This window comes from Peromyscus leucopus, chromosome X (assembly GCF_004664715.2).
Source record: "Peromyscus leucopus breed LL Stock chromosome X, UCI_PerLeu_2.1, whole genome shotgun sequence".
Taxonomy (NCBI): Eukaryota; Metazoa; Chordata; class Mammalia; order Rodentia; family Cricetidae; genus Peromyscus; species Peromyscus leucopus.
The window spans coordinates 3,953,657-4,025,745 of NC_051083.1; the positions used below are offsets into that span (position 1 = coordinate 3,953,657).

Sequence of the window (72,089 nt, forward strand, 5' to 3'; positions counted from 1 at the left end):
ACCCTTTTATTACCTAAGACACTTTTGGTTGGAAAATTTAATCACAGCAAGAAACAAGCAAGTTAGGACAAAACATGGGACATCAAAAGTGATTTTGTTGCAGTATAGGTCCTAGGATTGATGACTTTTGGAGAAAGGTTGAAGATATTAGGAGTTTAGATGGCAAAAGCCATAGATAGCTTTACACAGAGCTTAAGTGGCTAATCTTGTAGGACTGCTAAGAAGGGAGAATGAGAGTAATGCAGTGGAGGTCAAAGTCATAGCATTTCAGTGTGAAATGGACTCAGTGGAGGTCAAAGTCATAGCATTTCAGTGGGAAATGGACTCCATGAAAAATATACCGAGAGGTCATTTCTATATTATTTTGGCTTCAAATCTTTCTTTCTCCATTCCCTGATAAACTGAGTAAGAATAATTAAAAGCAATGGGCTGATTTCTTAGACAAAATATTGATTTTGTTGCATGTTTGCTACTGATGACTCATGCATGTCTCCAGTGAAAAAGAAACAAAGAAGTGAAAAGTCTGTGTTTTGCAGAGAAAATCACCAGGTAGTTTCAGATGGCATTCCAGTGGTGAAACAGACATCATAGATTATAATAGAATACAATTAGGACCTATTTGATTGACATTTTTTTTTCCATCATCGGTATTTGGTCCTAAATTAATTCTGTGAGTCATTCAACTTCCAGTTCTTGTACATCCAGGCAGTGTTGGGAATGGGCTCCCTCTTGTGGCCTGTTCCTCAAGTTACACCAGTCATTGGTTGGTCATTATACAAGCTTTGAGCTGCTGTTGCCCCAGTGTATCATGCAGACAGGACAAGTGTGGTTCAAATATTTTTTGACTTGATTGTTATCAGTCCCACCACTGGGATTCTTCTGTGGTTACAGAAGCTGATCAGTTCAGATTCTCTACTCTCAATTACTTGGAGTCCTCAGTTGAGTCACACTTTTGGCTTCCTTGAAATTTCCACTGCACTAAGTTTTCACATTGCCCCCTAATATCTCCCCTATTCCAATCACCTCTCCATGTATTCTCTCCCTCTGTCCTTTCCTTCCTCTTCTGATCATTCCTATTCCTGCTGCCCATCCATCCCCAAAATCTATTTTATTTTCTCTTTCTAGGAAGATCTGTTCATCCCTCCCTAGAGCTGTTTTGTTACTTATCTTCTCTGGATTTCTGGATTGTACTGTGATTATTCTTTACTTATCAGCTAATGCCCACTCATAAATGAGTACACATCATGTTTGTCTATTTGGTTCTCAGTTGCCTCAACTAGGATAATAAAGAACTCAGGAAACTAGACATGAACACACCAAATAATCCAATAAAATAAAGTACAGATCTAAACACATAATTTTCAACAGAGGAATCTAAAATGGTGAGAAACACTTAAAGAAATGTTCCACACATAGCCATCAAGGATGTGCTAATAAAATATACTTTGAGGTTTATTTTACACCTGTCACAATGGCTAAGATCAATAACACAATAAACATCACATGCTGGGATGGATGTAGAGGAAAAGGAACATTCCTCTTTTGCTGTGGGGAGTGGAAACTTGTCCAGCTTTAAATCAATATGGTGGTTCCTTTGAAAATTAGGAATTGACCTATCTAGAGACCCAGTTTTACCTCTCTTGGTCATACATTCAAAAGATGTTCCTTTATCCTTCCACAAGATCACTTTCTCAACTCTGTTAAAAGCAGCTTTATTCATAATAGCCACAAACTGCTGTGTCTTTGAGAGTTTGCCCCTGGATTTGGTTTTCATGATTTCACAGATTCCCTTAAGCTATTTGTTATTCAGCCTGGTTGGGATATCCATAATTAGTCAGAAATACAGTTGAACCCATGACCCTTATGTCAGCCTCCTCAGTACAAGTGCAAGGGCAGATAATGTACTCCAATGAGTGCTGTTTTGTCAACATATTTCAACCATGTTAATGTTAAAATGCTTAATAAAAAAGCATAAGACACACTAAATACACTGTGTGTTTCCAAATCACCATTTTTGTCTGTCTTCATGAGATGTAATAATGTAGGATAACAAGCAATCAATTGAATATTTTCTGGGAGACCTGCTTGGGGAGGGGCTTCAGGTCCCTAAAATGTATGGAATTTGCAGTGGTTAGAAAGGAGGAGATGGACATGATCTGAAGGTGAATCGAGATGGCTGCCAGCAGTATTTAACTGAAAAAGATACCATTGATACTCTATAATTGCATGTAGGATTAAACAGGAGAAAAGAAGGCTTAAGAGCTGGTATGTGACTTGAAATCATGGGTTGAGGAAGCTACCCTTGACCATGACAATAGACACCAGCCATATGTTAATGAAAGAACCACAAGTTCCTCCTGCCACAGATAAGGAGAATGAATGCTTAAGTTTCATGAAGCTTCTGAATCAATAGAGACCCTTATCCAAATGCCTGAAAATGGGATAAAATACTTCTTCTGGGGAACAGACACTATACTACAATTTCTTAATCTTACTATATAGGCCTTGTCCCCTCATAACACTCCTAAAACTGAAGGTCCTGAGGTCTTACTCTTTTCCATTATACAATACCATTCTAATTTCTCTATATTTATTAACTGAACTCTTACCTTTAATTACCTTTGACTCTGGACATGAAAAGTATACATCTCATCCTTGCAATCAAGATTATCTAGGAAATCTCTAACTTTCCTCTTCTTGGTGCAAATAAGAGGACACAATGGAATTCCTGGTTCAGCAGTGCCAGAGATTTTTTTATTTCAATAAATTATTTTGTTTTGACAGTCCACCATTGTACACATTTTTTATCATTTACCAAAGCCTGCACAAATTTCCCAAAAGGGAAAAGCATTAATAGTGAGAATCATTAACAATAAAAGAAAAAGGGTACTGGAGAAATGTGGTCCATCAGCAGTGGTAAAATGCTGGAACTTTGTCAAGCAGCAATGGTCCATACCAGTATTCTCAACATACCTTGACATGTGATGGATATGTATATGAAGTTCCATGCTTCTTCATATCCCTATTAATTTTATAATTGCCACTTCATCTTGAAGTACTGCCTCCCATGGGATTATCCAGAGATGCCAGATAATGTAACACCAGTGAAATTTATTTAAAAAAATATTTTTTGCTATGTGTGTATTACTGTAATAATGGGGCTTTTGTCATGTCAGATATGTAGGGACAGGAAGAAAACTTTGTGGGGTCTACTTTTGGCCCTTCTAATATGGTGATCAAGGTCAAGACCCAGCCTTTCACAAATATTTCTTACTTAGCTATCTCACTGCTCCTCAAATAAATTTAGTTGAGATACTTCATGAGTCAAATGTTGCCTTCATTTTACATTGTAAACATTGTCATCTAATAATAGAGGAAAATAGGACAATTTGATTAATAGATCCTATTTGCAAATGGAAGTGATATACTCCTATCTTATTTTTTCTTTCTCCTTATCTTTGGAATGCATTAGTTTATTCTGAGGATTAAACTCTTGTTCATAACACTTTCTCAGAACCACAAATAAATGCCATAGAATTGGCTCAGTGGTAAATCATTGGTGTTTTTGATCGTAGCCATTCTAACAGGTGTAAGGTGGTATCTCAGAGTCATTTTGATTTGCATTTCTCTGATGATTAAGGATGTTGAGCATTTCTTTAAATGTCTTTCAGCCGTTTGTAGTTCTTGTTTTGTGAATTCTCTGTTTAGCTCTTTAGCCCATTATTTTTATGTGTGTTTAGAGCAGTTTCTCCTGTAGCTCAGGTTTGCCTCACACTTTGTAATTGGACATTTTTTTGATCATTTAATCCTTCCTCTGCTTCCCAGGGCTGCAAAGACAGTCCTGCCATTCCTTTTCATTTGGGCCTTGACTGGGCTGTTAGAACAAAAAATATATAAGTAAATGAGAGTCATCCAAATTCTCTGGCTTTTACTGGGAATGTGTAATTTAAGAGGGACCTGTGCCAAAATTATATTCACTGTCCAACTTTAAAGCAGGTGTAATCACAGCACAGAAAGGAATGGGAAAGAAAGAGAGTGAAAGCTTTCCTGCTGTGACAGTAGTTGATATAAGCAATGAGTAGTAAATTAATCAATCTTATATGATCAATAAGTGTCCTGACTGGCCACAGAGCAAGCAATCAAGAATCTGGATAAGGAACTGAACGTTCATGAAACCAAATTACTGTATGATAAGATAAAAAGGGAGATTATGGAATCTACTTTTAAAAAGGAACTACTTGTTTTAAATAAGATAAGTAATGAAAATTTTTTGGTCTGAGTTTATCAGATGTTACTGGACTGGACATTGTTAATATATATAATGGAGTTTTCATATGAATCTGTCATGTTAATGGACTAGACATCATTAATGTAAGTTTTGGCTGTATATATTGTATATACTTATTGGATAGTTTTTTCTTGTATTAGTTATAAGCTTTTTTTAATTTTAGACAAAAAGAGAGGAGATGTGGTGGTATTGTGTTCACCAAAATATTGTGTACTCTAATAAAAATATCTGGGGTCATAGAACAGACAGCCACTAGATACAAAGGCTAGAAAATGGTGGCACTCACACCTTTAATCCTAGCATCCCAGAGATAGAAATCCCTCTGGATCTCTGTGAGTTCAAGGCCACATTGGAAATAGCCAAGCATGGTGACACGCCTTTAATCCCAGAAAGCCAGCCTTTAATCCCAGGGAGTGGTGGTAGAAAGCAGGAAGATATATAAGGCGTGAGGGTGAGAAACTAGAAGCATTTTGGCTGGTTAAGCATTTGGCTGGTTAAGCATTCAGGCTTTTGAGCAGTAATTCAGCTGAGACCCATTCCGGATGAGAACTCAGAGGCCTCCAGTCTGAGGAAACAAGACCAGCTGAGGATCCGGCGAGGTGAGATAGCTGTGGCTTGCTCTGTCTCTCTGATCTACCAGCATGGACCCCTGATAACTGGCCTCGGGTTTGATTTTATTAATAAGAACCTTTAAGATTCCTGCTACAACTGTAGTTACTTTAGTTTAACCAAAATAGAAGATCTGGATACATTGTGTGGCCCTGCATAACAAGACTGCTATTTCCTGGTTTAAGATGTGTACAGCCTGAATAAATGGTGTGAGTATTCTTTGGTGTACTGTAATACAAATAGCTAGTTTCTTGAGTACATGGTCATAAAGCCTATTTCAAATTTTAACATATTTTTGGAATTAAAATTGCATCATTTCCACCTTCTCTTTTCTGCCTTCAAGTCAAGTGTATCAGTCATTCCAGGCTGGACTTTGATTGGTCACTGAGAAAGTAAATGAAACAGGGGAATGAATGCTCTAATGCAGCCCAGGCTTTTATTGGCAGTGGCTATGCAGACACTCCATTGTAGGAATGTGAATTCATTGTGCAGATCTTACAAGCTCGTCATAGTACAAACAATGAGGGGTGGGAAAGAGCCTTAAAATTTACCAGTTTTGTTTACATTTGGGATTACAAATATGCAATCAGTTAACCACTTATAGGTGAGCTATAAATATCCCAAGTGGCCATTTACAGGGCTCCAGAGATCAGGTTCCTTGGCCAGGAGATTGTCATGCCTCCATTGAAATGTTAGGTCTGTGCCAAGACAGAGATTCTATTCTTGAGACCAAGGGCCTTTTTCTCTTAACAAGTCTTTACTTCATTTAACTTTCCTCCTTCTTAGCCCCTAGGACCACTTAGCATCAGAGATCAAACTCCTAAACACTTGAAACTGCAAAGAGTCCTAGTGACACATCTGGCTTTTAGTCAAGAAACAACTTGTTATATTGCTTTGGTATCTTTTCAACCTAAATTCCCTCGCTGAATTCTTCCTCCCATTCTTATTCCACATCCCTCTGCAGAGGTAACACTAACTGACATTATGGGATTGAAACAATGACTGATGTGGCTTCTTCCAGCTGAATTTTGGTTACCAGGTAGCAGTATTGGGATACCCTTCCATTGGTCCTCTTGTAAAGTTTTAACTTATGGATATAGACAGGAATAGAATTCCTTTGGTGATGTCTGAAAAAAGTTAAGCTGTCTAAAGTCCATAAGACATTCTTGATGAGCTACAATAGCACCCTTCTATTGCTTCTGTATTTTGAAAGAAAAGGTATTTAGTGTCGTTTGAATGCCCAGACAAGGTGGGACAGTCCTTAAATTTTTTTCCTGATTCACATGAAAGTCTATCAGATATGCTAGACTTGTAGGTCAAAATTGGATACCCCAATATTACAGAGGAAACTTGGGTGACTGTCCAGGCAGCCAGCTCTTTCTGTCATTTCTTACATTTTTTGGAAGTCACTTGCTATTAATTCCTGCTTGTGCAGGTATTATTATTTACTTCTCTGGTCTTTGATACAATTTAAGACTAGACAGCTATAAATTACTTTATTATGATAAAGAATAAGTTAGAAATAAAACTTTAGACTCACCAAGATAAGATAGATAATGCAATGTTTTCTCTGTTTTTGTCAAATACAAAGACTAGATATTGTAACTGTAATTCTAGCTTGATAACTATTTTGTTATTTGTAACTTTCTTATGTTAAAGTTAAAGCCTTCCCTTTTGATTAGACAGAGTGGGAAATGCTGTAGGAGGAACCTTTTGTATGCTGTAAATGTGTGTTGCTCTCATTGATTGATAATAAAAGTTTTTTGACCTCTAGCCAGGCAAACTAAAGCCAGGTAGCAAAGTCAAACAGAGAGACAGGGAGAAGGCAGGGCAGAGTCTGGAGATACTGGCCAGCTGTCCATGACATAAGATGCCAAAGAACCAGTAAGCCACATGTCATGTGGTGATAGATACATGGATCAGTAGGAATGGGTTAACTAAAACATAAGAACTCATTAGTTGTAAGCCTGAGCCATTAATTAAAGATTTGTAAGTAATATAAGCCTCTATGTCACAATTTAGGAAGCAACTGCCTGGTATAATTGGGTGAACAGGACAATAAGTTCTGCCTCCTTTTACAATCTATTGAATACCTGAAATTGGAATCCCCAGTCTGTGTACCTCCAGATTGTTGCAATCTCCAGATTATTAAGGGTCATTCCAGAAACCCAGCTTTCCACTGTGCCCTGTCTCAGGGTCAACACACCTGATGTAGCAGGATCATATCTAAGTTATCTATGATAATTTGAAAACAAGAGACTGAATTTATGGGTATCTGTGTAACTGTGGCATAATAAAACAAATAGGGTAATGTTCCTTCTGTTTTATTTCATGGAATAATTAATATGGGTTATAGATCTATTTAAATTGTTTATGTGATGTTGATTGAACTTTGGTAAGTAGTACTTAACAAGGAAATCATCTATTTATTTTAGAATTTCCAATTTGATGGAGTAAATATTTTAAAAGTATTTCCTTATGGTTATTTGGCTTTCCTTGTTGTCTATTGTCATGCCCACCATTTCATTTTTGATTTTACTAATTAGAATATTCTCTCTGTCTCTTAGTTAGTTTGGATGAGGGTTTGTCTGTCTTGTTGATTTTCTCAAAGAACTAGGTATGTTTCATTGATAACATTTTTCCTTGTTTCTATTTTGTTAAAGTTGACCCTCAATTTGATGCTTTCTTCCTGTCCTTTCTTTCTATTCCTCTTTGGTATGCTTAATGATTTTTGTTCTAGTGCCATCATGTGTTCTGTTTAGTTGCTACTATGAGATCTCTTCATTTTTCCCCCTTTTATGTAGGCACTCAGTGCTATGAAGTTTCCTCACATCATATTCATTTTACTCTCTAAGTTTTGGTTTGTTGTGTGTTCATTTCCCCTGACATCTAGAAAGTCTTTAATTTCATTTTTATCTCTTTCTTGTCCCATTTTCTTCAGTAGAGTTTTGTTCAGGTTCTATGAGTTTTTAAGATTTCTTTTTTATATCCAGTTCTAATCCATGGTGGCCTGATAGGATACAAGGAGTCCTTTCAATTTTCTTATATCTGTTGAGATTTGAATTCTGCCCAAGTTTGTCATCAGCTTTGGAGAAAATTTCATGTGGTGCTGAAAAGAAGGTATATATTTTTTTCTTTGAGTGGAATGTTCTGTGGTATCTATTTGGTTAATATGGCTTATAAAATCAATTAGCTACAATATTTCTCTGTTTGGTTTTTGTCTGTATGATATATCCATTGGTGCAAATGGGTTATTGAAGTCTACCACTATCAAGCCCTGTGTGAGAGTCAATGTCATTTAATCTGTGGAAGTGTTTTTTTTTTTTTACAAAAGTGGATGACCTTGTGTTTGGGGCATAGATATTAATAATTGAAATGTCATTTTGGTGCTTTTTCTTTGGTAAATAAAAAGGCTTCTTCCCTATCACTTTTGATTAATTTTTGTTTGTAGTTTATTTTGGTAGATAATAAAATGGCTATACAAGCCTGCTTCTTACTTCCAATTGCTTTAAATATGTTTTCCCCAGCCTTTCCCTTTTCGTAATCTCCGTCCTTGATGTTGAAGTATGTTTCTTTCTTTCCTTTTTTTTTTTTTTTTGGTTTTTTGAGACAGGGTTTCTCTGTGTAGCTTTGTGCCTTTCCTGGAGCTCACTTGGTAGCCCAGGCTGGCCTTGAACTCACAGAGATCTGCCTGGCTCTGCCTTCCGAGTGCTGGGATTAAAGGCATGTGCCACCACTGCCCAGCTGAAGTATGTTTCTTATATGTGGTGGAAGTTTGGATATTGTTTTTGAATCCATATTCTTTATATGTGTCTTCAATGGGCAATGGAGGCCATTGATATTGAGATATCAGGAACAAAGATTATTAATTCCTGTTATTATGTTTTTTATTGGTGGTGGTATGTGTATGAGAATATGTTTGTTTGTGTTTCCTTTTGGTTTTGTTGATGTGAGATTATTTATTTACTGTTTTTTCATGTGTTTACTTAGCTTGCTTGGTTTGGATTTTTTTCTGTAAGGTTGAATTTGTACATAGATATTGTTTAAATTTCACTTTTTCATAGCATAACTCATTTTCTTCATTTATTGTAATACAAAATTTTCTGGATAAATGAATATGAGATGGCATCTGTGCTTACTTAGAGCCTGCATCACATGTGTCCAAGACCTTATAATTTTAGAATCTCCATTGAGAAGAGAGGTATAATTCTCAGAGGTCTGCCTTTATAGTTTATTTGGGCTTTTCCCTTTGCAGCTTTTAATATTTTTGTTGTTGTTGTTGTTTTGTATGTTTAGAGATTTGGTTAATATGTGACAGGGTGACTTTCTTTTCTCAATCAATTTATTTGCTGTTTTGCTTGCTTCTTTGTACCTTCATCAGCACCTATTTTAACTTTGGAAATTTTTATTATATGATTTTATTGAAAATATATTTTTGACATTTATCCTGGGTTTTTTCTCTTTTTTCTATTCTGTCATTTATAGGTTTGGTCTCTGCATAACGTCCTGGTTGTTTTGCATCAAGTAATTTTTATATTTGACTTTTTTTTTTTTTTTTTGGTTTTTCGAGACAGGGTTTCTCTGTGTAGCTTTGCGCCTTTCCTGGAGCTCACGTGGTAGCCCAGGCTGGCCTCGAACTCACAGAGATCCGCCTGGCTCTGCCTCCCGAGTGCTGGGATTAAAGGCGTGCGCCACCACCGCCCGGCTATTTGACATTTTTTGACTGATGTATCCATTTCTTCTATTGTATCCCCAGTTCCTGAGATTTTTCTCTTCCATCTCTTTATTCTATTGGTGAATCTTGGCATTGTACTTCCTGGCATTGCTTCAGTTTCTGTCTTCTTTGTTTTTTCTATTTCCATTTTTATGTCTTAAGCAATTTTATTTGTTTCCTTCAACTATTTGTTTGTTAAGTTGTTTATTGGTTTACTTCAATTGTTTGTTTTTTCCTAGTTTTCTTGGAAGAATATATTGATTTCCTCTAATTGTCTATGCCTTCATGAATTTATTTAAGGAATTTACCCATTTTCTTTTTAAGGATGTCTATCATCTCCGTATAGTTTGTTTTAAGGTCTTTTTCTTGTATTTCTGCTATATTAGAATATTCAGGGCCTATTGTGATAGTATTGCTGAGTTCTGTTGGTGCCATGTTGCTATGACTGTTATTATATTCCTATTCTTGGCATCTGTGTTTTGGGTGATTATAGGTCTAGGTGCTTGATTCTAACTTCATCTTGATTGGATTGGAGTTTTGTTTCTGGGTTTCTGTTTGTTCTCTGGAGTTTCAGACTATGTGTTGATTGAGTGTTGCTTTTTGTCCTGGCCTTTTTGGCTGTTGTTTTCAAGAAAGAAGGCTTGGTGTTGTTGTTAGAAGCTGGGGGAAAATAAATGTAGGAGAGCTGATATTAGAGATCCACATTAGACATGAGAAGGAAGAGGGGAAGATGCCTCTGGTGTTCTACTCCAGTGATAGGGGCAATTTTTAAAATACAATCTAGGGTAAGAGGCATTGTGTTAAATCTACAAGCATCTTAACTGGTCTTCTGGAAAGTGTAGTAAATAATTGAACAGGGGGTGTCTGCCCCAGTTCAGTGATTTGACTCAGATATGAAGTAAGTAGGGAAGAGTAGGTGGGGATGGATTTGGAATCCACAGGAGACATAGAAAGAGGAAAAGCTGCAGCTGGAATTCTATTTTAGCACTTGGGGCGACCCTGAGTATTAGGTCCTGGGTAACAGAGAGAGGGGAAAGCCTGTAGATAGGCTACCTGATTCCATACCCAGCATCTTAACACTGATTCATTAGGTTCCTAGAGAATTTATTTTTCATTTATTCATTTTATTATTTAAGTTTCTGTTGTGGTTAATCTGTGAAGCACTTTTAGTTTATTGGATAAAAAGTACTATGTGGGCTGTGCACGTCATTCAGCAATATTCTTCTTGGGGGACTTCAGATACCAGCACTCAATTTGGGAGGCTTATAACTATCTGATATCCCCAGATCCAGGGATCTGATATGTTCTTTGCTGTGTCACCTATACACAGGGAAAATATGCTTTTTCATGCATACAAATATACACATAAAATGTGGCTAGATTCATTTTCAAAAGCCCTTATGACTTATAAAACAATTACGGGAAATCAGGTTGCTTTAGGTATATAATAGAAGTCATACAATATTTATTTAAAAAACTATTATCTTTCATTTGTTTTGAAAATATTCTCTTTTCTCACTCTGATTCAGACTTACATTCAATCTTCAATCATAGGAAAGAAAATTATTCCTAAATGATCTAATAGATATCCTTTTCTTTAGCAAAAGAGAATGAGATAATTTTAGTAGCCAAAACTATTTTCAACAGTGTAGAAATATCAGGAAATTCAAGGAAATCTATCTAATTTTGTTGGAAGAGTCCTTCTAACCAATTTTCTATTATTGGGGAAAATAACTGGAGTGAACAGGATGAGTGGTGGTCAGTGTTTTCTTTCATTTTGGTTTTCATTAGAATGTAATATTTCTTGTTCAAGTGACAATATTATATTTGCATGTCTGCTTTCTGTCTCCTTTTATCAGTGGTACCATCTATGTTCTGTGATTATTTTTATTAGCTATAATCTAGTTACATTTTTTCTCTGGAAAATGATGAACCTTCACTTATTTTTATTTTCTGGAAAACTAATCCATTAAGTTAGGAGTTCCTTTAATTTATTGGTTTGGTGACTTTCTGTGGAGAAACAAATTTTAGTTTCCTTTTCTTGCTTTTAGAAACTAGTATTTCTCCATTTTTTAGCATGTCTGTTTCTATTTGCTATTATCATCAATATTTGCATTTTTGTTATCTAAGTTATTAATGTAGTTGACACATTGGTTTTTGTATGTCAAATCTTCTCTTATATTACAGTCTTTGTGTCCTAATTACTTCCAGATGTCAACAATTCAGATTCTACAGTCACATTTGTAAACATCAGTTGAGGATGTGCCCCATGGCTGGTTGCTAAGTCTTTGAGAGATTTTGTTGATTGATGATTGATGGGTGATAGCCCTTCCACTGAGTGTGCAATATTTGTTAGAAAGTTGGCCTGCACTGGATAAGACAGTAAACCAAGCATGAAACAATGACCATGTAAGAGAGAAAGCCAGGAAATTCCTCGTGACTTTTTCCTTCATTTGCTAGATAGAATTTCTATTCCAAGCTCCATCACAATGATGCATTGTGATCTGGCAGAATGAACCAAATAAGCACATTCTTTACCTGAGTTGCTTTTGTTTAGAGAATTAAATCAGAGCAAGAAAAAAGCAAGTTCCAACAGAATGTGCTAAACCAAAAGTGATTTTTGTCATTCAGTGGACTGGCAATGATGACTTTTGAAGGAATGTTGAAGATAACAAAATTTAGATGAGAGAAGCTGCACACAGAACTTAATTGGTTATTCTTGTAGTACTTGGAATAAAGTATTGTTGAAGGTACTGCAAACAGTGGAGGTAGAGGACAAAAGATTTCAGTGGGAATTAAGAAAGAGGTTATTTGTGTGATATTTTGGCAACTATCCTTTCTTATTATGCCATGTCCCCCAAAAATTGAGTAAGGCAGAATTAAAAAAATGGGGCTGATTTCTTAGGTGGAATATTTACTCCCTTTGATGCCTATTACTTATGATTCATTCAGGACTACAGTGGAAAAAAATCAAAAAGTATACCATAAATGTATGAAAAGTCTATGGGTTGTAGAGAAAAATAGGACTATTCATTTTCAGATGACAGTCAAATGCTGAACAGAGACAGGAATTTTCAGGAGGATTATCAACACTGAAAAAAAGGCCTTTACTCTGCATTGGAAGCCTTGCAAGTTGCCCTAAGGGTAAGAATCCATCCTTCTATGCTGTCAGTTAAGAGAGGGATTAGACAAAGCGATTCCCACTCCCAGTAAGGAACTTCATATGATTCAAGCATGGTAGGGGCCATCAGAACTTAGAAGCCAAATTGGGGGAATCATTGATGTTGAACTGGTTATGGAAACCAGAATGATGTAAAATTTAAGATCATACATTGTTAGTCTAGGTTTTCAGATCAGCAATGTTGTAGGCATCTGTGTTTGGTATGGTAAGAGCCCCAGTGAAAAGACTATGAGAGTTCATTGCAGGACACTATGAGGATAAAGCCTGGGTTGCATTTTGAGATCATAGATGTTCAGATAGTTATGCTATGAGACATCTTTCATGGACAGTTGCATATATGGAGTGGAAGTAACCAAAGAGAGATTTATATGGGAAGTTGTGGGATGAGAGCCCTCTAAGCCCTTTGAACATGGAGCCCCATGTGTCTGACTCAGTACTACTAGATTTGATGGTTGCCCTGCTCGGTTTCATTCTTCCATTTTTACAATTTTTCCTCACTGTGTCTCAGTTCCTCTCCTGTGGAATGGGAATGGGTTTTCTGTGCCATTTATATGTTGGAAAGATTTAAATTGTTTTCTGATTTGATAAGATGACACAGTCAAGAATTTTTCTTGAGTGTCAAAAGAGACTTTGGACATTTGAACAGTGTAGGGGCTGTTGCAGGCAATGAGTATCATTGAGGTGACTAAATGCATGTCCTTCATGGATAATCCTGAGCCTATAGTAACCTAGGTCAGAATCTAGTCAACTGAATGAAAAGCTCCCAGATAGTATGAGGTATTTCAACATGTGTCTCTCCTTGGCAGCTTTTTTTTTGGGGGGGGGGGGTGTTTGTGGAACCTTAAGTAGAAGGGACATCTCTAGATAAAATATCTGATTGGGGGGTATGATATGTGTCTTTATAGTCTCAATTCATTTCCTTTTCTATGTTTCTACTGTGTTGTGTATGAAATGAATCAGGAAACTTCCTTCTTGTGCTGTCATGGCTTCACCACCATTATTTATGGTATTACAAAATCACATCAGATACAATTGAACAAATGGTATTCAATGTAAGCCATTTTTACTATCCTGATTTTTTTTAATTTTGCTGTTGTTTGTTTGTTTATTTCTGGTGAAAAACTTTGTCTGGGTAGCCCTGACTGTCCTAAACATATTTTTGTTCACAAGGCTGGCCTAGAACTCAGAGATTCATCTGACTCTTTCTCCAACTTGCTGAGATTAAAGTTTGGCCATCATCATCATCTATATATATATTTGGTGATGGGTCTACTGTATACATTTTTGTATATGTCAAGCATATGCTGTTTTGCTGAGCTTTACTCCCAGCTTGAATTTTGAAATTTGACAGAGGATATCATTCTGTTTCCCAGAATGGCAATATTTGGAGATGTAATTCTAAACGGTCTTATTAAATAAGAAACAGAGAGCCAAATGCAGAGTTAAAAGTGCAGAGATCAGAGAGCAGTAGCCAAGAGTTAAGACCAGCTTCTCACCACTGCTGCTCCTGCCATCCTACACCAGAGAGAGAGAGAGAGAGAGAGAGAGAGAGAGAGAGAGAGAGAGACCTACTTGCTGTTTGTCTGTATTTTTATTGCGTTTCTCTTCTGCCTTCTCATTGGCTCTAGATCCAACCACATGACTTTCTTGTCACTGCCTGTCTATACAGACCTCCAGGTCTCTATGGTTGGTACTTAGTTTAAAGTTGTGTATGACCATGCTGACTATGTCCTTGAACACAGACTCTGCCTGCCATGTGACTGGATTAAGGGCATGTGCCACCACTGCCAGATTTCTGCTTAACGGCTATAACCTCTGATCCCCAGGCAATTTTATTTACTAATCTATAAATAAAATCACATTTCAGCACAAATAAATATCACCATAAGTATTCCTGACAGTAATAGTGCCTGGGACTTCTCAGTCATTAAATTACAGATGTGTGACATTCTTTCTGCTTGTTGTGTTTATTTTGATTTTTTAATAAATATGATTCTCTTTACTGTATACATTGATATGTACCACACATGTGTCTGACACTCACAGTAGTCAAAAGAAGGTCTTAGAATTCATGAGCTTGGAATAATGAACAGGTGTGTGATCCCCCATTTAAGTACTGACAATTGAACCCAACTATATGCAAGACCAGCAAGAGCTCTTAATTTCTGAGTCATTTGTCCTGACCTCTGTTGATTGTTTATAATCAATAGGGATATTGCGAAGGTTATCATCTGCATATTTGTAACTGTTTAAATAAACAGTTCATTTTAGTAAGATCTATTAAAGTACAGTTTAAATTGCAGCAATGCAGGTTTCTGGAAGATGAATACAGAACTGGAGTGAATGCCTAATTCTTTGAAGCAAGTTCAGAAAAAAAAGTCTCTGAGTGTATTCTATCTTTGTTGTACATTTCATTGATGTTTGCAGTGCAGACAGGTTCTTAATATTTACTTTTTGCTGTCCAGGAAATGATTGCATAGACTAGGCTAACTTTTAACCCAAAAGCATATATATCTGCCTCTGCTTTCTCAGTTCTGGGATTAAAGGCATGAGCCAATGTACCAAGCTTACTGATCATTTTTGTAGTTAGTAATTATTCATACAATTTCTCTGATAGGTACTCAGTACTGCTGATATGTTTGATTGTCTCTCTATGTCTGTTAATAGGCATTTCTCTTGCAAGCTAATACCCTATTCAAAGTATTCAGAAATAATATAGGTAAACCTCCTATTCTGTTTCATTCTAAAATAAGTTGATGGATAAATTGTAATGTCTGGGTTATAGAGTAAGTGCGGGAGGCACCAGAATTACATGACTACATTGTCAAAGAAGCATGCATTTACAATGTTGTCAGTATCATGCTTTTTGTTATATTCATATGTATAGCATGTTTATGTATGGCATATTTTAGGATGCCATGAAATATGATGTGCGTGTCAATTTCACTGAAGAGGAGTGGGCATTCCTGGATCCTTCACAGGAATATCTCATCGAAGATGATATGCTGGAGACATATTTGAACCTCACTGGTCTAGGTAAAATTTCCTTCACATTTTAAATTAAGGCAACAACTGTCCTCAGTTATTGATGTTCTTTGGTAATTCTGATTATAAATAAGGAAGAGTGAGGTGACTAAATCAGGCATGGTTTTAATGATCACTGAAGATAGAAACTCAAATTTTGCCCAATTTCCTGTAATATTTCACACATTTCCTCATCCTATATTTTAGGATACACTTGGGAAGATCTTGAATTTGAAGAAAATTGTCAAAGTTTTCAAAGTCATGAAAGGTAATTTTCATGTGCAAGCTGATACAAATGTGTCCCTGGATATATTTTAATGTATCTTGAGGTTTTAAAGAAATGCAGCATTGTAAGTAATCACAGCTCAAAATACATTCATAGCCATTAAATGTTCACAATCCATATACCTGAAAGGCCATTAAGTGAATTGTGTTAGTAGATCATTCTTTGTAGAAGGAAAAAAAATGAATCAATACCTTAACAGAAATCAGTAATTAAATAATAGATCTATCAGAACTATGCTGTGGAATTGCTGCTTCATTTAGTTTCATATCATTCATATTACCAAAGGTCTACACATTGAATTTGTTTTAAGTGTATTTTTAAAACCTTCTAATAAACAAGTAGTCCATAGTAAAGCCAGTGTTACTCTCTAGTTGTTCTGACTCTGCTAAGTTTAGTGAGTTGGGTAGTTAGAGTAAAGAGTTAAGGGGGGGGGGTTGTTGTGCAGAAGGCTTAAAGTATATACCACATGTCTGTGAGGAAAAAAATGTCAAGCTGTGTGGAGATATTATACATATGCTTTATTTGTTATTCTTCATTTACTAGGTATATCATGTCACTCTGTATACAAGACATAAGAACATAGGGATATGGAAAGAAACAATGTGTCCATTTCCATTTCAGAACAAATAAAATTTCTGTAGTAGTCCCATGCTGAGTAGCCAAACTTAATGTGATTCAAGATTACATGTAATTGGTTTTACAGCATAATTGGGAATACATCAGCAAACACTGAAGAAAAGACCTATGAGTCGTGAGAATGTGTAATCTTCTGTCTGTCCTGGTTCATTTTGCAAATATAGTAGGATTCCCAGTATAGGGCAATGACTTAGGAAATAAGTGTGATAATGGTCTGAATTCCTCCAATTCTTTTTATCTATGTGAAAAATCTCATTTAGAAAAAAGATTACATAAAAGTGAGTGATGTAATGAAGGCTCTTACCATCACAGGCATCTATTTGCAAAATATTCCTAAATTAAGGGGAACAGCAAAAGTGTAAGCAAAGAGACAAGGACTAAGATTTGATTCCTCTTTACATGTACACCAAATTCTAAAATTTATTCAAACAGAAATAATTATGTAACCACGTATTGACTGTGGTAAAGCTTTTACATTATCAAATTATCCTTGCAGGACTGAAATAGCACACACTGGAGAGAAACCCTATGATTGTAAGGAATATGGTAAAGTTGAAAACAGTGTTCTTCAAAGTGACAAAAGAACACATACTGGAGAGAAACCCTATGATTGTAAAGAATATGGTAAAGCTTTTGATCAAAACAGTGTCCTTCAAAGTCATGAAAGAACACATACTGGAGAGAAACTCTATGAAAGGAAAGAATATAGTGAAGCTTTTGATCAAAACAGTGTTCTTCAAAGTGATGAAAGAAGACATACTGGTGAGAAACCCTATGAATGGAAGGAATATGGTAATGCCTTTGATCAAAACAGTGTTCTTCAAAGTGATGAAAGAACACATAATGGAGAGAAACCCTATGAATGGAAGGAATATGGTGAAGCTTTTGATCAAAATAGTGTTCTTCAAAGTGATGAAATAACACATACTGGTGAGAAACCCTATGAATGGAAGAAATATGGTAATGCCTTTGATCAAAACAGTGTTCTTCAAAGTGATGAAAGAACACATAATGGAGAGAAACCCTATGAATGGAAGGAATATGGTGAAGCCTTTGACCAAAACAGTGTTCTTCAAAGTGATGAAAGAACACATACTGGAGAGAAATCCTATGAATATAAGGAATATGGTGAAGCTTTTTATCAAAACAATGTTCTACAAAGTGATGAAAGAACACATACTGGAGAGAAACCCTATGAATATACGGAATATGGTGAAGCTTTTGATCAAAATAGTGTTCTTCAAAGTCATGAAAGAACACATACTGGAGAGAAACCGTATGAATATAAAGAATATGGTGAAACTTTTTATCAAATCAGTGTTCTTCAAAGTGATGAAAGAACACACAGTGGAGAGAAACCCTATGAATGGAAGGAATATGGTGAAGCCTTTGATGAAAACAGTGTTCTTCAAAGTGATGAAAGAACATATACTGGAGAGAAACCCTATGACTGGACGGAATATGGTGAAGCCTTTGATCAAAACAGTGTTCTCCAAAGTGATGAAAGAACACATGCTGGAGAGAAACCCTATGAATATAAGGAATATGGTGAAGCCTTTGATCAAAACAGTGTTCTTCAAAGTGATGAAAGAACATATACTGGAGAGAAACCCTATGAATATAAGGAATATGGTGAAGCTTTTGATCAAAACAGTGTTCTTCAAAGTCATGAAAGAACACATACTGGAGAAAAACCCTATGATTGTAAGGAATATGGTGAAGCTTTTGATCAAATTATTGTTCTTCAAAGTGATGAAAGAACACATACTGGAGAGAAACCCTATGATTGTAAGGAATATGGTGAAGCTTTTTATCAAATCATTGTTCTTCAAAGTGATGAAAGAACACATACTGGAGAGAAACCCTATGAATGTAAGGAATATGGTGAAGCTTTTCATCAAATCAGTGTTCTTCAAAGTCATGAAAGAACACATACTGGAGATAAACCCTATGATTGTCAGGAATATGGTGAAGCTTTTGATCAAATCATTGTTCTTGAAAGTGATGAAAGAACACATACTGGAGAGAAACCCTATGAATGGAAGGAATATGGTGAAGCTTTTTATCAAAACAGTGTGCTTCAAAGTGACAAAAGAACACATACTGGAGAGAAACCCTATGATTGTAAGGAATATGGTAAAGCTTTTGAGCAAATTAGTGTTCTTCAAAGTGATGAAATAACACATACTGATGAGAAACCCTATGAATGTAAAGAATATGAAGCTTTTGATCAAAACAGTGTTCTTCAAAGTGATGAAAGAACATATACTGGAGAGAAACCCTATGAATGTAAGGAATATGGTGAAGCTTTTGACCAAAACAGTGTTCTTCAAAGTGATGAAAGAACACATACTGGAGAGAAACCCTATGAATATAAGGAATATGGTGAAGCCTTTGATCAAAACAGTGTTCTTCAAAGTGATGAAAGAACACATACTGGAGAGAAACCCTATGATTGTAAGGAATATGGTGAAGCTTTTGATCAAAACAGTGTTCTTCAAAGTCATGAAAGAACATATACTCGAGAGAAACCCTATGATTGTAAGGAATATGGTGAAACTTTTGATCAAATTATTGTTCTTCAAAGTGATGAAAGAACACATGCTGGAGAGAAACCCTGTGAATATAAGGAATATGGTGAAGCCTTTGATCAAAACAGTGTTCTTCAAAGTGATGAAAGAACACATACTGGAGAGAAACCCTATGAATATAAGGAATATGGTGAAGCTTTTGATCAAAACAGTGTTCTTCAAAGTCATGAAAGAACATATACTGGAGAGAAACCCTATGAATATAAGGAATATGGTGAAGCTTTTGATCAAAACAGTGTTCTTCAAAGTGATGAAAGAACACATACTGGAGAGAAACCCTATGAAAGGAAGGAATATGGTGAAGCTTTTTATCAAATCATTGTTCTTCAAAGTGACAAAAGAACACATACTGGAGAGAAACCCTATGATTGTAAGGAATATGGTAAAGCTTTTGAGCAAATTAGTGTTCTTCAAAGTGATGAAATAGGACATACTGATGAGAAACCCTATGAATGTAAAAAATATGGTGAAGCTTTTGATCAAAACAGTGTTCTACAAAGTGATGAAAGAACATATACTGGAGAGAAACCCTATGAATGTAAGGAATATGATGAAGCTTTTGACGAAAACAGTGTTCTTCAAAGTGATGAAAGAACACATACTGGAGAGAAACCCTATGAATGTAAGGAATATGGTGAAGCCTTTGATGAAAACAGTGTTCTTCAAAGTGATGAAAGAACACATACTGGAGAGAAACCCTATGAATGTAAGGAATATGGTGAAGCCTTTGATCAAAACAGTGTTCTTCAAAGTGATGAAAGAACACATACTGGAGAGAAACCCTATGAATATAAGGAATATGGTGAAGCTTTTTATCAAAACAGTGTTCTTCAAAGTGATGAAAGAACACATTCTGGAGAAAAACCCTATGAATGGAAGGAATATGATGAAGCCTTTGATCAAAATAGTGTTTTTCAAAGTCATGAAAGAACACATACTGGAGAGAAACCCTATGAATGGAAGGAATATGGTGAAGCTTTTGATCAAAATAGTGTGCTTCAAAGTAATGAAAGAACACATACTGGAGAGAAACCCTATGATTGTAAGGAATATGGTGAAGCTTTTGATCAAAACAGTGTTCTTCAAAGTCATGAAAGAACACATACTGGAGAGAAACCCTATGAAAGGAAAGAATATAGTGAAGCTTTTGATCAAAACAGTGTTCTTCAAAGTGATGAAAGAACACATACTGGAGAGAAACCCTATGAATGTAAGGAATATGGTGAAGCTTTTGGTCAAAACAGTGTTTTTCAGCATGATGAAAGAACACATACTGGAGAGAAACCATATGCATGTAACCAATGTAGTAAGGCCTTTGTACGTCGCAGTCATCTTCAAAGGCATAAAAGTACACATACTAGAGAGAAACCTTTTCAATGTAAGGAATGTGGTAAAACCTTTGCTCAAAACAGTGTTCTTCAAAGTCATGAAAGAACACATAGAGGAGAGAAACCCTATGAATGTAATCAATGTAGTAAAGCCTTTGTACGTCATAGTCATCTTCAAAGGCATAAAAGAACACATACTAGTGAGAAACCTTTTCAATGTAAGGATTGTGGTAAAACCTTTGCTCGCAACAGTGTTCTTCAAAGTCATGAAAGAACACATACTGGACAGAAACCATATGAATGTAATCAATGTAGTAAAGCCTTCATACGTCATAGTCATCTTCAAAGGCATAAAAGAACACATACTAAAGAGAAACCCTTTGAATGTAAGGAATGTGGTAAAGCCTTTGCTCAAAAGACTGTTCTTCAAAGTCATGAAAGAACACATACTGGAGAGAAACCCTATGAATGTAATCAATGTAATAAAGCCTTTGCACATCACAGTCATCTTCAAAGGCACAAAAGAACACATACTGGAGAGAAACCCTATGAATGTAGCCAATGTGGTAAAACGTTTTCTCAAAACAGTGTTCTTCAAAGTCATGAAAGAACACATACTGGAGAGAAATCATATGAATGTAACCTATGTAATAAAGCCTTTGTATGTCACAGTCATCTTCAAAGACATACAAAAACACATACTGGAGAGAAACCCTATGAATGTAGTCAGTGTGGCAAAGCCTTTGCTCAAAACAGTGTTCTTCAAAGCCATGAAAGAATACATACTGGAGAAAAATCATATGAATGCAATGTATGTAGTAAAACCTTTGTACGTCACAGTCATCTTCAAAGGCATAAAAGAATACATACTGGAGAAAAACCTTATGAATGTAATCAGTGTGGCAAAGCCTTTGCTGAAAACAGTATTCTTCAAAGTCATGAAAGAACACACACTGGAGAGAAACCATATGCATGTAACCAATGTAGTAAAACCTTTTTTCGTCTCAATCATCTTCGAAGGCATAAAAGGACACATACTGGAGAAAAACCGTATGAATGTAGCCAATGTGGTAAAGCCTTTGCTCGAAGCAGTATTCTTCAAAGTCATGAAAGAACACATACTGGAGAGAAACCCTATGAATGTAATCAATGTATTAAAGCCTTTACACATCATAGTCATCTTCAAAGGCATGAAAAAACACATACTGGAGATAAACCCTTTGAATGTTACCAATGTGGTAAAGCCTTTGCTCAAAACAGTGTTCTTCAAAGTCATGAAAGAACACATACTGGAGAGAAACCCTTTGAATGTAATCAATGTAGTAAAGCCTTTTTAAGTCATAGTCATCTTCAAAGGCATACAAGAACACATACTGGAGAGAAACCTTATGAATGTAACCAGTGTGGTAAAGCCTTTTCTCAAAACAGTGTTCTTCAAAGTCATGAAAGAACACATACTGGAGAGAAACCCTATGAATGTAATCAATGTAGTAAAGCCTTTGTACGTCATAGTCATCTTCAAAGGCATAAAAGAACACATACTAGAGAAACCCTATGAATGTAAAATCAATGTGGTAAAGCCTTTGCTCAAAACACTGTTCTTCAAAGTCATGAAAGAATACTTACTGGAGAGAAACCCTATGAATGTAACCAATGTAATAAAGCCTTTGTACATCACAGTCATCTTCAAAGGCCTAAAAGAACACATACCAGAGAGAAACCTTTGAATGTTAAGAATGTGGTAAAGCCTTTTCTCTTTTTTTAAAAAAATATTTATTTATTTATTATTTACACAGAAGAGGGTGCCAGATCTCATTACAGATGGTTGTGAGCCAACATGTGGGTGCTGGGAATTGAACTCAGGACCTCTGGAAGAACAGTCAGTGCTCTTAACCTCTGAGCCATCTCTCTAGCCCATTTTTTTAAACACCTTTTTTTTGAGGACTGGAGAGATGGCTCAGCGGTTAAGACCACTGGTTGTTCTTCCAGAGGTCCCAGGTTCAATTCCCAGCAACCACATGGTAGATCACAACCATCTATAATGAGATCTGGTACCCTCTTCTGGCCTGCAATTGTATATGCAGACAGAACACTGTATACATAATAAATAAATAAATCTTAAAAAAAAAAGCATGCATCACCATGCCTGGCAAATTCAAGAATTTTGAGCTGGGCGGCAGTGGCGCATGCCTTTAATCCCAGCACTCAGGAGGCAGAGCCAGGCGGATCTCTGTGAGTTCAAGGCCAGCCTAGACTACCAAGTGAGTTCCAGAAAAAGGCTCAAAGCTACACAGAGAAACCCTGTCTTGAAAAACCAAAAGAAAAAGGCCTTTTCTCAAAACAGCGTTCTTCAAAGTCACATACTGAAGAGAAATCCTATGAATGTAACTAATATAGTAAAGCCTTTATACATCACAGTCATCTTAAAAGACATGAAAGAACACATGCTGGAGAGAAACCGTTTGAATGTAACCAATGTGGCAAAGCCCTTTGCACATCACAATAATCTTAAAATACATTAAAGAAAACATACTGGAAAGTAATTCTACAAGAGTAATACTATTATTATTAAATTGGTATTTTAAAGCCTGTGAATATAACATTAGATTTTGAAGATCTAAAACAAACTCATACCAAAGGAAATGTGACGATAAAGGATTTTGTGAGATCTTCAGCCAACACACTTACATTCACTTACACAATTTTTCTTGAGAGAAAAATCTTACAAGTGTCAAAAATCTCTTCAAGCATTATGATGTCACTCTCTATTTGGTTTATACCTGCAAATTGACATGATCAAAAGGACTATGGATTTAAATGATATGGTAACTCTTTAGAATTTATACTTCTAATTTAGAATTAAAACTTAATGGATGTGTACTAATTCATTTCTCTTGCTGTGATATGACATCATGTCATTGTGAACATAAAAAAGTGTTTAATTTGCCCTTGGCTCCAGAGCATTACAGGATCAGCATGGAAGTGGCATGGAAACAAGTGTCAGACATGGCAGGTAAAGTGGGAAACTAAAAATTCACACCCTTAATCTGCCACATAAATCATAAAATGTAAATTGGAAATGGTACACACTCAGGCCATCCCCCAGTGATATATTTCCTCTAGCAGGGCAATATTTCCTAAATTTTCGCAAATAATACCATAGACTGAGAATGATTGATTTCTCTGATGTCAAGCCTACATGCTTGCTTTCTGTTACATGAACCAATACACGATGGAGAGAAACTCTGTAAGACTTCAGATGCCTCAAGACCTTTGTGACTAGAATTACAAAAGAAAAATATACATTAGTAAAAATTAGTTAAAGATTTGTTTTAATTTTAATTACATGTTGTCAGTCTATACTTGTACATGTGTATTCTGCTCCGAAAGAAGATTAGACCCTTGGAACTTCTTGTAGTGGGAATTACTGCAAGTTTTCAAAATTCTGATTTTGGTCCTGGGAATGAGTTTGTATTAAGATATTGGCCATGTCTCTAGCCTTGTAAATATTTTAGAGCTTTTTTAAAATGTCATATTGATACAAGAAAATAGGAAAGAACTAATACAAGAAAAAACCCTGTTCATGTAAACATTTGGTAAAACTTTAGACATCACAGTTGTCTTCAGTTTCAAGAAAAAGAAACTTGTAATATCCATTTTTCCTTGCAGTAAGTAAATTATTATACATGTTTACTAAAGCCTGATAAGATCATATTATGGCTTCTATTTTGCAACATTTGAAATATATGTTGAATTGGCTATATGTATGACAAATCCATTTAGTGAAGTTTATTTTGTGGTCCTTATATTCCTAGTGGGTTTTTTTCATGCTCTATTGTGCTTCACTTCATGGGAGATATTTTTCTGCTGCAATATATATAAGAATGGCCATCATCTAATTGGTGTATTTGTATTTAAATATCATGCAGCATATGACCATAATTTTCAAGTAAGGGTGTCTGTGCAAGGGTGGTTGATTTTTATTCCTGGTTTTATTTTTCATATTTTTAAATAAATTCCCTGGAAATGCTGTTTGTTATCCTGCCTAGCTTAGACATCAGTAATTAGTCTGGTTGATGATTCAACTCCTAATCCTCATGTATCGGTCTGCTAAGTACAATTCTAAGTGTACATAATGTACTCTCAAAATTTTTCTGTTTTGTAAAGACATTTTAACAATGTTAATGTTAAAATACTTAATAAACAATATAAAATGAAATTAAATACCTCATGTGTGTATGCAAAAAACATTTTATTATATGTATTTCCTCATCTTTAAGGTTTTCTTTTCATTTTTCTCAGGTATTGTTTTTTCTTTTTCTATTTAGAGCACTTTATTCTTTGTCTCAGGCTTTTCTCACACAATATAATTAAGAATTGCTTTGATCATTTAATTCTTTTTTTACCTTATTACCCAAACATTTATACATGATATATATGTATATATTTACGATTTTTTTTTCTCTTTTTTTATTTTATTTTACAATACCATTCAGTTCTACATATCATCCATGGGTTCCCCTATTCTCCCCCCTACACACCCTCCCCTTACCCCCAGTCTACCCCCCATTCCTACCTCCTCCAGGGCAAATCCTCCCCCGAGGACTGCAATCAACCTGGTAGACTCAGTCCAGGCAGGTCCAGTCCCTTCCTCCCAGACTGAGCCAAGTGTCCCTGCATAAACTCCAGGTTTCAAACAGCCAACTCATGCAATGAGCACAGGACTCGGTCCAACTGCCTAGTTGCCTCCCAAACTGATCAAGCCATTCAACTGTCTCACCTATTCAGAGGGCCTGATCCAGCTGGGGGCCCCTCAGCCTTTGGTTCATAGTTCATGTGTTTCCATTCATTTGGCTATTTTTTTCAATAATTGAGTAGAACCGAAATTTATTATAAGCCACAGTCGTCCTAGGGACCTCCATACTATATATATAGCCTCTGTGGTTCTATGGGCTGTGGTCTGAATGTTCTTTATTTTATATCTAGAATCCACTTATGAGTGAGTACATACCATGATTGTCTTTCTGGGTTTGGGTTACCTCACTCAGGATGATTTTTTTCTAGGTCCATCCATTTGCCTGCAAATTTCATGCTTTCATTGTTTTTCTCTGCTGAGTAGTACTCCATTGTGTATATGTACCACATTTTTTTCATCCATTCTTCTGTTGATGGGCATCTAGGTTGTTTCCAGGTTCTGGCTATTACAAATAGTGCTGCTATGAACATAGCTGAGCATGTATCTTTATGGTATGAATCAGTATATGCCCAAGAGTGGGATGGCTGGGTCTTGAGGTAGTAAGATTCCTAATTTTCTGAGAAACCGCCATACTGATTTCCACAGTGGTTGTACAAGTTTACATTCCCACCAACAGTGGAGGAGTGTTCCCTTTGCTCCACATCCTCTCCAACATTGGCTGTCATTGGTGTATTTGATCGTAGCCATTCTGACAGGTGTAAGGTGGTATCTCAGAGTCATTTTGATTTGCATTTCTCTGATGATTAAGGATGTTGAGCATTTCTTTAAATGTCTTTCAGCCATTTGTAGTTCTTGTTTTGTGAATTCTCTGTTTAGCTCTTTAGCCCATTTTTTAATTGGACTGTTCAGTGCTTTGATGTCTAGTTTCTTGAGTTCTTTATATACTGTGGAGATCAATCCTCTGTCAGATGTGGGGTTGGTAAAGATCTTTTCCCATTCTGTTGGCTGTCTTTTTGTCTTATTGACTGTGTCTTTTGCCCTGCAAAAGCTTCTCAGTTTCGAGAGTCCCATTTATTAATTGTTGTGCTCAGGGTCTGTGCTGTTGGTGTTTTATTTAGGAAAAGGTCTCCGGTGCCAATGCCTTCAAGAGTGCTTCCTACTTTCTTTTCTATTAAGTTTAGTGTAACTGCATTTATGTTCAGGTCTTTGATCCACTTGGACTTGAGTTTTGTGAATGGTGACAGATATGAATCTATTTGTAATCTTTTACATATTGACATCCAGTTATGCCAGCACCATTTGTTGAAGATACTTTCTTTTTTCCATTGTATAGTTTTGGCTCCTTTGTCAAAAACCAGGTATTCATATGTGCATGGATTAATGTCAGGGTCTTCAATTCGATTCCATTGGTCCGTATGTCGGTTTTTATACCAGTACCAAGTTGTTTTTATTACTATAGCTCTATAGTAGAGTTTGAGGTCAGGGATGGTGATTCCTCCAAAGGATGCTTTATCATATAGGATTCTTTTAGCTATCCTGGGTCTTTTGTTTTTCCATATGAAGTTGAGTATTTTTCTTTCCAAGTCTGTGAAGAATTTTGTTGGGATTTTGATGGGGATTGCATTGAATTTGTAGATTGCTTTTGGTAAGATTGCCATTTTTACTATGTTAATCCTACCTATCCATGAGCATGGGAGATCCTTCCATTTTCTGATATCTTCTTCAATTTCTTTCTTTAGAGATTTTAAAGTTCTTATCAAAAAGGTCCTTCACTTGTTTAGTTAGTGTTATCCCAAGGTATTTTATATTATTTGTGGCTATTGTAAAGGGTGGTGTTTCTCTGACTTCTTTCTCAGCCCTTTTATCATTTGTGTATAGGAGGGCTACTGATTTTTTTGAGTTGATCTTGTATCCTGCCACTTTACTGAAGGAGTTTATCAGCTGTAGGAGTTCCCTGGTAGAGTTTTTGGGGTCACTTATGTATACTATCATATCATCTGCAAATAGTGAAAGTTTGACTTCTTCCTTGCCAATTTGTATCCCTTTGATCTCCTTTTGTTGTCTTATTGCTCTAGCTAGAACTTCTAGTACTATATTGAATGAATATGGAGAGAGTGGACAGCCTTGTCTTGTTCCTGAATTTAGTGGTATTGCTTTGAGTTTCTCTCTGTTTAATTTGATGTTTGCTGTTGGCTTGCTATAAATTGTTTTTATTATGTTTAGAAATGTTCCTTGTATTCCTGATCTTTCTAAGACCTTTATCATGAAGGGGTGTTGGATTTTGTCAAAGGCTTTTTCAGCATCTAAGGAGATGATAATGTGGTTTTTTTCTTTCAGTTTGTTTATATGGTGTATTCCATTGACTGATTTTCGTATGTTGAACCATCCTTGCATCCCTGGGATGAATCCTACTTGATCGTGATGGATGATTGTTTTGATGTATTCTTGGATTCGGTTTGCCAATATTTTGTTGAGTATTTTTGCATCACTGTTCATGAGGGAGATTGGTCTGTAGTTCTCTTTCTTTGTTGTGTGTTTGTGTGGTTTGGGTATCAGGGTAATTGTAGCCTCATAAAAAGAGTTTAGTAGTGTTCCTTTTGTGTCTATTGTGTGGAACACTTTGAAGAGGATTGGTATTAGTTCTTCTTGAAAGTCTGGTAGAATTCTGCACTGAAACCATCTGGTCCTGGGCTTTTTTTGGTTGGGAGACTTTTGATGACTGCTTCTATTTCTTTAGGGGTTATTGGTCTATTTAAATGGTTTATCTGGTCTTGATTTAATTTTGGTATGTGGTATTTATCCAGAAAATTGTCCATTTCTTCCTGGTTTTCCATTTTTGTGGAGTACAGGTTTTTGAAGTATGATCTGATGATTCTCTGGATTTCCTCATTGTCTGTTGTTATGTCTCCCTTTTCATTTCTGATTTTGTTAATTTGGGTGCTCTCTCTTTGCCTTTTGGTTAATTTGCCTAGGGGTTTTTCTATCTTGTTGATTTTTTTCAAAGAACCAACTCTTTGTTTCATTGATTTTTTTGTATTGTTCTCTTGTTTTCTATTTCGTTGATTTCAGCCCTCAATTTGGTTATTTCCTGGTGTCTATTTCTCCTGGGTGAGTTTGTTTCTTTTTGTTCTAGAGCTTTCAGTTGTGCTGTTAATTCATTGGTATGGGATTGCTCCATCTTCTTTATGTGTGCATTTAGAGTTATGAATTTTCCTCTTAGCACTGCTTTCATAGTGTCCCATAAGTTTGGGTATGTTGTACTTTCATTTTCATTGAATTCTAGGAAATCTTTAATTTCTTTCTTTATTTCTTCCTTGACCCATTGATGTTTCAGGTGGGCATTATTCAGTTTCCATGAGTTTGTGGGTTTTCTATAATTTTTGTTGTTGTTGAGGCCTAACTTTAAGGCATGGTGGTCTGATAAGATACAGGAGGTTATTCCAATTTTTTTGTATCTGTTGAGATTTGTTTTGTGTCCAAGCAGGTGGTCAATTTTTGAGAAGGTTCCATGGGGTGCTGAGAAGAAGGTATATTCTTTTGTGTTAGGATGGAATGTTCTGTAGATATCTATTAGGTCCATTTGAGTCATAATATCTGTTAGGTCCTTTATTTCTTTGTTAAGTTTCAGTCTGGTAGATCTGTCTTTTGGTGACAGTGGTGTGTTAAAATCTCCCACTACTAATGTGTGGGGTTTGATGTGCATTTTAAACTTTAGTAGTGTTTCTTTTATGAATGTGGGTGCTTTTGTATTTGGAGCATAAATGTTTAAAATCGAGACTTCATCTTGGTGGATTTTTCCCATGATAAATATGTAATGTCCATCCTGATCTCTTTTGATTGATTTTAGTTTGAAGTCTATTTTATTAGATATTAGGATAGCTACACCAGCTTGTTTCTTAGGTCCATTTGCTTGGAAAGCCTTTTCCCAACCCTTTACTCGGAGGTACTGTCTGTCTTTGAAGTTAAGGTGTGTTTCTTGTATGCAGCAGATGGATGGGTTCTGTTTTCTTATCCATTCTGTTAGCCTGTGTCTTTTTATAGGTAAGTTGAGACCATTGTTATTGATGGATATTAATGAACAGTGATTGTTAATTCCTGTTATTTTTTTTTGTGGTTGTGTTGTGTTGTCCTTCTGTGGTGTATGTTGGTGTGGGATTATCTATTGCTTGATTTTTCATGGATGTGTTTAACTTCTTTGGGTTGGATTTTCCCTTCTAGTGCTTTCTGTAGGGCTGGGTTTGTGGACAGGTACTGATTAAATCTGGTTTTATCCTGGAGTATTTTGTTTACTCCACCTATAGTGATTGAGAGTTTTGCTGGGTATAATAGTCTGGGTTGGCATCCGTGGTCTCTTAGTGTCTGCATGAAATTTGTCCATGATCTTCTAGCTTTCATAGTCTCTATTGAGTAGTCTGGTGTTATTCTGATGGGTTTGCCTTTATATGTTACTTGGTCTTTTTCCTTTGGGGCTCTTAATATTTTTTCTTTGTTCTTTGTGTTTAGTGTTTTGATTATTATGTGGCGAGGGGACTTTTTTTTTTTTGATCCAGCCTATTCGGTGTTCTGTAAGCTTCTTGTATCTTCATAGGTATTTCTTTCTTTAGGTTAGGAAAGTTTTCTTCTATGATTTTGTTGAATATATTTTCGGTGCCTTTGAGTTGGTATTCTTCTCCTTCTTCTTTCCCTATTATTCTTAGGTTTGGTCTTTTCATGGAGTCCCAAATTTCCTGGACGTTTTGTGTTATGACTTTTTTGTCTTTAGTGTTTTCTTTGACTGACGAATCTATTTTCTTTATTGTGTCTTCAGTGTCAGAGATTCTCTGTTCCATCTCTTGCAATCGGTTGGTTATGCTTCCCTCAGCATGTTTTCTTTATTGTCTCAAATTCATTTTTCTGATCTTGGAATGTTTCTTCATCTATTTAATTGCTTTTTCTTGACTTGATTTGATTTCTTCCCATTTTTTGTTCGATTTTTCTTCCATTTCTTTAAGGGAGTTTTTTTATTTCCTCTTTAATGGAGTTTTTCATTTCCTCTTTAAGGAAAGTTTTTATTTACTCTTTGAGGGAATGTTTTATTTCTTCTTTAAGGGCCTCTATCATCTTCTTAAAGTCATTTTTAGGGTTGATTTCTTCTGTTTCTTCTGTCTTGGTATGTTCAGGTCTTGCAGGTGTAGAATCACTAAGTTCTGATGTTGCCATATAGGTCTTTATATTGTTGCCTGTATTTTTGCACTGGCGTCTACTCATCTCTTCCTCTGTGCGGTGCATGTGGTGTCTGTGTCTGAGAGTGCCTCTCTTGTTCTAATTTTTAGTCTTGGTTTAGTAGGAGTTCTTGGTTAAATTGGTGCTATTGGGCTATTTCTTCAGGGGCAGCTGATCTCAGTCGGTGAATTATATACTTATGATTCTGGTGATCTGGTTTGGTGGCTGGGTAGTGCCTTCTTCTGTGTTCCCAGGTCACGATTTGTTCCTTCGTCAACTCCTCAGCTGATCTTGTTTCTTCAGACTTCAAACTGTAGGCATCTGAATCCTCTCCCAGATGGGTTTCAGCTGAGCGGGGTAGTCTCACCAACACCTCCAATTAGTTGGGTTTTACAGGATCAGCAGCTGGGCCCTGGGTTGTCCTCAGAGGGAGTGTTCAGATTTGTTCTGGTTCCATCCCACGGAGATAGCTTCTTCCCCAGGTGTTGGGGTTAGGGGCGTCCCTGTTCCATGCTGCGTTTGCTTGTCTCCGTTGCTGGGCCTGTCTACCTCTGCGGTCCACCGCCGGGCCTGTATGTCCCTGTCAGCTGCCACTGGGTCTGTCTGCCTCTGCGGACTGCCGCCAGGCCTATATGTCTCTGCCAGCTGCTGCCGGGCCCATGTGTTTCTGCCGGCTGCCGCCGCGGGCCTACCTACCTCTGCTTGTCACTGCTGCTAGGCCTGTCTACCTCTGTGGGCCTCCACCAGGCCTGTATGTCCCTGTCAGCTGCTGTCGCTGGGCCTGTCTACCTCTGCAGGCCTCTGCCACGGACCTACCTGCATCTGCTTGTCTCCGCCGCCAGGCCTGTCTCACATTTATATTTTTAAGAATGTCAGAACCTTGCTGGATCCTCAGCTGGTCTTGTCTCTTCAGACTGGAGGCCTCTGAGTCCTCATCCAGAATGGGTCTCAGCTGAGTTGCTGCTCAAAAGCCTGAATGCTTAACCAGCCAAATGCTTAACCAGGCAAATGCTCGATCATTTAATTCTGACTGTGCTGTTGATGGCTATGAAGATAGTCCAGTCATTTCTTCTAGTCTGGGTTGTAACCAGTCAGTGAGAAAGAAAAATAGACCAATGAATATGTGTCCTCCAAACTCTGGCATTTTTGGAAACTTACAATTGAAGAGGGACTCCCAGATACAAGGGAATGGGTTGACTCCACTGCATAATGAGTATGTAATAGAATATGCACACACACACACACACACACACACACACACACACACACAAAACCATGTGCTTTGGATGAGGTAAAGGAAATGCTCTAGGAGAGGGAAAGAATGTCTACTAAAGTCCAATCTTTTTTTTTTAATTTAATTTTATTTTTTATTTTATAGCACCATTCAGTTCCACATAATAGCCACAGATTCCCCTGCTCTCCTCTCCGCCCCCTCCCCCTCCCCCCAGCCCACCCCCCTTTCCCACCTCCTCCAGATCAAGGTCTCCCCCGAGGACAGGATCGACCTGATAGACTCAGTCCAGGCAGGTCCAGTCCACCCCTCCCAGACCGAGCCAAGGGTCCCTGCATAAGTCCCAGGATTCAAACAGCCAACTCATGCAACGAGCCCAGGACCAGGCACCACCGCCCAGATGCCTCCCAAACAGATCAAGCCAATTGACTGTCTCACCCATTCAGAGGGCCTGATCCAGTTGGGGGCCCCTCAGCATGTGGTTCATAGTTCATGTGCTTCCATTCATTTGGTTATTTGTCCCTTTGCTTTATCCAACCTTGGCTTCAACAATTCTCGCTCATATAAACCCTCCTCTTTCTCACTAATTAGACTCCCAGCGCTCCACCAGGGGCCCAGCTGTGGATGTCTGCATCCAGATTCCTCAGTCCGTGGATGGGGTTTATGGCACAACTTTCAGGGTGTTTGGCCATCCCATCACCAGAGTAGGTCAGTCCTGGCCGTCTCTCAACCATTGCCAGCAGTCTTTTGCGGGGGTATCTTTGTGGATCTCCATGGGCCTCCCTAGCTCTCTGCTTCCTCCCCTTCTCATGTGGTCTTTATTCATTTAGGGTTTGTTGTTCTTCTTGTTAATCTGTGAAAAAACTTATGGTTTGTAGGATAAAAGGTCTTATGTGTCTTGTCAGGTAGCTCAGCACATATTCTTCTTGGTGATAACCTGAGTTCAGATACCTACACTCAAGATGGGAGGCTCACAATTCTATTATTCCAGATCCAGGGGATCTGATACCTCTTATTTTTTTATGTCACTTATATACATATAGAAGACATTATCTCTCATGCACCAATAGATACAAAAAATAGTGACAAACAACTTGTTTTCAAAAGTGCTTGTGACTTATAAAGCAAGTAGGGAAAGCACTGGGTATACACTGAATCTGTTGAAATTTGTTATCCTGCATTTGGTATGGAAAAGATTTCATTTCCTCACTCTGATGTAGGCTTACCACCAATCATCAGTCATAGGAAACAAAATGTTGTCCAAGTGATCCTAACAATTATCCTTTTATTTGTTATAAGAGAGTGGGATCCTCTTAATAATCAGAACTGTTTCCTACAAAGTTAAAACATCATAAAACTTTATGTAAATATCTCCAACTTTGGTGGAACAGCTCTTACAGCCCTATCCATTTTCTATTATTGGCAAAGGACAGGACTGGAATGCAGAGGGTTAGTGCTGGCTAGTGACTTTTTGTGATTTTGATTAGAATCTTGTCATTCTTGTTTAAGGGACTGTAATATATATTTGTAGGTCTGTCTTTCTGTCTTATTTTGTCAGTGGTGCCATCTATGTTAATTATTTTATTAATTATAATTATATTGTTCATTTTCTGGAAATTAATGGAGATTCACCAATTTTATATTTAGAACATTTGATATGTTATGAGTTCCTTGAGTTTTGTTGCTTTGGAAAGTTTCTGTGGAGACAATTCTAGTTTTTTCTTCTTGATCTGAGATGCTGGCCTCATCCCATTTCCAGGCATATCTCTGTTTTCCAGGTGCTGCTATTTTCATGTTTCTGTTTTTGCTGCTTAAGTGATTGATATGATTAATACATTGGCTTTGCATCTTTAAAACATTCTTGTATATTTTTGTCTCTTTTTCCTAATTAGCCTCAGCTATCAGCATGACATAGCTAGAGTCATCTGAGGTTACATCAATTGAGGGTGTGCCTAGATCAGATTATCTGATTGCTGTTTCTGAGATAGATTGAGGTGGTTATGATTGATGTTTGAAGTGTCTTCCACTGAGTTGTCAACATCTCTAAGCATGTGAGCCAGGTCCAGATAAGAGAGTGAACTGTGCAAGAGACAGTAACAAAGCAAGACAGAAAGCCAGGAAACAATCTTTCTCCGTGTTTTGCCTTTGGGTATTAGTTTGAGTTTTTATACTAAATTCTCACAAGGAGTGAATATGACCTATGGGTATCAACCTGATGCTCCTGTTCATTACCTGAGTTGTGTTTGGTTAGAGAATTTAATCACAGCAACAGAGAAGAAAGTGTGATGAAAAATTGATTCCTCAAATGTGATTTTCTTACTGCAAAGGACTTGAAATTCTTAGGCCTACCCTCAGCATCCTGAATTAAATTGTTTTCTTTTTTTAAAAAAATCTATCTCAAGGCAGCTTTACTCCATTTCCAAGTGCTGTGGTTATATGCCCTTCACTCTTACAAATCATAAAAAAGTTAGTGTTAGGTCAAAAAAGCTATACTTACTGCTTTTCTTAGAGTTAGAAATGAAAGTGATTCAGCCAATGTGAGCTATATAACAGAATCTGCAGAGAATGAGGGTGTTTGTTCATATCCTTTGTGCCATTCACAGAATTGAGATTAGATGATATGTGGGATTTCAATACTCAACAAGTGTGGAATAATGGTAATCAAGTTTGGCTGCTTGTCAGGATTGCAAGAAGAGCTTACTCCAGCTTTCTCAACACCATCTGAGTTACTCTGAATCATAGCAATTAGGAGATGAATCATAGAAAATGGAATTTTAAATAAAAATGAGGTAATGTAGTTATTTGTAATTTGCAGTTCTAGAGAGTTTCACAAAAGGAGGAACTCTCAATATGGGAACATGTGAAATCTCCACACTAGAATGATCATTTGCTAATACATTTTTCTGTGTATTTTAAAGTATGAGGATTTCCCTGTCCCCTGGATATACTAATGGATGGTATTATAATTTGTAGGCATCTTTAGTTGCCAAATTTGTCCTGTGGCAAATGCATCTAGCTAATGTTTAATACTAGATAAGTTTCAAACTGGTGTTAGCAACTGCATGGACCAGTGGATATAGGGAAATTGGGTAAATGTAGCCACTATTGCTTTAGACAAAATTATTTTAATCAATAAAATCTCCCCACTCATGAAGTTGACCTAAGATGGTTCAGTAGTAAACCTGAGTTAGTTCTTGTATGTTTAAAAAACAATCACACAATACAGTATATTTGCATTGACTTTAGGTGACAGCAATTATTTTGTTACTCTTGGTTTATATTGTTTTCTTTATTTAATATTTTTTATAAATTTTACATACCATCCTCAAATGCCACTCTCATCCCTCCTCCCACTACCCCCAGTGTTTTTCCCCAACTGACCCTTCATTCCCGCCTCCAAAAATGTAAGGCCTCCCATGAGGAGTAACTAAAGCTTGGTACAGTCAGGTGAGGCAGTTCCAAGCCTCTCCCCCATTTATCAAGGCTTTGCAAGGTGTACCTCCATAGATAATAAGCTCCAAAAACTCAGCTCATGCACCATGGATAGGCCCCGATCCCCCTGCCTATGGCCCCTTAAGCAGATAAAGCTGCACAACCCTGTCATTTATGCAGAGAGTCTAATCCAGAACCATGCAGGATCCACAGGTATTGGTCTAAAGGTAGTTGTTTCTTCCTCTGTATTCTTTATTACAAGGAGTCCTCATTGAGGCCACCCTTATATGTTCCATGATGTTTCCACAGCACTGTTTCCACATCCCTTTTTGAAAGCTCCCCTATTCTAGTCAGCTCTCCCTGTCTTTTCCACCATCCCTTCCTTATTCATCTGACCCCTCCTGCTCCCATCCCCACTTGCCTCCCATGCACCCACTAAATCTATTCTATTTCCTCTTCTCAGGAAGTTCCACGCATCTTTCCTAGAGCCATTCTTGTTACTTAGCCTCTCTGCATCTATGGATTCTACTGTAATTTACTGTGATTGTACTTTACTTAATTACTAATACCCACTTATAAGTGAGTATATACCATGTTTTATGTGCTTCTGGCTTTCCTTACTCAGAATAATAAAGAACTCAAAAAATTAGAGAATAACAAACTAAGTAATTCAATTATCATTGGGTTCACCTCTAAACAGAATTCTCAATAGAGGAATCTAAACTGGCTGAGAAACACTTGAAGAAATGTTCAGCATGCTTAGCCATCAAAGAAATACTTATCAAATCTACTTTGAGATTTCACCTTACACCTGTCACAGTGGTTAAGATCATTAACACAAGTGACAGATAATGATGGCAATCACCTGGTACAAGGGGATTCATTGCTGTTCCAAGTGCAAACCTATACAGCCACTGTGGAAATCAAAATGCAATCCTAAGAAAATTGGGAATCAGTCTACCTCAACACCCTGCTATAACACTCTTGGGCATATACTTAAAAGGCATTCCTTCCTTCTACCACAAAGACACTTGATCAACTATGTTTATAATGGTTTAATTTGTTATAGCCCCAAAATGTTATGAATGTGAGAGATTGTGTTGATTGATGACTGATATGGGAAGATTCCAACATGTAGGGTGATAATATCCCTAAGAAAAGTGTCCTGGGCTAGAAAAGGGAGCTATCTGAGCATGAGACAGTGACTAGGCAAGAGAGAAAGCCAGGAAACAATCTTTGCCCATGGGTTTTTTCTTCAATTATTAACTTGAGTTTTTATCCTAATCTCCCAAAATAATGGAGTGTGATCTGACACAATCAGATAAATAAAAGCTTTCATTGCCTGAGATGTTTTTGGTTAGAGGATTTAATCATACCAGGATAAAATATTGCCTTTTGAAAGAGTGTGGATGATATCAACCATAGAAAGTTGTACACAGTACTCAATTGGCTGTTCTTTTAGGACCAGGAAGATAGGAATGTTAAGATCAATGGCAGAAAGTGGAGATTGAAATACTATTACTTCAGTTGTAAGTAGATAGACTCCATAAAAAGTTAAGATAAAGTTCATTTATATGATATTTTGGCTCCAAAATATTTTTATTCTCCATATGTCCTGGGTATTTAGCAAAGAAGAATTTTAATAAATGGGGCAATTCCTTACATGGAATATTTAATCTGTTGGATGGTTATTACTGATGACTCATTCTGGTCCAGAGTGAAAAGAAAACAAGTGGGGCAGAAACAAATGAAAATGAAAAGGTAGTTTCAGATGGAAGTCATGTGCTGAAACAGGCAGGAAATTTTAGAGAGTTTATCATCATTATAGAGATGACTTTTGCTATAAAATGGAAGTCTAGCAAAGTGCCCTAAGGTTAAGACACCATCTTGTTAAATCTTCAATTTGTGGAAGAAGTAAGAAAAGTGATTCCTAGTCCCAGGAAGCATCTCCATATAAAACACAATGCACCTGTGGTCTGTGGGGCATTTACCCACCAACCCCACAGCTCCCCAGAGTTTTCTTGACTGCAAGCAGCAGGAATATTAAAAGGATTTCTATTGTGAAGATGAACAGATAGAAAATAAAGGATAGCCTTAAGATGGCATGGAATCTATTCCAATGAGCCCTGACTATCTCTGCCCCAGGGTATTTATAGAAATGCCAAGGGCTACAGCAAAAGACCTTCCCCCCAGCACAACCAAGTGCAGAGAATCTCAGACACCTGTCTGATGCCCATGGTCCTAATCATCTTCTCTATGAGAACCTGATGAGTAAAGCCACAAGGAACCTGAAAATGGGCTCCCACAGGTCCCCCTTTCTTAATATATAAAAATAACAGGCAGGGAAGATGGTGGATGGGAAGGTGGGAGAGGAGAAGCCAGAGAAGCCGCAGCGAGCTGGAGCCGCTGGAGTAATGGAGGGGAAAGTTCCAGTCACAGTGCTGAAAAGCGATCAGCTGATGAAGAAGCTGCAGACCTCCCAACAAAGCCTACAAAGATCTCCAAGTTTGGATTTGCCATAGGTAGTCAGACGACAAAGAAAGCATCAGCCATATCCATCAAACTTGGGTCAAATAAGCCTAAGGAAACAGTTCCAACTCTTGCTCCAAAAACCCTTTCAGTAGCAGCAGCTTTCAGTGAAGATGAAGATAGTGAACCAGAAGAAATGCCTCCAGAAGCAAAGATGAGGATGAAGAATATCGGAAGGGACACACCAACATCGGCTGGACCAAACTCCTTTAATAAAGGAAAGCACGGCTTTTCCAATAATCAGAAGCTGTGGGAGCGAAATATAAAATCTCATCTTGAAAATGTACATGACCAAGACAATTAAATGAAGTGTTTTGAGATTGGGGTGTGGGTGGGAGCAGTTAGAAGGAACAGTCTCCTTTTGTAAAGAATGGTGTAAGACTAGCTTTGGAGCCGGTTTTTCTTTTCTTTTTTTCTTTTTCTTTTTTTTTTTTTTAAGATTGAGTGGTACACTAATAAATGAGAGTTTGAAATTAGAGGTAATTTATGTTTTATATACAGATTTCAAGACATTTGCTAATTTTGTAGTTTCATGTGATTAGTTTCCAAAGGTTATAATAAAGAAATCAGAAGTGGTACCTTTCTAAGAATTGCATATTTTTTAGACACAACTATTAGCACATTAAGAGGGAAGCCAAAAGTTATTGTCTACTTAAACTGAGCAGTTCCTCTCCTGACTCCACTCCCTCATTACCTGGACTGGCTGGCTCCCAGGAGCAGCCTCGTAGATAGCATTGGATTGAGAAGACGATGTTTCTGGACTCCTGAAGTAAATTTAGATAAAATTAAAATAAACCATTTCCTATGGGCATTTCATTGTTCGGAGTTATCATATACTAGTATTGCATTGCTATCAGTGGGTACGGATGCTTTGCTCTTTAAAAAACTATTTTTTTTTTGTCAAAAATTCTTATGTTGCCGGGCAGTGGTGGCGCACGCCTTTAATCCCAGCACTTGGGAGGCAGAGCCAGGAGGATCTCTGTGAGTTCGAGGCCAGCCTGGGCTACCAAGTGAGTTCCAGGAAAGGCGCAAAGCTACACAGAGAAACCCTGTCTCGAAAAAAAAAAAAAAAAAAAGAAAAGAAAAAAAAAGAAAAAGAAAAGAAAAAAAATTCTTATGTGAAATATTAAAAATAGCCCACTTGACTTTAATGGAGGTTGTCTCCGTTCAGGAGTCTTCAAAGAACACTATTTGCTACCAAAGTAAATCAGTATTTTGAATGTGCTTCTCTTGGTTTTTATTCTAGTTCCTATATGCATTTCCACCAGAACTTGAGGCGAATCGTAAGGAAGCTGTTTCTTTTAAAATAAAAACCCCACCAAAAACATCAGTGTACATACTGCTTTAAGTATTTAAAAGGTTAAATACCAAAAAAGGAAAAAGAAAAAGTTATAACATTGTATGAAGACAGATAAGGCAATGCACTTTCTGTGACTTTTGAAGCATTTGAGTTACTAACTTATTAGATCCAATTTGAATTGAACTCAGAAGATTGATTTGTACAACTCCATGGCTTATTTTAAGTATACACTTGCTGACCAGTGATTTCAAAAGCACACTTTAATGACTGAAAGAGGACAGAAAATGCTTCTTCAGACACATTTTCATTAGGAAGTCTCTCACCACATCTACTCTTAGATTTGTGTATTGCAGGGTGTTTGTTTTGTATTTTTGTGTTGTATATGGACTTTTTAAATGTGACAGTTAATGCATCTTTAATAGTCACAGACAAAATAAATGGAAAGATTTCATTGAAAATTACAATGTTAAATTGGGAGGCAGCTTCAGTGAGTTTCATTGGTGGTAATTATTCACTAGGCATTTTTTAATGTAATAACTTCCAAGAAGCAGCCTGTGGATATTCCTAGCACTTTGTTCACTACATTTAAGTTTACTTAATAAGCCCCAAGGAAAACAATGGAAATGTACATAGCACTGTTAGTTCTTACATGATTTAAGTATATCAAGATACATAAATTTAACTTTTATGTAGGCAAACTGTTCATTTGTCCATTTTACTGTTTGTTGAAATAAAATCTCTCTGACATATTCTTTACTTGACTCAAATGACATATTAACCTGAGGTCAAGATGAGGAGAGAGAGACGACTGAGCTGAATGTCTTTGCTAAAATTATAATAAATTTTGTCAAACTTAGAAAAAATAAAATAAAAATAACTCATTTATAGCTCACAGAGCAATCTCCATAGCTGTTATACCTCCCTGTATGGGAGTAGTGGATGATAAAAATTGCATTTTCTTTTTTGGATTAGATCCAAGGTGACTACAGCAGTCTTAGCTGCAGCAAGCCCTTTCTAAACCAAAAACTCTTATTGTAATTGCAAACTTAAAGAATCCCCCTTAGTTTCATCATTACTGTTAACAGGTCAACAAATATTGCTATAAATAGTCACATTTCTCCCAATCTTACAACTCAAAGCAAACTCTTAACAGAATCATTTGAATCAATGTATATGGTGCTATATATAGTTCATAATTTTCTCAGTTTTACAACTTTAACTCTTAATAGAAACATTTGAATTTTCTTGCTAACAGAACATAGCAAAAACTTCTGATGTATTCACATCAAACTTAAATATTTCCTTAACTCCACAAATCCAGGGTGCATAAATATCAATAGGTTAAACATAATTTCTGCAAATATAATTCAACTTTAATTCACTTATAATTACTTTTCTTTATACTTTTTTAAACAACCTCAAACCTAGTTAGAAGAAAACCCAAACATTCACAATTCCACAAGCCCACATTTAAAAGCAATATTCTCAATCTAACCATTAACACTTCTTTGAAAACAGCAAAACATCCAAGAGCAGTTTCTTTATAAAACTCTTTACACTTTAAAAATAGTCTCTTAGTATACCCCATTTGCATTTCTAACAAAACATACCATTAATCCATTCAAACAATTTTTTAATTAAATAGACTAAGGAATATTAACTCTCCCTTTTCTTTATAATTTTTAAGCAAAATCTCAAGCCTAGTTATAAAAGCCAAACTTTTCCATTTAAACAGTACCCTTTGTAACACAAAACCAGTTCCATAAGTAATTCTATTTTTACATGAACTGTTCCATAAAACAATTCCATTTTTAACACAGGACAATTTATGAATCACCAGCATATGAGCATACTGCATCTTGAGTCTAGGTAGAAACAATAAATTTCTTCATTTAAACAGTTTCATTTTTAACACACCAAATTCCAGAAAACAGTTCCTATGTCATTACCATAAGTAAATTCAAAATTGTTCCATTGCAATGAAATCACTATTGTTCATTTCATCTCTTAAGTCCCAAAATTCAAATAACAAATTCTGGTACAAGCCTTCCAAATATGAAGAAATTCATAACAAAAATCTTTTTGCAGTTTTATCTCATTTTTTTAAGTTCAAAAATTTCAAAAAAGTAAATTCTGATATGAAACTTCAACTTCCAAATATGAAGTAACATTTTACAACCAAAACATTTTGCAGTTAACAATTTTAATTCAAACAAGCATCTCTACAACTTTCATTCTCAAGCCAGATACCTTCTAAGTTATAGTAATATTTTAAACTGCACTGTTTTTGCTGTTAGCTCAGGTTTTTCTGTGTTGTGTTGATTTTTCACAGATCTCAACTGCGGCTGCTTGTGCTGGTTCTGGCATCCACCATTCTTACCTTCTTGGCAGCTTCTGGAGCTTTTGAAACCATTCAGAGGGCCTACTTTGCAGTCTACTAGGACACTAACTTCTGTGTCTCAGGTTCAAGCATAGACTTACACTCAATATTTATACTTTTTACAAACTCACATAACATTAACATCTACTTATTTATACTTCTTAAGAAAACTATAGAACTACTTTAACAATTATATTTCTTATTTACTTCTTATATTCATTCTATCTTAAGACTACCTTAGATACTTCTTGCAAGCTTATATTCTTTACTGTATGTGTGTTGTTAGGTCCAAGGGCCTCTTCCATCCTTGTCAAGGGGAGTGCTAACCTTCTCTCCTTTCATACAACACACAAGCTGATATTCTTAAAGGAACTCTGGTGATCTACTTTACAAACTTATAGAGGGCTACCAATAGCATATATCAAACTTAGCAAACACCTAAAAATTTTTTAACACAAACAAATTTCTGTCTTAACAAGACAGAATGATTTCTACAAACTTACATATCTTATTTTCATCTTTTTCTACTTCTTACTCTTAACTATCACTATCTTTATTAGATTCTCTTAACTAGACAGCAAGTATGCAAATCATTTCTAAAGTTCATAGTTTATTCTAAAAGTTCTTGAGAAATAAGAGTTTAATGCTTTACTGGATCTCTTTACTCTGGGATTTAGTGACTTCTGTTACTATGTATTTGAGATATTTTATCACAACTCTATTAATAGCTATGTCAGTTTACAGAAAACCCCAAAAGGAAGAGAAAAGAAAAACCTTGTAAGGAATATTCTGTTTCTGAATTGCTTAGCTAATCATTCCATAACAGTCAATTTCCCAACAGGAGAAGATAGTTGTCTAAATTGGAGTGGGGTTCCAGACCTGCAGGTTTTAGTAGGTCTGAAAACATTGCTGAAACATTCACAATTGTCTCAAACTCCTCAGCAGTCTGGAAGCCTCTTTATACTCCTACTATCCCCAGACTGCGGGATGGAAACTTAATATCAAAAAAATTGATTTAGTTGTTTTCTACACTCATTCTCTGATAAAATTTTCCCCTTCTCAATTTTTTAAAGCTGTATTTGCCATGAGTTCTTTAACAATGGTGATGTTTCTGATAGATTTTTATTAGACCAAAACATTTTCGCCAAAACTGCTAGTATTCAAAAAGAGTCAAGAACATAGGTGTTCTTTCCTAAAATATATCCATCATTAGATTACTCTGAGAAAAAGCATTTTCAGGATTTAGTGTTTCAGTTCATTAGCTTTAACCTCTGATGTTATTATCAGCTGTGATATTTAGCATTGATTTCTTATAAGAAACTTTCAGGTGAAGCAACTCTATTTTGTAAGATGACTGTTATGCCAAAATCACCCCCAGAGAGATCACCAAAGACCAAGGATATCCAGAATGCAATAGCAAGGTTTATTGTAGTTTCACCGTACAAGCTGGCAGGGAACTCATCCCAAGCACTCACTCATTGAGCAAGGCAGGGAGGAGTTCCTCTTTATTTGTGATGCTAGCTTTTTAAAGGCAAAAACCATGAGTCCCTATACGTTGTGGGGGAGGTAGGATGGGTACAATTCTAATTGGCTAAATCTTCCTGGGCCTTCATGTTATCTTATTTTAATGTGTCTGTTTGCTCTCTTAGAACTTTTACAGCTTGTCTCGGGATTTGAGATGTGCCATCACTGGTATTGGCACATCCCTTGGTTAATCAGTCACCACCAAATGGCCTGGCTTTTGTCTGGCATTTGGGACACTCTTTTGTTAATTACTTGCTACCAGATGGCTCTTCCTGACTTTGTACTTTTAAGTTCCTGAGACTGGCACCATCATTTCTGGGAACTTGAAACTGGCCTGGGTCTATCTATATTAAGATATCTTTGTCTAAGCCTCCTTCTTCATCTTAAAGAATAGAGTGAGGGTCTCACAACAGCTAGATTTTCTGAAGCTTGTTTCTCATGTATAAAGCAGTCATTTCTTTTTGAATGCCTGTTTCTTTGTCTCCTTATTAGATTTGCAAAGTAATCATTCATTGCAGGTTGTTCAAGAAAAAGAACTTTTTAAATCTCCCTGAAGTTTCTTCATGTCTAAAACAATGCTTTCCCTTGTTTTAAGGATTTTAAAGTGGCTTGTTGGCAAATGGTTTCTAATTATAGGCTGTCCCTTTACCACAATTTATCACTTCAGAATGAAAGTGAAATTCCCGTTGAACTATAAAGCAAAAATATTTTGCACAGCTCTTAGGGAAAATAAGGTATTTTCCACAAAGGTGCCCAAAATGGAGAATCCCCAAGTTCTGTATCCTTTCAATTTTTCATTGGAACTAACATTCAACAAACTCTGAGATGATTTTCCTCCTTCTTATTCTTTTAAAAGCTGTATTTTAAGTTTACTATGAACATATTTTCGAGCTGACAGAAGTCTTTCAGGGCAATTTCACCATCTTTAGTGGATGAACTACCTTTCCCAGAATGCATTTCTCTTATATCAGTTCGCTGTTTCAAGCTAGCTTATGGACTTTATTTCCCACAGTTCTTTTCGGGTCTGAAAGTCAACTTTTGGTTCTCTTTTACTAAGCTTATTTTCTAATTCTTTCCCAGGAGGTTTGAACCAAGTGTTTTGCCTTTGCAATGGGAGATTTGAACAAGCATTTTAGATTTTCAGCTATGGGACATTAGGAAATTTCTGTTCTGAGCTGGCTTCAACAGGTATCTCTCTCCATCACACACCAAGTACTCTCCCAAGTGTTTTCCTCAGGGTACTCTGACCCACTGTCTTTTACTATCTTGAAGAGACAGAGCTTAGAAGAGGTTTTTAGGAACTTGTCCCTACCTCCTGCTTTGCAGGGAGGGTTTTTAAAGTTTGAAACACAGAACTTAGAGAGTTTTGCTGTCTTAAGATGTATGTTGTGTGGCCGGGCGGTGGTGGCGCACGCCTTTAATCCCAGCACTCGGGAGGCAGAGGCAGGCGGATCTCTGTGAGTTCGAGGCCAGCCTGGGCTACCAAGTGAGCTCCAGGAAAGGCGCAAAACTACGCAGAGAAACCCTGTCTCGAAAAACCAAAAAAAAAAAAAAAAAAAAAAAAAAAAAAAGATGTATGTTGTTGCCGGGCGGTGGTGGCTCACGCCTTTAATCCCAGCACTTGGGAGGCAGAGCCAGGCGGATCTCGGTGAGTTCGAGGCCAGCCTGGGCTACCAAGTGAGTCCCAGGAAAGGCACAAAGCTACACAGAGAAACCCTGTCTCGAAAAACCAAAAAAAAAAAAAAAAAAGATGTATGTTGTTTTCCCTTAGAGCTAATTACAGGTGGTTCCCATACTAACATCTTCAGGTGATTCCAATTCTAATTTTTGTCCTTATGAGAAATTTAAAGGCTTTAGTTTTTCAGTTTTTTAAGAGAACTTTTAGTTTGAAAGAGAAAGATCAAGCCTTTTTTAGAGATATTTTCCCCCCAAATTTTCCAAGAAAAGCTTATAGTTTAAGAGAAAGATTTTTTTCCCTAAAAGAGAAAGAACAACATTTCCCCAAACTTCTGAAATTTAAACTTTTTGGCTTTTCACACCCACATTTTTGACTCAGGGAGAAATCACTTTCTCCTGACCCTTGGACTTAGTACTTCAGCTGTTCCAATAGCAAAAGCTTCCATGGGAAACTTTTTCTTCTCCATAAGCTCAAAGAAGAGCTTTTTTACTACCCATAAAGTTCAAAGAAAGATTTTTCCTCCAGTTTGCATTCATAGTCCCCAAAGTTAGAAAACTGAAGTTTTTTTCTGTCTAGTTGCTTTTAGTTATCTTAATTTTTTTCTACATGATCTTACATTTCTAAGTTTTCCAACACTAAATTACTATACTATGTCCTATACTTACTTTTCACTGAAAGAAATTGAGAAAGGGATAGAAGATAGAAAATTTTGACAGAAGAGAATTTTGCGCTGCAGCATCGGACATCCTTCCAGTCTGTTTTTCCTTTTCTCCCAAGGATAAAACCCCTGCTTCTCAATAATATATATATTCCATAACACCAGACACACCTCCTTTCAACTGGCAGGCTGACTCACACTTTCGCAAAAAAACTCTGTAATAAAACTATTATTTTCCTTTATTTTTAGTCCCTATTACGTTGTCTTTAGCCCTTGTTCATTTGTCTTTAGTCCCCCTTTTTGTCTTTAGTCCTTTTTCTTTAGTCCTTGTTCATTTGTCTTTAGTCTCCCCTTTTTGTCTTTAGTCCTTTTTTTTTTCTTTAGTCCTTGTTCATTTGTTTTTAGTCTCCCCTTTTTGTCTTTAGTCCTTTTTTTTTCTTTAGTCCCTGTTCATTTGTCTTTAGTCTCCCCTTTTTGTCTTTAGTCCTTTTTTTTTCTTTAGTCCCTGTTTGTGTTCTGAGGGGTGTTTACCCACCAACCCCACAGTTCCACAGAGTTTTCTTGAGTGCGAGCAGTTGGAAATATTAGATAGAAGGATTTAGAGTGTGGAGATAAAAAGATAGAAAATAAAGGATAGCCTCAAGAGGGCATGGAACCTATTTCAACCAGGCTGATTGTCTCTGCCCCAGGGTATTCATAGACACTAAGGGGTGCAGCAAAAACCTCCCCCCAGCACAGCCAAGTGCAGAGAATCTTAGATACCTCCACTCAGACCCATGGTCCTGATCATCCTGTCTATGAGGACCTGCTGGGTAAAGCCACGAGGAACCTGAAAACTGGCTCCCACAGTTTATGCCTTGGTTCTTGATTTAGATCTGCCTATGTAAACAGTTCTAGTTCACTCACAGACCCACTCAGGCCTTATGTTATTCACCATAAATGCTTCCAATGACTAAATCTGTTAATTTTTTCCTAAAAAATTTGCTTTGTATTTTCATGACATGATTTTTTAAACATTTTTTGTAATGCAGTATGTAGAATTAAGTACACAATATCAGTATAAAATGTATATCCGACATACCAAAGAAGCAAAAATTCAGCACAATTTTTGTGTTTTTTTATAATTGAGAAAAATTGGGGACAAATTGAAGGTTCAAAACAATCTATGTTATATTCTGTAAAGTCTCAAATATTAGCAAAACAAAAAATAAAAGTTATAGCAGTATCAGATCACTACCCTGTACTATAAAATTATACAGAAAAATGTGCAGTGACTTTTACTTGATATAGTTATCCATAAAATTATTCTGGTATAAGTCTTCACATTTTAAATTAATATTTCTTTCATATCTTCTCTAATTAATCCAATGTCATTTTAATACATGATTATTGTATAATTCTGTTTAATACATTGCTGTATATGTAGATTGTTTTCCAAAGAACTTTTTGTGAGCATAAATTTTATTTCTTAGTAAAATGTTTTTAAAATCATACTAAGTATAGGGCTTTCTGATGTCACTCATCTGACATGGAGTAAGGTTTGAACATTTGCTAAAAGTTTCCTTCCACTCATCACAAGAAAAATATACAGAAGGTCGCTGGTCCTTTGCCCATGACTCATGTGTTCAAGACCAATAAAGACCCATTGAATGCAGAACCCTTTTAGTGAATGAGTACCGGGGCAATAATTATCATTTGAGTTTGTTTCTTTCATGAATTTTCTGACATGTTCTAAGTTTTGAGCCTCTTGTAAAGAATTTTTTTTAAAAAATCCGTACATTTTTAAGTTTTTCCCATTAGATATACTCTGTTAGTCTAGAATATCTGAGGACTCCAGCACACTTGCTACATTCTTAATATTGTAAGGGTTCTCTCTAGTATGTATTTTATGATGTTCTTGTGGTGGTATTGTGTTCCCCAAAATATTGTGCATCCTAACAAACTTATCTGTGGTCAGAGAACAGGACAGCCACAATATTAAACATAGAGGATAGGAAGTGGTAGCACACACCTTTAATCCTAGCATTTCAGATGCAGAGATCTACCTGGATCTTTGTGTGTTCATGGATACAGCCAAGCATGGTGACTAATGCCTTTAATACCAGAAAGTAGCCTTTAATCCCAGTTAGTGATGGCAGAAAGCAGAAAAGTATATAAGGCATGAGGATGAGAAACTAGAAGCTTTTAGCTGGTTAAGCTTTCAGGCTTTCGAAAAGCAGTTCGGCTGAGATCCATTCTGGATGAGGACTCAGAGGCTTCCAGTCTGAGGAAACAGAATCATCTGAGAAGTTGGCCAGGTGAAGTAGCTGTGGCTTGTTCTGCTTCTCTGATCTTCCAGCATTCATCCCAATACCTGGCTCAGGTTTGAACTTATTAATAAGAACTTTTTAAGATTACTGCTACATGTTCTTCCAGATTTAAGAACCCAGATAAAGTTTTCCCATATGCTTTGTATTTGTAACCTTTCTCTAATAGATATAGTTTTAGTGAGTTTTTACAGAGATGATACATTGGAAAAGTCCATAACTCATAACACATTCATTACAATTTTAAGGATTTTGCATTCAATGGGTCTTTGTTGGCCTTGAACGCATGAGTCATGGGCAAAGGACCAGCCACCATCTATATATTTTTAACTTTCTTCTCCATTATGGATTCTTTGATGAATTTGAAGTGTTGAGACCCTGGTAAAGGATTTGCCACATTCTTTTCATCTGTAAAGTTTCTCTTTTATGTGGACTCTGTGATGTCTTTGTAGATGTGAGTTCTGCCTAAAGGGCTTTCCACATTTGTAAGGTTTCTCTCTAGTTTTATTCTTTGATGAACTTTAAGTGTGGAGACAGCAGTTAATGATGTACCACATATAACACATTTGTAAGGTTTATCTCCAGTGTGGATCCTCTGATGAGCTTGAAAATTTGATGCCTTGTTAAATGATTTGCCACATTCTTTACATCTGTAAGTTTTCTCTCCACTATGTATTATTTTATGAACTTTAAGTGTTGAGCTATCAGAAAAGGACTTTCCACAATCTGGACACTTGACAAGTTTTTCTCCAGTGTGTATTTGATGAATTTTAAGTATTGAGCCTTTAGTAAAGAACTTTCCACATACATTACAATTGTTGGGTTTATCTCCAGTTTATATTCTTTTATGCCCTTTAAGCATTGAGCTATGAATAAATGGCTTTCCACAATCTGAATGTTTGTAAGGTTTTTCTGCACTGCATATTCTTTGATGAATTTTTTGTGATGAGCCTCTGGTAAGGGGCTTTCCTCATTCTTTACATTTGTAAAGTTTTTCCCCAGTGTGTATTCTTTGATGGACATTAAGATTTGAGGCTATAATAAATGAATTAAATATGTTTATGAAAAATTAATGTAATTCGTGGAATGCTTGGCCTTCATAAGGTCATGTATCATGCAAACTTGGACAACAATCTTGGCAAAACATTGAAGTGCTCTCCCACTTGCCATGTGCACTAGGATCATGTCTATTGAATTCCCTGCTATGTTTTTTGTCTTCTTACACAACCATAATCTAAGAAATCACAGTTTTTCTTATTGACCCTTCTCCTTCTGTGAACATCCTTGTCTTTCCTTTTCCCTTAACAGGGTAACCTGGATTGCACCCCAACTAATTCCCTACCACAAAAACTGCATACCCCCATCATTTCTCAAGGCACACATTATATCCTACTAAATCATGTTTGCCATCCACTCTGCATTATTACTATCCCACAAAGAGTGAGCTAGTAGGTCCTTCCAGCATATACTCTGACCCACACCAAATGTAAAAGTAACTTATAATCACCTGACTCTGGGTTATTACTTGCACATATGATCAAAAGAGAAACTACAACCTGTCCTGATCATACTTACAAACACAATGAAGAGCCCTGGCATTCTTCTATCCCTAGGAAGGGAGCACAGAATACTTCCTAGTTCTAATTCATACAAATGATCAGAACTACTGATCCCAGTCTGGTAGCATACATTTTATATTTCTCCTCAGACTTATCAATCCACAATATCCCCTCATCCACATTCCCTCACCAATCCATGGTTCTAGCCTGTATTCTACCATATGTGCCCATATCAAGACTGATAATCTCTGTCCAGAATACTCCTACATTCACCCTTCAAATGGGATGCACATCCTGTAAGTCTGCCAAGCCCGTGTGCCTACTTGACACCCCATCACCAATGGTATATGTAGCCTTCACACATAAGCTTTCCTGTTGTTACTGTGGCCTGTTAAGTCTTCTTTGTGCACAGGATACACAGAAATTACAAAATAGTTCACAGGACCAATTTTGATCAAAAGAACATGAACACTATAAATGCTAGTTTGAATAACAATGTTCTTAAAGGTCATATACTTGACAACTTTCTTTTTATGTAGCCACATTATTGTACTCATAGTATGTGCTTAATGCATAAAATGTGGAACTAAGTTAGGACCTTGAAATGGAAGAACTACACACTATGTTTGGTTTCCTTTCTGGTGCTTGCTTGAAATTTGACATTTGAATGTTATCTGTTATTTCTGCCATGTTTGCTGCATCATGACTTTATTCTATGGCATAATGGAGTCTTTTTTTTTTTTTAACTGAAAAAAAAATCCATTTTATTGAGAAATTCCTGGCAAGAACTGACATGACAATATGTATTTCACTGATACAGTAAGAAAACGTCAACAAGTAACCAACTTCACACTCTGAACACGGCATGGATACAAGTCCCAGGCAGCAGCAGAAGAGCCATAACCCACAGATTCAGACAGTACAGATTGTCTGTTTACAGGAAACCCAGCGCAGCTGAAGACCTTCCCACTTGAGTCTGCCTTTGTTAGCAACTCCTGTTGTTGGTAAGTTACAAACTGGCTACCAACTGGCACTGGACACCTGGCCAGCTGGGAAAGGGCCACCGATGCTAGCCCACACATGCTTAACTGTTTCTGTCCTCAGCATGGATGTGGCTATTGCCTGGCTTTCTAACCAGTCTTGGGGTAAAAGCAACCAGGTTAACAACATAGCAATATTTGACAATTTTAGGCTTAATATTCAGCGGGGAGTACAATATATTTAAAATAAGGAAACATTGATTTTTTTTCCCAATGTTAAAAACCCTCCAAATAACCATCCTTTTAGCTTCTACCCATGTTGACATCAGGCTTGAGCTCTCTCATTAACCACATTAATCAACATGCCTTCCTTTTCCATGTGCCTTTAACCAACTAGGTTTTTAGTGGGGAGGAACTGCCATGCTTCTATTTTATTTAATGCTTTGGATCTGAGCTCTGATTAATGACTTTCCATCTTTCATTGGACCATGAAGACCACCCTGAACGCGCCCGATCTAGTCTGATCTCGGAAGCTAAGCAGGGTCGGGCCTGGTTAGTACTTGGATGGGAGACCGCCCGGGAATACCGGGTGCTGTAGGCTTTTTTTTTTGCCATAATGGAGTCTTATTCTCATGGTACCTTAAGCCCAATGAAACCCTTACTTTTTCAAATATCCATGGTAAATGTGGTTAATCTCAGCAGTAGAAAATTACACATAGAATACAAAAGGTAAAGACAGCATTTAATCCTCACCAAGTCTACTAGTCTCAGAGTATTTTTCAATCAGTAATAATTATGATACAGAAAATATAAGAACTATCAGAAACATTATGAAAGTAGTCAAAGTGCTTAAATTAGACACAAAGAAAAAGTCCTATAAAATTAGTGAGGAAAACCTTAAACACCTGAGACCACAGAGACATAAGGGCAAATTAAATGTCAGTCCAGTCTTAAAAAATAAATTTTAAAAAATTATAGAATTATTGATGAGAACTCAGTCTGAAATGAAGTTGGGGCAGGAAACTAATTAGAAAAGTCAATGTAAAGCTTCATAAGTAGGACAGAAAAGTAGTAAACAGAATATAAAAACTAAGTTAAATAAGTAGAGGAATTCAACTACAGGTCAGAAATATGTGTATATATTTGAATTTATCACAGGAAAGCAATACACAGGTAATGCTGTATACCAGAGGAATGTGGAAGACCCCCTAAAATAGACACCATAATTAAACACAAGACAAATCTCAGTCAATTGGGAATACATGAAATAATTCTGTGTACCCAATCTTGACTCAAAGCAATTAAAATTAACATTCCCTAATTCTTAAGGATTAGAGAACAATACTAATATTGTTTGGGACACTGATCAATTTAAAACCATGTAATTACTGATGGTTGCTTGTAGAATTTGATAGCGTGATCTTGGATATATTGTGGAAACTCATGAAATCATGAAGAACTGAGGAATGTTCTAAATAGGAAAAATCTTCCTTGGTGTATATTTCTTCATTTCAATATTTATTTTACATAGCAACCATAAAAATTTAATAATGTCTCCAATGCTGACAAATACAAATATGCAAAGGAGCATAGAATAGGCCCTCTTATTCATTTCCAAATTTATATTGAATTTCTATATTTCAAATTAACACTATTTGCATGTGAATAGGCTAAGGTCATCTAACGTACGCCATGGGAAACATGTTGAGAACATTATTTCACCAGAGAGTCTAAGGAATTCTTTTTACTAACTAGCTTGCCTCAGGCCACTGTAGGACTGAATTTGCCTTGCCGTGGATCCCTGGCCCAAGTCAATGCTTCATTTCAACTTACCAGGTTCTTTGAGTCCTGTCTGCTCTGCTGCCTCATTCCAGGATTTTGCCTTGGTCAAGGTTGGTGAACAGCTGTTGTGTTGATACAGAATGTCCTTTTCATAGAAGAGACATATGACACAGTATTCATATGATCCAATACTGTTGGAGTCCTAAAACAGGGTTAAACTGAGAATAAGAGAAAAATAATAGAAGATCTGTATTTGATTTCCTCATTGTAAATGCCTTGTTAAGTGTTTTAAAATATTGAGATTTTTTTCAGTTTTTTCTCTCTGTACATTTAGTGCCATTTGAATTACAACAAAGCAAAAATACAAGTATGGAACATCATGTTAAGATGGGTATCTATGCTTTATATGCTACAGAATGCCTGCAGCAATGTATAATACAAGATTCTAGGAATTATATCATTGTGCAGGAGGATGGATATAAAAATAAGAATGAGTGATATAAATGTGTGTTATATACAAAATATACGATACTGAAAAACGTCATGTAAGATTCATTAATACAAAATATTTATGTTTCCTAATAAATCTTGATAGAAATCTCAGGGATAAACTACTAATCATGTAAAAAATATATAATCTCGCCTATAGAGACCAGGTTGTGTAGTTCTTCAACATGTCATTGCCTGGTAAAGGCAGAGTCCAGGCAATCCAATTTCTCCTGGGTGAACTCTATGGTCACATCCTTAAAAGTCAACAGGTTCAAAAAGAAATATTGATCTAACTTATGTTCATTTATGTAATGCTTTGATAGCACAGGGAAAAAATGGTTAAATATAATACATTCTCTTTTCAGTAACTGATACATATTATTTGAATAGATTCATTGTGAGAGGGAGGGTGTTGTGAAATAAGTGCTGGTGACATGATGGGTAGAGAGGTATGGAATCAGTATTAAAGGTGAAATCCAGACTATGATGTGCTGTGTGATTTTGGCTTTTTGATTCTCAGGCAAGACCAGCATGAAGCTAAGCAAAGAAAAATTTCTTCCAATTACTCTGGCAGAGGAAGACAGATAAATGTACATCGTATATGGAAGTATGATGAGGCCTTTATCTATTGTCTTAAAGTAATATTGGAGAATAGTAGATTTCACAGCAAGAAGAAGAATTTGATATATAAGGCATTCCAGAATATCTGTAAGAACATTTCTCTAGAGATATCATGACAAGAAAGGAATCCCTCTCTTCCTCTTTATTTCAAGGTTGAACTGTAGGAAAGATATAGTTGATATTCAAAATCAACTAAATTAGACTCATAGGAACTCACAGAGACTGAAGCAAGAAACAGAGAACTTACATAGGACTGACCTAAGCCCTCTACACATATGTAACACTTTTGTAGCTTATTCTTCTTGTGGGACTCCTAACAGTGGAAGCAGGGGCTGTCTCTGAATCTGTTTCCTGCTTTTCAAATCCTTTTCTAATACTGAGTTTCCTTGTTCACCCTTAATAGAAGAGGAGGTGCCTAGTGTTGCAGCATCTTGATATGCCATGATTGGTTAAAACATATGGGATGCTCCTCTTTTTCTGAATACAAAGGAAAAGAAGTGAATGGTGATAGACAGAGGGATTGTTGAAAGAAGGGACTAGAAGGAGAGGAGCAAGGGAGGGGAAACTGGTCAGGCTGTGGAAATTAATTAATTAAAATAGTAAAAAAAAATGGTTGGGATTGCTGATATCCTGAGGTAAGATCTAATACAGAACACACACAGGACATAGGCATACAAGACTTTCAGAGCAGATGCAGAAGTTGAAGTGTGGCATGTAAGCTGATTATTTTTAAAACTAAATCTTTCTATAAATATATCAGTGAACCAGCACATATGAGCTAAAATGAATAAGTTATGTTCCACAGTCATATCTAGAATTGAGTGAACTTCTAATATTACTGAACACTTTAGAGACTGCAAAATGGTTTTATCATGAAAAAAATCTGGACTTTGAGATGTGAACTGCTATATTCAACTGTTTCTTGCCAAGAAACAGTTTGTAGCATGGTACTTCATGTAAAAATAAAAATATTGAAACCAACCCTCCCATCAACAAATACTTAGTGATAGCGTAATATATTTTATTGTTTGTAATTTTCAAGTGTCTTATGGGAGATGGGGAGAGGGAGAGTTTAGGAACTATGCAGAAGTATAATGAATCTAGGCATAAATGTAAAGCCAAATTGAAAGAAATATTCTTGAATACATGAATGCACTTCTATAAAACACAATTTGAGTTGACATGACCTACATGAGTGGTACTGCCGCTTTCTTTGTGGATAGATTTCCACAATCTATCAAATGAAAGGCCCACTTCTTTTTGAGTTTGCAGGGTTCCCACTGAATGGTTCTCATAAGCTCACTTATTTGAATGCTTTTCTCTTAGTAGGTGGATCTCTTTAGCCAAGAATTAGAAGTTGTGCCTTCATAAAAGATGTTGCTCACCTTGGATGGGCTTTGATCTATCAAAGACTCATTTCAGGCATGAGTAAGCAACACCAATATAAAGACATAGAACTTAGGCCTGCCTCAGCATCTCTCCCTTTAACAGCTGGAGTGCATATACAGAATGTTGAAACATTCCTCCTGTGTCACAAGGGAGTAAAGATGATACCTGAAGAGAAACTCCAGTTTCTACAATAATCCTGATTAAATTTGCATATTCCTCTGTAAATTTCCTCAAAGCTGTTACTACTGCTAAAGAGAAAACTGTGAACCCTAAGAAATGAAGGTAAATGTGACACTGCTCAGCCAGGGCAAGAAAATCAGCATCAGCCCCCATGGGAGAGATTGTTAGCACGTGTCAGCACAACTGAAGGGCATTGCAGGTTACCTAGGAGGTTAGTAGCTAACAAAGATAAACAATTGAATAGACTCTTTAAATCTAGTAAAAAAAAAAAAAAAAAAAAAAAAAAAAAACAGAATAATAAAAAGAAGAAAACACTCTTGTTAGGATAATTTCACACTGCATTATGACTGATGAATTCCATTTGGAAGTTTTATCACATTTAAATAATTCATCTTAGTATATGACACAGTATGTTTTTCATAGAAATTCTACTTTAAACATTATTTTTGGCAGAACAGACATTCCATCCTTTTTCTTCATGCCTCTTTCTTTGACTTTTATATAGTGGACAATGGATCCCTAGGTTCAAGGATCATGGAACATGGGTCCTTCCTAACTGAGAGAGATGTCTCCATTACATTCTCAGTAAGAAATGAGTATTCATGTTTGTGTGTAATATCAAAAAAAAACTACATTATGCATTAATTGAGAGAATTTATCTAGGAAATACTAAAATGGTAAGAGAACTGTAAAAAATTGGTAAACACACATAGGTGACATATATTCAAAAGAGTTTACTTCCACAAACACTTGAGAAAAAGAAAGCCTTGCCAAAACTAAGGGGTAAATTAAACATTAGGGGTTACTGCAAATGAAGCATTTCTGTAACAAGAGTCAATACATCTCATCTCCATTTATATATTTACCTGAGAATATGTCACTTCTCTTTTCCCTTCCATGTGGATCCTCTTAGGAAACTTTACTTTAAAAATTTTCCTTCCTGATAATATTTCAGATTTCAAAACACTAACAATACTCTATGCTTGCTACCACACACAGAGATTGGAAGGCAGGGTTGAAGCAGAGCTAAGATAAAGAGCACTACTGGCTCTCAGAGGCAGATCAAACCAAAGGTTCTTTCATGCATTCACATCAGCATCATGAGGGACTTTAGTATAGAGGTGGGAATGTGATTGAATTAACCCGCTACACCCAGCAGAGTCAGCTAGGCATTTCAAATGGAGGGTGAGCACAGGTGTTATTCAGAAGCCTTAAGGACCCTTAAGAACTCTTACATTCTCTTTCCCTTTAATGGCTGATTAAAACAACATTGATGCTTCCATGGAGAATTATAGACAAAATCTGTGGAGTAGATGCTGATGAAAGTATTTTAATGATCAGAAAAACCTAGGTATTTGAAATCAGGAAGCATGAGGGCAATCCACGCTAATGTCTTCAGTGATTTTTATCATTGTCTTATATGACCCAGTTTATTATAATTACTTACATAGTATAAATAATATTTTTTCTTTTAGTTTTTGAAGACAGGGTTTTTCTGTGTAATAGTTTTAGCTGTCCTGGAATTGTAGAGACCAAGATGGCCTCAAACTCACAGAGATTGACCTGTCTCTGCCTCTCTAGTGCTGGGATTAAAGTTGGCTGATAATGTCATAGGAAAAAAAAATTATTGTAAAGAAAAAAGGAACACACAAAATAGCTGGGATTAAGTGAACCCTGCCCTCTGATAGAGAAACAACATTGTCAGGAATCTCTGCCTATTCATTACAAAGAGATGAAAAAGCCAGGCTGTGGTGGCGCATGCCTTTAATCCCAGCACTCTGGAGGCAGAGGCAGGTGGATCTTTGTGAGTTTGAGGCCAACCTGGTCTACGGAGCAAGATCCAGGAAAAGTGCAAAGCCACACAGGAAAACTCTGTCTTGAAAAAAACAAAAACAACAAAAAAAAACGAAAACAAAAAACCAAAAAACCAAAGAGATGAACAATGTTTCATGAATAATACTTACAGGGGTACTCTATCCAGTTGAGTAAGAAGGCAGGTTTGCATAATGTCAGCAGTGGCAGTCTCTGTAGCAGAGCACTACTAAGGCTTAAAATATTATTGGAGAAGGCTGGGGTGAATATTTTCTGAACACTATCAACATCCACATGCAGCACATGAGGCATTTTCATTCTGCTGTGCCTGAAATGGTTGGTTTTACAAGTTTCCCATGGGCCTGAGTGTGTGTGTGGTCTCTGACATGGAAGTTTTCCTGTACACAAAAGACACTCATTGAATCCTTCACAAATTCCTACTATGAAGTAAACATGTTTTAGTTTGTATTATGATCCATGGAGCTGATAATGTTTGTTTGTTTTTTGCTTACAAACTGTATGGCCATGACAGGCTTCTTGTTAACTTGTTATCTTAAATTAACCCATTTCTATTAATCTATACTTTGCCATGTGGCTCGTGGCTAACCAGTACCTTACATCTCTCTTGTCATGCTTGTCATGGTGGCGGCAACTGACCGCATCTCTCTACCTCAGCCTTCCACTTCTCAGAATTCTCTTCTCTCCTTGTCCTGCCTTTAATTCCTGCTTGGATACTGGCTTATCAGTATTTTATTTATTAACCAATCAGAGCAACACATTTAATATACAGAACATCCCACAGCACTTTCTTTTTTTCAAAAGAAAAGTTTAACTTTCACATAGTAAAATTACAGATAACAAAACACTTAACAAGCAAGAAGTACAGTTACAATATCTAGTCTATTTGTATTTGTCAAAATTAAAGAAGATATCCTATCTATCCTATATTTGTGAGTCAAAGGTTTTATATCTAACTTATCTTTTATCATAACTAAGGAAAATTGTAACTAGCTTTAACTACATCAAATACCTCAGAAGGATATAATATTACCTGAGAAATGGGAGAGGGATGCAAGCAACTTTCAAGAGTCTTGCGACAATAGACAGAGACAGCTGGTAGCATGGACAGTTATCCAGTTCTTTTGTGAAGTTGGGGCATCTGTCTTTAGCCCACAGGCCTAGAGTCTCTCAATCACTTCTCTCCGTGTCCTATAGAATGTCTGGCAGTTTCCTCTGTGAATCAGGAACCTGAAGGACCATTTTGGCAAGTAAAGTTCAGTGATTCTTCCTACATGGCCAGTAAATCAAGCAGTCCAGGCAAGAACAGTTTCTTGTCCAAAGCCATTTTTTTCCAAGAAGAAGATAAACTCCATATAGAGTGTTTTTGATGCCCATCCTTCTCTCTGAAGTAAAATGGTGCTGCCAGGAGCAGACATGTCTCATTGTCTAAAAACTCTAAATTTTTTAAAACATTTTAAATTAAATATTCTGTAGGTATTTGAAATATTTGAAGATTACCTATCTATCTGAAATATATCTATGTATACCTAGAAAACTTAACATGTTACAAGTTTGACTATCATAGAAGACTAATTATTAATCTGTATTTTTAAATTATCCATTACAATCTAAATGAATTACATAAATATAATATTTCAAACAAGAGTAGAAATATATATACAGCATAACAAAAGTAACTTTAAATTTGTATCAATTAACTAAAATCCATAGCAATGTAAAACATTTCTAAACAAGTTGTTACTGTTTAAAAGTAGGTTCATTGATCTACCCTTTCATGTCATATCTAAACTATCCCCCTTTCTTCTTTAGAAAGAGATTGCATTTATTATCAACCTACTTTAAATAAAAATATTGGTTTTTCTCTGTCTCACACCAGAGGGTTCTTCTGAAATGGGACAAAAAAACTCCCTCAATTTTTTTTAAAATATGCTTGGGTTTAGAGAAGGAGTGAGCAATACCATCTCCAAAGCCAACTTGGTATATTTGGGAATTTGGGCATAGTTTTTCATACTACTTCCTGCTGGAGGGAGGCACTGTATCTTATGGGGACACAAAGAAAATATTAGGATTATGGAGTAGTCTGTGAGAATGTATTGTCTGAGCCAGTTGCTTTGAAACCATTCTGGATATTGGATCATCTGGGTCATGGTGTCATCGGAGACCTTTCAGGGGGTCTTGACTGGTTAAGCCTGATGTATCTTAATCTAGAACAAATCCATAGCCTCTGTCTTTTTGTAGAAACAAAAGCAGACCTCCTTTCCAAAGCAACATATCTTTAGATCCAAATTTTGAAGTCAAGGTATCTTTAAAATATCGATATTGGCTTAACTCAACAACTTTTACAATCAAATGTTTTTCTGCAGTTAAGAATCCCAAAGACAACACAATCTAGATTCTCTGTGTGATATCCATCTTTACATGGCTTATTTTTTATATTCATTTTACTGTCTCTTTAAAAACTTTATTTTTTAAAACTATGTATTTATATAACTGTATATATCACTTTTTTGGCTCTTTCAAGCCTACATATATTTTACACACATTGTCAACTATTCCATCTGAATCTGTCTTATTGTGAACCTATTACTTTAAACTGCAGGATTCTAAGATGAAACGGCCACTGTGGCTGCTGGTTCCATCCACCTCAGTTTCCCAACATGGAGGTGGTACAGTTTACTGCCAGCTCTGGGAACCATCAACTCTTTTTTTTTAATCTTAAAATAGTAACTAACAAATAACTTTATTGCCTGATATTATAAAGCATTCGACAGATTCCAAAGAGCCTAAGGGTAAATGCCTCACTTGGTCCTTGTAACAACATTGTGATGGAGGTGGGAACAGTAGGGTCATCATGACAGAAAAGAATTGTGTAGAATCAAGCATATTGCCTCTGTAAAAACACTGGATGAATGTAGCAGGATAATGAGAAATTAAAATAGCCATAAGTCTATACAATAAACTAGATTTATTAATTTCATTATTTACTTCATTTTGTATTATAAATGTATTTTTGTAATATTCTTGCCATTATTTGACTGAGAGCACAGATGGCCTTAGCCAGTGTGGCTATGAAAAATGTAACATCTACTCATGCAGTTGGAGATATGGCCATGCAGATACTATGTAGATCAGTTCTTATAAATTCACCAAAAAATTATAGATGTTTAACTTGAAGGAAGTGAACATGCAAAAAAATTGCATATCTGCAAAGTAAGCTGCACACCAATGAGAAGAGAGCCTAAGAAAACACATTTTTTAATTATGAAAATGAAAATATCTGTAAAATATAAAACTGTAACAAACCAAAGAAACAGCATCATCGAAAAAAATACATGATTGAGTGACTGGTGATCTGTAAGCAGATCCAAACCTCCTAAAGTGAAGGCAGAAATTTTAATTGTTTGGCTGAAAACTTACTAGATGGTAGGTAAATGTGTATTTTGTATTGAACATCTATGTGTAGATACTATCAAAATTGGGAAAGACATACATGTTATATATAGACACATATTTAAGTATTATTTTTTCTTTTTTTCATTTTTCTTTATTAAGAAATATTCTACTCACTCCACATACTATCCACAGATACCACCTCCTCCCTCTTCCCACACTCAGTCCTCTTTTCCAAGCCACCCCACATCCCCACATTTCCCCCAATTGATATCTCTCATAGGAAGTCAGCAGAGCCCAGCACACTGAGCCTATGCAGGTCCAAACCCCTTCCCACTGCACCAAGGCTGTGCAAGGGAGCCAGTAATGTTAATGACACATTTCTACCATTAAATCAACACTTATCATGCCAAGGCAGCATGTATTGAACACAAAGCATTGATATATGTATCCACAATTACTGAAGAGAATAATTTAAAGTTAAAATTTTTTATAATATACATTTAGATAAAATTGCAAATATTATGAACAAAATGATCTTCATGTAGAATATAACACAAACACTAATATCTTACCTTACTGATGGTTATAACTAGTACTACTTGAGTTTAAGTCCTTGTATTTAATCAGTTTGCATTAGTTAATTTTGGCATGAATTTAGCACCATTATTAAAAGTAATTTCTGTATGAAATCTTTCTATATTAAATTTTATTGCTGACACCATTTATTTAACAAGAAGCTACTCAGGGAATATCAGTTGTATTTCTTGGTAAAATATTTCTAAATTTTATTTACACATATGGCTTCTTACTCTATTTTCTCTAACATCAAGTAAGATAGGAACATTGTTTAATGTACTCTAGTCAAGTCTTTCTACTTTAAAGAAGGTTTTCCATGTATAAACACTGGGAGAGTGCTTGTCAATTTTTTTAATGACAAATTTTCAGATGTAATGTGATTTTTGAGTTCCAGGCATAATACTTGCATAATACTTGCAACATTATTTATATCTGTATAGTTTCTCTCTTGCATAAATTCTGTACTGATCTTCAAGAGTTGAGAAATAACTAAAGAACTTCTCATATTCACATTTATTTGAAAAATGTTTGGTATTCCTCTCCAAATTTGGTGATTATATTGAGCCTTTGCTGTACTTAGCATAGTTGAACTATATATGTCAGAATTGCTGTAGTTCTAGTTCTAGATTTAGTAGATTGATTATAATTTCATGACCCATTTAAAATTTCTTCTTTTGGATTGCTTCTATGAACCTTATCTTGGGTATGCTTCTGGTAGAGAAAAAAAGACTGTGAACATTGTTCAGGCACGTTCTGAAATTTGGCATTGTTATAATGATTTCTAAACAAATTTAGTGAGGATTGATGAGCTCAACAGGAAAAACAATGTTTTCAAATTCCCTTTTTTATTTTTCTTTATTAATAAAATTTCTACTCACTCCATATACTATCCACAGATATCCCCTCCTCCCTCCTCCCATCCCCCAGCCTTCTTTCCCAAGCCACTCTTCATCCCCACATCCTCCAAATCGAGGAATCCCATGGGGAGACAGCAGAGCTCAGCACACTGGCCTAGGCAGGTCCAAGCCCCTTCCCACTGCACCAAGGATGTGCAAGGTGTCACACCACAGGCACCAGATTCCAGAAGCCTGCCCATAGACCAGGGACAGATCCTAATCCCCCTGCCTGGGTGCCCCCACCAGTTCAAGCCAAACAACCATCTTCCATATCCAGAGTGTCTAGTCCACTCCTATGGGGGCTCCACAGATACCAGTCTACAGTTCATGGGCTTCTACTAGTGTGGCCTGTCATCTCTGCATGTCCCCCCATTGTGATCTCTACATCCCTTGCCTGCAGTATCTCTCCTCCCTCTTATCAATTGCATTCCCAGAGCTCAGCCTGGTGCCAGGCTGTGGATCTCTGTATCTGGACAAAGAGACACTGGACAAAGGCTCTATGATGACAGCTAGGTTATTTGCTAGGATGGTCACCAGAGTAGACCAGTCCAGGTACCCTCTGGACCACTGCCAGCAGACCAAGGTGGGGTCAAACTTGTGGATTCCTGAGAGCCTCTCCAGAACCCTGCCTCTTCTTATTCCCATGATGTCCACATCTATCATGGTATCTTCCTCCTTGCCCTCCCACTCTGTCCCTGTTCCAGCTTGACCTTTCCATTTCCCTCTGTTCTCATCCCCTACTCCTCACCCTCTGCCACCCCTCACACACCCAGTCCACTCATGTAGATATCATTCACTTCTCCTTCACAGGGTCATCCATGTGTCCCTCTTAGGGTCTTTCCCTGTTAGCTAGCCTATCTGGAGTTGTGGGTTGCAGTCTGCCCATTTCCTCCTTAACATTTAGTAGCCACTTATGAGTGAGTACATACTATGTTTGTCCTTCTGAGTCTGGGTTACCTCACTCAAAATTATATTTTCTAGTTCCATCCATTTGCCTGCAAATTTTATGATATCGTTTTATACTGCTGAGTAGTACTCCATTGTGTATATGTGTCATATTTTCTTTATCCATTTTTCAGTTGAGGGACATCTAGGTTGTTTCCAGCTTCTAACTAGTATAAATAATGCTGCTATGAACATAGTTGAGCATGTGTCCATGTGGTATGATTGAGCGGTATAGCTGGGTCTTGAGGAAGACTTGTTCCCAATTTTCTGAGAAACTGCCATACTGATTTCAAGAGTGGCTGCACAAGTTTGCATTAACACCAACAGTGGAGGAGTGTTCCCCTTGCTCCACATCCTCTCCAACATAAGCTGTCAAATTCCCTTATTTATTGTGAAATTTGTGGGGCATTTACCCACCAACCACACAGTTCCCCAGAGTTTTCTTGAGTGTGAGCAGCAGGAAATAAGAGATAGAAAGATTTATATTGCGGAGAATATTGCAGAGATAAACAGATGGAAATAAAGGATAGCCTCGAGAGGGCCTGGAACCTTTTCCAATGGGCCCCGACTGTCTCTGCCCCAGGGTATTTATAGAGATGCCAAGGGGTGGAGCAAAAGACCTCCCCCCAGCACAGCCAAGTGCAGACAATCTCAGACACCTGCACTCAGGCCCATGTTCCTAATCATCCTCTCTGCAGACATGCTAGGTAAAGCCATGAGAACCTGAAAATGGGCTCCCACAGGTCACCCTTTCTTAATATATAAAAAAATAACTCATTATTAATAGCTTACAGCAATCTCCATAGCTGTTACACATCCCAGTATGGGAGTAGAGGATGATAAGAAATAGTATTTCGCTTTTGAATTAGGTCCAAGGTGACTACAGCAGTCTTAGCTGCCTCAAGCCCTATCTAAACCAAAAACTCTTAAGGCAACTACAAACTTAAAGAATCCCTTAGCTTCATCATTACCATTAACAGGTTAACATAAATATTACTACACATAGTCACACTTCTCCCAATCTTACAACACAAAGCAAACTCTTAACAGAACCATTTGAATTAGCATATATGGTGCTATATATAGTTAACAATTTTCTCTGTCTTACAAGTCTAACTCTTAATCATTTGAATTTTCTTGCTAATATAGGAAAAACTTCCATGTATTCACATCAAACTTAAATATTTCCTTAACTCCACAACACCAGGGTGCATTAATATCAATAGGTAAAACATAATTTCTGCAAACATAATTTAACCTCATAACTCCTCCTTTTCTTTATAATTTTTTAAACCAAATCTCAAACCTAGTTAGAGGAACCCAAACTTATACAATTCTTACAAACCCATATTGAAAAGCAACATTCTCAATCTAACCATTAACACTTTGAAAACTTTTAGCAAAACATCCAAAAGAAGTTTCATAATAAAACTCTTTACACTTTAAAAGTAGTCTCTTAGTATACCCCATTTGCATTTCTTACTAACAAAACATGACATAATCCACTGAAACAATTTTTTAAATTAAGTAAACTAAAGAATATTAAATCTTCTTTTTCTTATAATTTTTAAGCACAATCTCAAGCCTAGTTAGAAAACCCAAACTTTTCTTTTTAAACAGTTTCATTTGTAACACAAAACCAGTTCCATAAGTAATCCATTTTTACATAAACAGTTCCACTAAACAATTGCATTTTTAACACAGAACAATTCATGAATCACCAGCATATATGCATACAAATCTTGACTCTAGGTAGAAACAATAAATTTCTTCATTTAAACAGTTCCATTTTAACTCAATTCCAGAAAACCATTCCTAGGTCATTACTATAAGTAAACTCAAAATTGTCCCATTGCAATGAAATCTCTATTGTTCATGTCATTTCTTAAGTCCCAAAATTCAAATGACAAATTCTGGCACTACTCTTCCAAATATGAAGAAATCCATAACCAAAATCTTTTTGTAGTTTTATCTCATTTTAAGTTCAAAAAGTTCAAAAACGTAAATTCTGGTATCAGGCTTTCTCTTCCAAAAATGAAAAGATATTTTACAACCAAAACTTTTTGCAGTTAACAATTTTAGTTCAAACAAGCATCTCTGCAACTTTTATTCTCAAGCCAGAGACCTTTTTAGTTATAGTAATATTTTAAACTGCACCATTTTTGATGTTAGCTCAGGTTTTTCTGTGTTGCCTTGATTTTCCATGTATCTCAGCTATGGATGACTTATTGTGCTTGTTCTGGCATCCGCCATTCTTAGCTTCTTAGTGGCTTCTGGAGCTTTTGAAAACATTCAGACTGCCTACTTTGCAGTCTACTAGGACACTATCTTCTGTGTCTCAGATTCTTTTACCATATACATTAAGCATAGATTCACACTCAATATTTATACTTTCACAAACTCACATATAACATGTCCTTAAGCATAAACTCACACTCAACATTTACACATTTTTACAAACTCACATATAACATATTAACATCTACTTATTTAAATACTTCTTATCTTATTTCTTATTTAAACTTACATTTACAACCAGTATCTTCCTTACAATCTTATTACTACATGTCTTAAGACTACTTTAGATACTTCTTACAAGCTTATATTCTTAAAGAGACTCTATAGATCTATTTTAGAAACTTATATAGGGCTACCATTAGCATATATTTAACTGAGTAACACCTAAAGATTTCTTAACACAGGTCTAACAAGACAGAATAATTTCTACAAACTTACATATCTTATTTTCATCTTTTTCTACTTCTTATTCTTAATTATCACTACCTCTATTGGAAAGATTCTCTTAACTAGACAGGAAGTACGTACATCATTTCTAAAGTTTAGAGTTTATAGTCAGCTTTGCTATACAACACTGGAATTTAGTGAGTGTTGTCATTATAGAATTGTAATACTTGTTGCTAATTGAATGTAACATTCTCGTGATGAAGCCACACCCCAAAGTTGCGGAGTTCTCTCAGCCTTTCCAGAACTGGCAGAGATGCACTGTCCGTGGTAAATAGTTTTTAACTAGAGGCTGTCCCTTCACCCAAATTCATAATAGCACCCCTAAGTACTTCAATTCAGTCAAACGTTTCTATTACAGCAGTACTTTTGGTTTGTTCTCCTGAAAAACTTCATTTCATGCTGAGAGTGAACTTACCATATTTAGTTGCTGTAAAGCTCTTTGCCAAATACTGCACAGCTATTAGGTGATATAAAGTATTTTTCTAAAGGAGTTAGTAAAGCCAAAAGCGGCACAGCTCAGAACTCTGTTTCCTCACTGTTTGCATTAACCAGTGACAAAACCTCAGAAACACTAATCAAGCCACTTTCATTCTGGTTCCTTTATAGGACTGTCATTAGAGAGTTTTTCTGTCTAATTGCCTTACTTATTTTTTTTTTACATGACCTTACACTTCTAAGTTTTTCCTACACTATATTACTATGCTATATCTTATACTTATTTTTCAAAGATAGAAGTTGAGAAAGGGATAGAAGATAGAAATTTTGACAGAAGAGAATTTTGCACTGCAGCATCGGACATCCTTCCAGTTTACTTTCCTTTTCTTTTGAGGACAAAACCCCTGCCCCTCAATAATATATATTATATTTATATTATATAATAATATATATTATATATATTTCTATAACATTAGCATGTCTTTCTACTGGCAGGGCTGACCCACACTTTTGTCAAAAACTCTGTATAAAACTATTATTTTCCTTTATCTTTAGTCCCTATTACTTATTTGTCTTTAGTCCCTTTTTTTCTTTTTTCTTTAGTCCTTGTTCATAGTGCCACTCTGTGGGGCATTTGCCTACCAACCCCACAGTTCCCCAGGGTTTTCTTGAGTATGAGCAGCAGAAAGATAGAAAGATTTATATTGCGGAGAATATTGCAAAGATAAACAGATAGAAAATAAAGGATAGCCTGGAACCTTTTTCAATGGGCCCCAGCTGTCTCTGCCCCAGGGCATTTATAGAGATGCAAGGAGGTGGAACAAAAGACCTCCCCCCAGCTCAGCCAAGTGCAGACCATCTCAGATACCTGCACTCAGGCCCCTGGTTCTAATCATCTTCTATGCAGACATGCTGGACAAAGCCACGAGGAACCCAAAAATGGGCTCCCACAGAAATTAATATATCTCAGTTGCAAATATTATCTGAAAAAGAATCATATAATTCACGTAAGACTATTCTGATCCTTTACACAGCTCCTACCAAAAGAAATCTCCCATACAGCAGGCTTCCATATCAAAGAAGCTAGAATGTGTTATTTTCCCAAAATTATGTGGTTGTCATGCAACCTTTTCTGAAACAGAAAAATGTGGTGGTAATCTAATTGTACTGAAATGTGATTTTGATTGTATGTTAATAAATAAAGTTGCCCGGGGGTCAGAGCTATTAGAGCCATAGCAAGAGTGTGGCTGTGGTGGCACACACCTTTAATCCCATAGATCTCTCTGTGTTCAGGGATACAGCCAGCATTGGAGACATATGCCTTTAAGACCTAGGGGGCTGTACATTCAGACAGTGACGAGGCAGTCACGTGTTTGGGTTTACAACCAATGAGAAGGCAGAACAAAATACTTTAAATAGACGAACAGACAGGAATAGAGCGCTCATTCGGGAAGCTGGGACACTGCAGACAGAAGGGTGAGATTTTAGCTCTGAGCTCTGACCTCTCGGTTTTCTCTTTTGCATTGTTTCTGTGTTTCTTATTTAATAAGACGGTTGGTTACATCAATATCTGGCGCCCAACGTTCGTGTTACGAATTCATGAAAAAGCTGTTTGCCTGTGGCCTTGTGAGCCCCAGCTCAGGCCCAAGCTACACTCAGCCGGTTGTGGTGGCACACGCAGGTTGGATTTGCTGAAGGAGGCAGAGGCAGGAGGATCCCGAGTTTGAGGCCGACCTAGGAGGTTTGGGAGAAGCTTTGGCCCAGACTGAGCCATAAACAGTGGTGGGACCATGGAAGCAGTGGCTACTGCTCCACGTTGCCAGCTCCTTCTCATCATGTTGGTGACTGTGGTGATGCTGCTACCTGGGATGAAGGGTTTACTGCTGCTGGTTCCGAGAAGAATTGCCAGGACCATCGTGTTACAAGAAAGCATCAGCAAAGGTCAGTTTGGAAAAGTTTGGCAAGACAAATGGTGGGGAGAAATTGTTGTGAAGATTTTCTGTTCTAGGGAAGAATGTTCATGGTTCCGAGAGACAGACATTTATCAGACTATGATTGCTCCAAACCACAGAGGAGGCAAAAAAAAAAAAAAAAAAAAAAAAAAAAAGTCTGCAGGAAACCACGCTTAATAGTGACTTTGAAATCTTCAAAAAAAATGACAGGATCCTACAACGATGATTCCACATGGACTATGATAAAGCCATTAAGCCAATTAACACCATGGAAAAATTGACTTTGGACTACAAACTGGTCAGGACAATTTAGAGAGGACTAGTTGAGATGATCCAGCCTGGCAGACTACTCAAACAAGGACTTGAAACAAGCCCTGAACTTTCCTATTATGCAGAGACTGGACAAACGATACAGGACATGATGATTAACCCCAAAATTTTCTTTTCAAGATTCCCTAAAGATATCTTCACCCCTAGAAAGCAAAGAGAAAAAGAGAATATAGATATGAGATAGATCATCGAATCTACTCTGAGAAAAAAGATAAAGAAATAATATGATAAATAGGTAGATCACTGAATCTACACTGAAGAAAAAGGGGAAGATATAAAAATGACAAAAGGTAGACTAATGAATCTATTATGAAAAGAAAAAAGAGAAAATGTGGATATGATAAGATAAAAAGGGAGATTATGGAATCTACTTTTAAAAAGGAACTACTTGCTTTAAATAAGATAAGTAATGAAAATTTTTTGGTCTGAGTTTATCAGATGTTACTGGACTGGACATTGTTAATATATATAATGGAGTTTTTTTGTCTGGATCTGTCAAATGTTAATGGACTAGACATTGTTAATGTAATCTTGACTGTATATTGCATATACTTATTGAAGATAGTTTTTCTTGTATTAGTTATAAGCTTTCTTTAATTTTAGACAAAAAGAGAGGAAATGTGGTGGTATTGTGTATTCTAATAAATTTATCTGGGGCCAGAGAACAGACAGCCACTAGATACAAAGGCTAGAAAATGGTGGCACTCACACCTTTAATCCTAGCATTCCAGAGATAGAAATCCCTCTGGATCTCTGTGAGTTCAAGGCCACATTGGAAATAGGCAAGCATGGTGACACGCCTTTAATCCCAGAAAGCCAGCCTTTAATCCCAGGGAGTGGTGGTAGAAAGCAAAAAGATATATAAGGCGTGAGGACCAAAAACTAGAGGCATTTTGGCTAGTTAGGTTTTGGCTGGTTAAGCATTCAGGCTTTTGAGCAGTAATTCAGCTGAGACCCATTCCAGATGAGGACTCAGAGGCCTCCAGTCTGAGGAGACAAGACCAGCTGAGGATCTGGCAAGGTGAGATAGCTGTGGCTTGTTCTGTCTCTCTGATCTACCAGCATGGACCCCAATAACTGGCCTCGGGTTTGATTTTATTAATAAGAACTTTTAAGATTCCTGCTATAGAAAACATTCTGTGACTGAGAGCTCTGTGGATCTTGGCACATTGAAAACATTTGGAAATGCTCTGTAAAACTTGCATTTCCACCTTAAGTATATGGGAATATGCTGATTCTTAAACTTGAAGGGCTTTTATGTTCCCATCTCTTTTTTTAGAGGTGGATCAATGAATATGTTCACTAAATTTGTCTACTAAGCAAAACATTTCATGTCTTTGTCAACATGGTTTATTGATTTTATAGTATTTTTGCATAGTTTGGCCATAATATGGCATTAATCCTACCAACAAGAGGCAGTGCATGGAAGATATTTGAGGCCACATTGATATATATAGCACATTGCAGGACTGCAGGGCTATACAGAAAGATTCTGTCTCTAATTAAAGAAACAAGCAAAAATACTACCGGTAATAGAGAACATACAAAAACCTCAGCAATAAAAAAAACCCTCTGGATCATTAGAGCTTCTTGTATGTTCACTGAGTCCCTGAAGTCACCTTCAGAGAATTCATGTTTCAGACTGGGAGTCTTAGTTCATAGATAGAGCTGAGCTATCTACTCCAAACTTCTGCTTATCTTTGAGGAAGGCTGTGCTACCTGTTTTCACAAATGCACACTGAATAAACATAGGGATTAAATAGTGGAATCTTGTTCATTTATTACTTTTAATTATTTTTATTAGAGATGAGTATATTAAAATGATATTTCTCCTAAAAATTTGTTGTGTAGAAACCCTGTGTTTTGAGATACTTTCAAATTTCTGAGCCATAATGAGACTAGAGTGCTCCAATTAATAAATAGCCTTTTCTGCATAATTTGACTCTTTTGTGTGGGTCCCATTTTCTAGTTCCTATCTTCTGCTTCAAACCTCTATGAAGTTGTATGCTTGTGATCACATGTGCATGGACATGTACATATTGTTTATAGGAAACATATTTGATAGTTCATATTATTAACTGCAGCAATATAAGCCCTCAGTTAGTTCATAAAAATTGCTAGTCTTTCTACCCAACATACTCTGAGGTTATACATATTTCTGCCTCCAAGGCTTTAATTATAGGCTGGCCACCTCACCTGACATTTACTTGGGATATGGTGGTCTATACTATACTCCTCTCTAATTTCACTCACTACATTTACCATTCCATTTATGAATGAGTCTATTCACTCTTTTTTTAAATATTTTTGAGTCTATTCACTCTTTGCCTTTTAATTATTCTCAGCCTTGATACATGCTAACACTGCTGCTCCTAACACTCCAAAGTTTATTACCTTCTCCATTTCTGTTTGAATACATTATTGACTATCTCATTATCATAATTTCAATGTTAGTCAGACATTCCTTATATATCTTAATTGTTCTTTCCCTCCATGCTGAGAAAATCTTGACTTAATTTTGCCCAGGAATCTGACATCATTTCCCCTTCTTTTTAATTTTTAAGCATTTCTTATATTTGAAGCACACGAGTCTTCTCTGGTAATTTCTATTTTATCATTCTCTACTCTTTACTTATAGGTAGCATCTATGGCCAAGGATTTAACAATGACATTTTCTTACATTGTGTGTGTTTTGATTATCATCCTTTTAATGACCCCCTCTTCTTTTTGTTCAGGAGCCTGTGATACTTTGGAATTGCTTCTAAATCCTTAATACATTCTGTATTCCAGTTCCATTGTCTTTCCAATCACCTTCTTTGAGAAATCTACTTTCCATTTGACAAAACACTTTCTAATTTCATGAAGTATACCAAAATCTTCCCTCATATTGGCATTCATATATAAATGAAAGTAAAATATACATATGGGATAGTCAGTAGTTATTCAATTTTTTGTAAAACAGTCATGACTTTTAACAAAATTATTTTCAATTGTGATGATTAGTCCTACAAATTTCATAATTTAGATTTTTCTTTAATTCTGAGTGATTCTATTGCCTACATCACATTTTTAAATCATTCTCTGTGGAAAAATTTATGAATAACAGGGATATTTTCTTTCCCTATATTTGCATAAAGAACCTTCATATGACATTTTTGGTAATGGAAGAGTGTAGTATAGTCAAAACTTATGTTATGAATTCCTAAAAAAAAAGTATGTCCTGTTAAAGAAAAAGTATTTTCCAACCTACTCCTTCTGAACAGAAAAAGGAATCATGAAAATGAAAAGTAATACATCAAGTTTCAGTAAATAAGTAGCTGAAGAAAAGGAGAGTGATTGTACAAGCTAGGGGATCAGAGACAGTTGAACTGAATTTGTAGGAGCTCATGGACTCTAAACCAACAGTTAGCGAGCCCTCATAGAACCATCCTTGATCCTCTGCATGTGTGTGAAAGTTGTGTAGCTTCGTCTGTTTGTAAGGCTCCTAGCAGTGAGATCTGTACCTGTCCCTGGTGCTTAGCTGGTGGTTGGGAACCTGTTTCCCATGCTGGATTACTTGCCCAGCCTTGGTGCAGGACAAGGAACTTGGTTCTGTCTTAATTTGGATGTGTCATGTTTTGTTCAAGCCCATGGGAGGCCTGCCCCTTTCTGAATGGAAATGGAGAAGGAGTGAGTCGGGGTAGATGGGAGACAGTGAGAGGAAGTATGAGAACAGGAGGGAGAAGTAACTGTGCTCTGTATGTAAATAAATAAGAAAATGAAAATTAAAAATGAAAATAAAATAAAGTAAATAAGAACAAGTTACTGTTGGAGCATGTGTGTCTTAAATATGAGAAACAATATAATTCACTCTGTGAATCTATTAAAAACCAAACAAAATCACCACACTAATTTTAGTAAATGGTCTTAGCTCATTGATGCTAATATGTGCTGCTGTTTGGAATGAATGTAAGTGTCTTTGTGATGATGCATGGAAGCAGGTGTCTTCTCACTCTTCTACTTTTCCTTCATTGCACATATGTGCAAATTTAGCTCAGACCTCCCTTGCTCTCACAGCCCAAGGGACACCCTAGGGCAACTTGCTTAGAACAAATGGATTTTTTCATGCCAGGTGCTTCAAGCTGTGATGCAAGTTACACAGCTATCGATTACTTTTCCCCTTCCCTGCCAGAAAAAGGAGACATAGGAAAATAAAGACAGTTTTGTAGCTGGATGATTTCTCTGGTTCTGACTGGCTCCAGTAGCCCCCACAATAAGGACAAATCTCTCTCACCCATTGGTCCCACAGCTACTTGCATCCAAATAAACACACACAGGCTTATATTATTTTTAAACTTATGACCCTGTCAGGCTTCTTGCTAGCTAGCTCTTATATCTTAAATTAACAATTT

At 36.5% G+C, this 72,089-nt stretch overlaps 1 protein-coding gene and 3 pseudogenes across 1 annotated transcript; 3 read left to right on the plus strand and 1 right to left on the minus strand.

Annotated features, from left to right (window-relative positions):
* The first annotated feature begins 15,710 nt into the window (after positions 1 to 15,710).
* LOC114700713 (zinc finger protein 850-like) lies at positions 15,711 to 23,163 on the plus strand. The gene is made up of 5 exons (XM_028880400.1): positions 15,711 to 15,828; positions 16,024 to 16,084; positions 17,235 to 21,439; positions 21,524 to 22,181; positions 23,088 to 23,163. Exons 1-5 carry the CDS (start codon positions 15,711 to 15,713, stop codon positions 23,161 to 23,163), a joined length of 5,118 nt encoding a protein of 1,705 aa, XP_028736233.1.
* A 14,403-nt stretch (positions 23,164 to 37,566) lies between these two features.
* On the plus strand, positions 37,567 to 38,633 carry LOC114700705 (annotated as a pseudogene).
* Positions 38,634 to 41,666: 3,033 nt separating this feature from the next.
* Positions 41,667 to 41,776, minus strand: LOC114700717 (annotated as a pseudogene).
* An 8,840-nt stretch (positions 41,777 to 50,616) lies between these two features.
* Positions 50,617 to 50,733, plus strand: LOC114700716 (annotated as a pseudogene).
* Positions 50,734 to 72,089: the final 21,356 nt, after the last annotated feature.

Excerpts from the sequence above, each read along its gene's own strand:
- LOC114700713 (XM_028880400.1), top strand. The coding sequence starts at position 15,711 with ATGAAATATGATGTGCGTGTCAATTTCACTGAAGAGGAGTGGGCATTC. Across the intron at positions 16,085-17,234 it reads AGTTTTCAAAGTCATGAAAG|GACTGAAATAGCACACACTG; the intron begins GTAATTTTCATG and ends TTATCCTTGCAG. Across the intron at positions 21,440-21,523 it reads TCAAAGCCATGAAAGAATAC|ATACTGGAGAAAAACCTTAT; the intron begins ATACTGGAGAAA and ends ATAAAAGAATAC.